Source organism: Oryza glaberrima, chromosome 9, assembly GCF_000147395.1.
Source record: "Oryza glaberrima chromosome 9, OglaRS2, whole genome shotgun sequence".
Lineage (NCBI taxonomy): Eukaryota > Viridiplantae > Streptophyta > Magnoliopsida > Poales > Poaceae > Oryza > Oryza glaberrima.
The window spans coordinates 4,821,133-4,893,221 of record NC_068334.1 but is presented as its reverse complement, the minus strand read 5'-3'; the positions used below and the strand labels follow the sequence as shown (position 1 = coordinate 4,893,221).

General features: G+C 45.7%; 4 protein-coding genes and 1 pseudogene across 5 annotated transcripts; 4 read left to right on the top strand and 1 right to left on the bottom strand.

Annotated features, from left to right (window-relative positions):
- Nucleotides 1-13,342: 13,342 nt before the first annotated feature.
- On the bottom strand, nucleotides 13,343-14,334 carry LOC127784687 (uncharacterized; annotated as a pseudogene).
- Nucleotides 14,335-21,275: 6,941 nt separating this feature from the next.
- Nucleotides 21,276-31,145, top strand: LOC127785434 (SKP1-like protein 5). Of its 2 annotated transcripts, none has more exons than XM_052312885.1 (2): nucleotides 21,276-21,795; nucleotides 30,479-31,145. In XM_052312885.1, the coding sequence occupies exon 2, from the start codon at nucleotides 30,560-30,562 to the stop codon at nucleotides 31,058-31,060; it is 501 nt and encodes a 166-aa protein (XP_052168845.1). In that variant the 5' UTR covers nucleotides 21,276-21,795; nucleotides 30,479-30,559; the 3' UTR covers nucleotides 31,061-31,145. The 2 variants fall into 2 exon arrangements, with proteins under 2 accessions (XP_052168845.1, XP_052168844.1); XM_052312884.1 differs by having other exon boundaries at nucleotides 30,473-31,145.
- Nucleotides 31,146-37,115: 5,970 nt separating this feature from the next.
- LOC127784957 (SKP1-like protein 5) lies at nucleotides 37,116-37,696 on the top strand. Its single transcript, XM_052312382.1, has one exon. It carries the CDS (start codon nucleotides 37,199-37,201, stop codon nucleotides 37,694-37,696), a length of 498 nt encoding a protein of 165 aa, XP_052168342.1. The 5' UTR covers nucleotides 37,116-37,198.
- A 21,899-nt stretch (nucleotides 37,697-59,595) lies between these two features.
- LOC127783661 (SKP1-like protein 5) lies at nucleotides 59,596-61,786 on the top strand. Its single transcript, XM_052310855.1, has one exon. The coding sequence runs from the start codon at nucleotides 61,126-61,128 to the stop codon at nucleotides 61,621-61,623; it is 498 nt and encodes a 165-aa protein (XP_052166815.1). The 5' UTR covers nucleotides 59,596-61,125; the 3' UTR covers nucleotides 61,624-61,786.
- A 4,528-nt stretch (nucleotides 61,787-66,314) lies between these two features.
- Nucleotides 66,315-66,926, top strand: LOC127785126 (SKP1-like protein 5). The gene has a single exon (XM_052312548.1). The coding sequence runs from the start codon at nucleotides 66,402-66,404 to the stop codon at nucleotides 66,900-66,902; it is 501 nt and encodes a 166-aa protein (XP_052168508.1). The 5' UTR covers nucleotides 66,315-66,401; the 3' UTR covers nucleotides 66,903-66,926.
- The last annotated feature ends 5,163 nt before the right edge of the window (nucleotides 66,927-72,089 follow it).

Here is a 72,089-nt window from a genome sequence, read left to right as displayed (position 1 = left end):
TCCCCGTTCCCCTTTGCGAGAAGGGGGCGGCCGAACGCGACGATGCCATCAATGTAAGTGTACTCAGTGGTCCTTCTGCATTTTTCTTCCGGGATTGCCTTATGACTTCATAAAGCGTAGGCTCTCCCTCTGACTGATATCATCGGACCACTCGCGGACCATCAGGTGGCAGCGTTGCTGAAGGAGAAGGTCGCCAAGGAGGCGTCCGACGTTGCTGCTGCCACTGCCACAACGAGTGGCGGCGACGTTCCAAAAAAGGGAAGGAAATTCTCCTCTGTAATCGGACATCGTCGGAAGGCACCCACCTCCTCGGTAAGTTCTCCTGTCATTTGATCACGTAGTCGGAATATTTGCACCTCACATCGCATCGGTTGTACTCCAGGCCTCGGACATGTCTCCTCCGCCTCTGCGTCGGCAGCGGCTAGTGACGCTTGGCGAGAAGTAAGTGGATGATTTTGAGATCTTGTCACTTCGTCAAACTGTTGCAGCCTGTCTCAGTTGCATCTTTTCGCAAGGCGGCACGGGCGAAGGCGGCGCAAGACGGGTCTGGAGGGACCTCCAGCGCGTCTCCTGCCGTGGCCTCGACGGATGTCGTGGTCGCGTCTCCTGAGTACTTCGCTGTCCCTTGTAGAAATGGTGATGTCGAGGATGTCCATCAGCGCGGGCAGTCTGAGTTGCCAGCGATCATCCCAGCACTTTGCGTTTGAGCCACATGTGTCGCCGGACAATGTAGATCAGAATTTACCCGTGGAAGCGGGGACGGCAATGACTTCCCTAGGTTGGTGGTCTTTTTTTCTCCTCTGCTCCTCCGACTTGTTCTGCTGTGTTCTCGAAAGAGAAGAGCAGGTTGACTTAGTTGTTTCCATGCTGAACAGATCTCGAGAGTGCGCTTGCTAACCAGGATCGTCGTATCCAATATTGGAAGACGAAATTTGAGGTAGCGGAACTCGAGAGAACCATGCTGGAAGTAAAGAAGGAGCAGGCTATGGAAACACTCCGAGGTCGTGAGGTGTGGTTCAACTCGTACTTGAAGAGTTGCTGCACGTCCATGACCAAAGTTTGTAGAGAGCTCCGAGTACCCCGTGGGGATCCCGAGGAGTCGGCGGCCGGATACATCTCGTGGCTGAACGGGGCCCTGTACGCAGCTCGAAGGCATCGGCAAACGTATTGACGAAGCCCTAAAGCAGGAGTGTCGTCGATCGAGCCGATATGCCGGAGGGCACGTGTTGGCTTGCATACGAGATCATTGTCCACAACTGCACCTCAAGTTCCTCCACGAGGGGTTTTCCCGTTCTTGGAGAACTCCAGTGGAGATAGATCACCTGACGAAGTTGGGTTCTCCCTAGCCCCCAGCCTTGTCATCGGAGAATTCTTCTCGGAAGATAAGGCTCTTGGACCTTTGACTTGCCTCGGTTGAACAACACTGATCCTAGCCCCCAGCCGTGAAGTTGGAAAGTTTATTTCCGATTACACGGCTTGGTTAATACGCACGGTGAGAACTCTTACACGACCAGATCTTACATGGTCTTTTGTCTCTACAGGATCCGACAAGGCCTTATCTGCTCTAGGCGTCCCCAGCCGAAGTTCCCTTAGGTTACTCGGAGGCCTTGTCAAGATGGCGTAAAGGGATATGAGGATAGGTTGCAACGCTAGGTGTCATATGGGTAAGGGATCATCGGGAAAGAACACTTTGATTATAGTCTGTACCTGAAAAATAGGCTTTATTGAGGCTGTAAGATGTCTTACAAGTATGGATACTATTGATTTATACATAGAATTTACGTAGTTGATCAATGTTCAAGGAATTTGCCAACTTGTGACCATCGCCGTCTGCGATTTTGAATGCGCCTGGCCGCAGGACTTGTGTGATCATGTATGGTCCTTCCCATTTGGGTGAGAGCTTGTTGCGCCCTGCTTGGCTTTGAACCCGTCGGAGGACGTAGTCACCGATCGAAAGCGTGCGTGCTCGGATGCGCTTCTCGTGGTGACGGCGGAGGGCCTGTTGGTAGCTGGCTGCTCGAACAGCAACTCGTTCACGATGTTCCTCGAGTAGATTCACATCGTTGTATCGCTGCTCCTCCTGATCCTCATCGGAATACTTCTGTACTCGTGTACTTTGATGTCGTAGCTCGGTGGGGAGCATGGCCTCTGAGCTATACACGAGGAAGAAGGGTGTCTCCTTGTTGGACGTTGTCGGTGTGGTACACACGGCCCATAGTACCGATGGAAGTTCCTCGACCCACTTCTTGTCGTGTGACATGAGCCTGTCGTAGACGCGGGTCTTGATTCCTTGTAGTACTATGCCGTTTGCCCGCTCGACTTGTCCATTGCTCTGAGGGTGAGAAACCGAGGCGAAACAGATCTTGACTCCCAGCCTGATGCAATAATCCTGGAAATCGGCACTAATGAACTGTAAGCCGTTATCTGTTATGATACGGTGGGGCAATCCGAATCTGCAGAATATCCCTTTGATGAATTTGATGGTGTTGTCGGCCTTGATTTCCGCTGTGGGTGTCGCTTCAATCCACTTGGTGAATTTGTCGATCGCCACGAATAGGAACCTGTAGCCACCCTGTCCTCGTGGGAATGGCCCGAGTATATCTAGCCCCCAGCACGAGAACGGCCAAGTGAGAAGGATAGTCTGTAGTGCTTGCGCTGGCAGCTTTGTGTGTTTACTGTGGAATTGACAGGCTTCACACCGCTGAACCATGTCGCAGGCATCTTTGAGGGCGGTTGGCCAGAAAAACCCTTGTCGGAAAGCTTTTCCGACTAATGTCCGACCGGCGGCATGTGACCCACAGATGCCTTCATGTATGTCGAGGAGGAGGTGTCTGCCGTCGTCGGACGAGACGCATTTTAGGAGTACCCCGTTTGTTGCCTTCTGGTATAGATCGTTGCCGATCATACAATAGACATTTGCTTTGCGGGATATTTTCTCGGCTTCTGCGTCGTCCTCTGGCAACTCTTCGCTGCTTATGAATTTGATGAGTGGGCTGCTTGTGAATTTGACGAGTGGGGTGCGCCAGCCGTCCGTGGTCTCGATATCGACAACGGCACGCTCTGCCTCTGTAGCCCCCGAGCTGATGTCGGGGGCGACCGGGCTATCTTCGCCGCTTGCCTCTTTCACTGATGGCCTTGTCAGGACGTCCAGAAAGGTGCCAGGTTCGAGTGGTTCTCGTCTAGACACACGTCACGCTAGATCATCTAGTTCGACGTTGTCTTTGCGGTATACATGTCGGACCTCGATCCCATCGAACCTTTTCTCCAGCTTCCTGACTTCTGTGAGATACTTGGATAACTCGGGGTTAGACCATTTATAATCTTTGTGCACCTGGTTCACAACTAGTTCGGAATCCCCTTTCACGATCAGTCGCCTGACTCTGAGTGTAGCTGCAGCTCTGATCCTGGTGAGTAGTCCTTCGTATTCGGCTGTGTTATTGGTTGCCCTGAAGTTGAGGTGAATTGCATGCTTGAATTGATCTCCCGAAGGTGATGTTAAGATGAATCCTGCCCCTACTCCCTGGCTGTTGAGTGCGCCATCGAACGCCATTGTCCATGTTTCATTGTCGATTTGGTTGTCTGACCTGTTATCAGATATGGTCCAATCAGCTACGAAATCGGCGAGTACTTGGGACTTGATGGCTGTTCGTGGCACGAAGTGGATATCAAATTGGCTTAGCTCGACTACCCATTTCGCAATGCGGCCGACAACATCTTTGTTTCTCACGACTTCGCCGAGAGGGAAGGAGGAGACAACTGTAACCCTATGGGCTTGGAAGTAGTGGCGTAGCTTTCTTGATGTCATGATTACTGCGTATAGCAGCTTTTGGATCTGTGGATATCTTGTCTTTGCGTCGTGGAGAGCTTCGCTGATGTAGTAGACTGGTCGTTGTACTTTTTCTCTCTCAACAACAATGACGGTGCTAACGGAATATGGTATGGCGGCAATATAGAGGAATAATTCTTCATTAGGTTGGGGAGCAACAAGTACAGAGGGGTTTGCTAGGTAGCGCTTGAGTGCAATGAATGCCTCTTTGGCTTCCTGTGTCCATACAAATTTGTCTTGTTTCTTCAGCAGAGTGAAGAAAGGTTGTCCTCGTTCTCCCATCCTAGCGACGAACCTGCTTAGTGCCGCCATGCATCCGGTTAGCTTTTGTACTTCCTTGAGTCTTGTGGGCGACTTCATGTTCTCGATTGCCTTGATCTTCTCGGGATTTGCTTCTATTCCTCTGCCAGAGACGAGGAAACCGAGCAGCTTGCCCGACGTTACTCCGAACGTGCACTTCTCTGGATTGAGCATGAGGCGATATCGTCGGAGGTTGTCGAACGTTTCCCGTAGATCATCAATCAGTGAGTTGCTTGTCTTGGTCTTGACAACAATGTCGTCGACGTAGGCCTCGATATTGTTTGCTGTCACACCCTGAAGTTCTTTCCCAAGCCTAAAAATGGATTTTGCAACCCACCCGAGAAAATATTGGTGTCAAAGCAAGAGAAAACCCTAATAAATTAATGCAAATAATAATCGGATTTGGCATGTGGAATTTTTCTTGAGTTTTACATGTCGAAATACGCTAACAAGAGTTTTGGTGGAATTTTCAGAGCCCTAGAAATAATGTTAACCAATTAAAATTGACCACAAGCAATATTTAATCCCTGGAAAATTCTTTTTCCTTTTTCTTTCTTTTTCTTTTCTCTTTCTCCTTTGAATGGGCCGCCGGCCCATTCTTCTTTTTCTCCCCCAACTCCCACTGGGCTGGCCAAAGGCCGAGGCCCAGCTAAGCCGCGCAAGCCGGCCGCCCGCCTCCTCTCACCTGGGGTCGCCGATAGGTGGGGCCCACCTGTTGGGCCCGTCTCCCACCTCGCGCCCGCGCTGCCGCGCCCACGTCCCCGCCTCCTCCGGCCCACGTCGGCCACGCCCGTGCGTGCGCCGCGCCTCCCGCACCCACTTCCCCTCTCTCTCGCTGCGCCCTCAAACGAGATGGCCGGGATTCAAATTTGAATCCCGCCGCTCTCTCTCTCTCTCCCCACCTCCAACCTCCCACGTCGCCGGCGAAATCGGGAGCGCCCCGGCCACGTCCGCTCTCTCCCGAGCCCCTATAAAGCATCCCCGCACTCCCCTCCACCTTTTTCCTTTTTCCACTGCTCTCTCCCGTGCCCTCCATTGCTCCCGCGCCGTGCACCCATCCGCCGCCGCCACTCCCGCCACTCCGACCGCAGCTAGCCGCCGCTAGCCTCGCCACCGCGCCGCACCGTCGCCGTCGTCGGGTTCGCAAGGTCAAGGGCCACCCCGTCCGCCCCTCCTCCGTCGAGGTTCGTCGCAGGAGCCCTCATCCCCTCGCACTCCGGTGAGCACCACCTCCACCGCCGCCTTTGGCCGTGTTTCCGATCGCCGTGGTTCATCTCCCTCCCCCTACTCTCTCTCTTTTCCTCTCTTAGGGCATCCCGGAGCTCGTCCGCCCGTCGCCGCCGTCCTCCCGTGGCTCGCCGTCGCCGTTCGCCGTCGTCCCCCTCCGCGCCGGCCACTCTCGGTGAGGCATCCCTCCTCCTCTATTCCCCTCCCTCTCCCTCCTAGCCGAGCCAGGTCGAGCCGCCGCCCCGGTCGTGCGCCGCCGCCTTTGCGCCGCCGTCCCCGTCGCCGGTTGCCGTCGCCGGCAACACGCGCGCGCGCCGCCGCCCTTGCCATGGCCGGTCGACCGGCTTTGTGCCGAGCCCAGCCGAGCCGAGCCAGGCCGCCGCCGCACCGTCCGATCGGCTCCGGCTGATCTGGGCCGTCGATCCCGTGGACCGGCGGTGGACCACCCGCGTGGTCCCGGTCCACGGTAGACCGGCCACCCATGCGCCGCTGACATGCGGGTCCCGCCTGTCGGCGCCGCCCCCCCCCCCCCCCTTTTGATGACGTCAGCCCTGGGATTTATTGCGTAATAAATGATTTAATGGCTTTTTGTTATAGTAATAAACACAGTGAATCTTCTAAAATTCATAACTAATTCATCCGTGCTCCGTTTAAGCCCATTCAAGTCTCAGTAAATCAAGAAAAATGTGTAGAATCCATTAAAACTGGTTTTGTTCTCTGTTTTAGTAGTCTTATAGCCTGTTTGCATTGTTTTCCTTGTATGTCGCTTAGATTCCGGCTCTTCCGACGCTCCGGTGTACTTCGAGATAGTCGCCGAGGTTCCTCCAGCAGCAGAGCAAGGCAAGTCATGCCTGTCACTTGATCATGTTGATCCTATATTGCAAATGTTCTAATGTTTTCCTTTAAATACTGCATCGTTTTGCAATAATACTATGGGATGTTTACCTATTGTTACAGCCATGCTATTTTGGTACCATGCTCCTTGTTAGCTTGGGTTATAACATGAATAGACTTTGGACTAGGAATTGCTTAGCCATGCTTAGTTCAACTAGCACACATTGGGGAAAAATCCTATTAAAGTATAGACTGCAGGTTCTAATGGTGAGTTGGATTAGTACCACCGCTTTGGTGTTGATTAATTAAAATGAATCACATGGTGGGCTGTGGGTGCATGGTTTTGCTAGTCGCACCCATGGCAATTAAGGACCGGTTCGCGGGAAACCCTGGAAGAATTTATCGTGCTTACCACAAGCCAGCGTGGGCAACGGCTGGGCTTGTAGTGTAGCTTTCCTCTAGCTGACGCATCCAGGCAAGGGTGGGCGTGATGGAGCGGGGCGGGCCCTGCGACGGCCTCTGTCACTTCCGGATTCACCTAGGCACGAGAGGGGACTGCCCGCTGCCTTGCGAGGAGTTGGGGTGAAACCTGAGGTGTGGTGTGCTTGGCTAGAGGGGGTTATGCGAAGGGTCCTGTCACGGCCTCTTTCCGGTATGTCGTGGTGGCATATCGGCGCACAGAAACGTGTCGTGGGGCTGTGTCTTGTGGGTATAGTTGTACACCTCTGATCAGAGAAACTATTCGAATAGCCGTGCCCGTGGTTATGGGCGGTCAACCAGATTCACCGTGATTAGTCTCATCCTAGTTTAGTCTAATGAAATTGGATAGTATAGGTGGATGGTTGGGCCTGTTGCAACGTGGTATAGCGTTGGACAGTGGATGGTTAATATTGATTAATTATTACAACCGTTTTTCCGCTTTCAACCTCTGTTTATAAATGCCAGTATTACGCAAATGAACCTTTATAGCTATCCCTTGATAAATCCTTGCATCATACCCCTATCCCCGGTATGACTTGCTGAGTACAGTGGGTAGTACTCAGTCTTGCTCTATTTTTCCCCAACCCCAGAGTATGAGTATGTGTCCGGTGGTGGTTTCTCCGAGGAGTAGGCTTCGTCCGTGCCGTCGAGGATGCCTGTGGAGTGGTGTTCCCGCTGCAGATCAAGTCAAGGCTTAGCTCCAATTATCTTTTGTTTTCCGCTGCATTTTTGTAAGACTTTTATGATGTTTGTAAGACGTGGATCTGAATGTCAACATTGTCGTTTGTGTACCCTGGCCGGTCCTGGATGGGGATTTTAATGCACATTCTGCTTGGAATTCTATTCGGGAATTTCTGGGCGTGACATTTCCAAGCTGGTCGCTAAGTGCGCCCTGGACTGTGTGCTGGAAAGTATTCCCTGCGGTTATCAATCCGAATGGCATCTTAACATAGCAGAATACCCCGAACACGTGATGAATGCTGTCTTCTCCTCGTCCTCTTTCGCCATGCTGATTTGGTGGTAGCCGGAGTAAGCGTCGAGAAAACTCAGCAGCTCACAACCGGCTGTTGAGTCCACCAGTTGGTCTATTTGGGGAAGAGGGAAGTGATCCTTGGGACACGCCTTGTTGAGGTCGGTGAAATCGATACACATTCTCCATTTCCCGTTGGCCTTCCGCACCATAACTGGATTGGCTAGCCACTCTGGATGGAGTACCTCTCTAATGAAACCAGCTTTGAGAAGTTTGTCGAGCTCTTCTCGTATGGCTTGTTTTCGATCTGGTGCAAATCTCCACAGTTTTTGCTTTACTGGCTTGGCATCGGGTCGCACCATGAGTTTGTGCTCAATCATCTCCCTAGGTACCCCCGGCATGTCAGACGGCTGCCAAGCGAACACGTCAGCATTGTCGCGGAGGAAGGTGATGAGCACGAGTTCCTATTTCTCGTCTAGTGATGCCCCGATCTTGACGGTCTTGTCGGGGTTGGCACTAGAGAGTGGAACGGTCTTGATCGCGCCGTCCGGTTTTGGCGTCTTGTTTGTTTTGCTCACTTTCTTGGGTGGCTCAGTCGTGGCGGGTGGGCTAGGCGTGTGCTCGACCTTGTCGAGGCTCCGCTTGTCGCATTGCACTGCCAGCTTTGCATTCCCTTGAATAGTGATTGTTCCCTTCGGTCCCGGCATCTTGAGCACTTGATACGCGTAGTGAGATGCGGCCATGAACTTCGCTAGTGCAGTTCTCCCGATGATGGCATTATATGCTGTATCGAATTCAGCGACATCAAAGGTGATCTGCTCCGTTCGGAAGTTGTTTGCTTGGCCGAAAGTCACAGGCAACGTGATCTTGCCCAATGGTTTGGACGAAGACTGGGGAGTGATTCCATGGAAGGGTTGATCGGTGGGTGTCAACTCGCTTCGTGGGATTCCCCTCGCGTCCAAGGCGCTAGCGAAGAGAAGGTTGATTGAGCTGCCACCGTCGATGAGAACCCGTGTGACCTTGATATTACGAATAGTGGGTTTGACCACGATCGGATATCGCCCTGGGATGATCGCAGTCTTAGGGTGGTCCTCTTCTGAGAATTCTATCTTCTGCTCGGACCACTTCATCTTGGGTGCAGCTCCCTGCCATGTCGAACAGACTTCACGTTCCACTTTCTTGTATTCTTGCTTTGAGGAGTATGCTGTAGAGCCTCCGAAAATGTGTGAGACGTGGAGATCGGAGTCTGGGTATGCTGAGTCCGACTCCTGAGCAGCCGCCTCCGCATCCTTCTCGACCTCGCGTACTCTCTTGCCTTTTTCCAATGCCATGTGCTTCTCGAGCGACTTTTTGAAAACAAGGCAATCTTCCAAAGAATGTATGTCCGTCTTGTGTATAGAGCACCATGCTTTCTTCGCGTCGCTACTTTGTGGGTCTGGGCGCTTGGGAGGGTTCGCGTATTCTACTGCGAGAACTTCCGCTTGAGCTTTCCTTTTCCCACTCTTGCGATTTTTCTTCTTGCTTGACTCAGGTGCGTCCTTGGCTGGTTTCTTCTCTCCTCCAGTCTTCGGTTTGTCATTCTTGCGTCTCAGTGCGTCATCCACATGAGCGCATCGATCGACAATTTCGAATAACCTCCGAGTAGTCGTGATGCGCCTCGTTGCCAACTCCTGAGTAGTATAGCGATCTTTGACACCGGATTTGAAAGCGCGAATTATAGAAGCATCGGTGATTTCGGGGATTGTGTTTCTGCACTCATTAAAGCGCCGAACATAATCCCTCAAGGATTCGCCCGGGTTCTGTGTCAACGCATGTAGGTCGTCTTCGATCGCGTGGCGCTTGTAAGTTCCTTGGAAGTTGGCTACGAATTGCTGCCACAGGTCTGCCCACGAAGAGATCGAGTAGGGGGGAGATGCATCAGCCATGAACGTGCAGAGCCTTTCAATGCGGTTGGCAAGTAATTCGCCAACGCGTTGTCGTCCGCTCCGGCAGCGTAGAGTACCGTGGAGTAAACCTGAAGGAACTCTTCCGGGTCGGTGCTCCCATCGTATTTCTCTATTGCTCCAGGTCGGAATATCTCAGGCCATCGGACATCCTGAAGTGAACGACCGAAAGCTCTACACCCAGCGTTGGGGGCGGTGGGTTGTCGGCGATCATACGTCCTTCGTGGATGTCTATCTGATGATGAAGATGACGAGGATGATGACGATGACGATGGGTTGCTTGGTTCTGGCGTACGATTACGAGGACGTCGGCCGGGTTCTCGAGTATCCTGTTGTCATCTCCCGCTGTTGTCTCGGCGCCGATCTCCATTATCGTCGTCATTATGGCGACGTCCTTGACCAGTATCGCCCGGCACCCGCCGTTCGCGATCGTCGTGATCGTGGCGATTGTGGCGGTTATCACGGTCTCGGTCTTCGCTCGAATGGCCTCCTCGCTCTTCGTTATTGTGACGCCGTGAAGAGACGCGATGTCGGGAACGGTTCTCGTTATCTCGTGTGCGTCGCGCCTCTCGGCGGCCATTTAGGTGATCGCGGAGATCGCCGGTGCCGCGAGGTGGGGGGTGGCTCGATGAGGCGATTCCTGTTGTTCAGGGTTTTCACCATTAGCATCGCTAGTTGGTGGCTGTTCCGGGTGCGCTGCAGCAGCGGCCTCTTCGAACGCATTATCAAGGTTGCCCACTGATTCCCGTAGTTGTTCTGTCCAACGTGCGAGATCGTCGTTCAGAACGGGATCGTAGGGGGTTTCCCTCAGTATTGCGTTGACGGCTCTGATGTGCTGGGCCGGAGTAGTCACTTGATATCCGCTTCCGCATTGGTGCGTGCTGACGAGCCGACATCGTCGATAGCCAATACCTCACGTGGTGTGCTCGTTCTCGATGATCCATAGTCTTCGAGGAGGTGCAAGACTGATGGTTCGTGGGGATCGATGTCGATTACCCCAACAAATCGATCTGGAATTGGCGTCGCTCCTTGTTCCTTGTCTTTATCCCTGGTGGGGATGTGTGACTGCTGGACCTTAGGAGATGGCGCCCTCATGGCGCTGAGAAAGACCTTGCAGCTCGAGAGGTCATGATTCTTTGTCTTGTGAGTAGGACAATAGACATCACGAGTTGGGGAGGTACGCTGAATTCCACGCTCTTTACAGACACGAATTTCAGCATGGACGTTGAGAAAGACCCAGCAGGCTTGCAGGGTGTGGTTCTTGGTTTTGTGGATAGGACACCAGGACCTTGTCACCTCGGAAGCAATCCTCGTCGGCTCGTGATTCCTGTCGGAAAGACAAGGCTTGGCCGCACTAGCATCCTTCTTGGGCTCGGATGTCGTCGACGTTCCGATCTCCGCTTCGGCGGGAGGATCCTTCGACATGGAGTCGCCCCGGGTTGCAGCCACTGCGTTCTCGTTTCCGGTCATTGGCGGACCAGCTGAGATCGGCATAGTGGTATAAACCGGAAAGACAATTTCGCCGATTTGAGTCCACAGCAGTGTTGTTGAAATAGGAACTCCTTGGTTGAGGTTGGTGTTGACGCTGTTGTCGACGAACCTGGATATCATAGCAGTAGAACCTTGAGCACCAAGTCCCCCTACCTGTCATGCCACTGTCGACGGGGGATACCCGTAGACCGGATATAGAGGGTATTGGGGTACGCTGGTACAAGGATCTACGTAATACGACATCAAGCAGGCAGAAAACAAAGATTATACTAGTTCAGGCCCCTTGATAGGTAATAGCCCTAATCCAGTTGATATGGAATTATATGACGGAAACCACAGATTACAAAGGGAATAGTGGAACTCGACAATACCGATGAGATCGTAATCGAGTTGATTCGACTAGATCACCCGGCGACTTGGCTCCTATAAGCTCCGGCTTCATAGGCTGTGGTGGATGTATTGGCTCTGAGATTCGATGCCTTACGTCCTCCCGGGGGGTCCCTTTTATACCGCGGGTCAACTGGTCTCCTAGTAGGATTCAGAGACATCGGACCCGACACGATACAATGACGACCCAGTTCTATTCGGGTAGGACTCTTTCCATCTGTAGATTCCATGACGGACTTCCTTAACTTATGTTGAGAGCGTCCGTACACGCGCAAACATACCATATCGATATGTGACGTATATCGAAGGATAGAGGGTATACTTTTCCCGTAACCCTGACATAATAGATAGATAGATTGTTAATGGTTACCAATATACAGGAAGTATAGATATGCATGTACAATTAGAATAGAGGGGGAGGTGGTATGCATGTCATGTACTTAATTAAAGGCAAGGGCCGGGAAGCGATAAATGGGAAAGAAGGGAGGATGTAGTGGGGGAGGCTAATGGGCGGGCGATCGCTAGGGCGATCGCCCAGCGATCGGTTTGCCCCCCCCCCCCCCCCCCGTTCCCCTATACTCCTTTCTCTTCTCCCCCTTCCTCCTCCCCTTCTTCTCTTTCTACTACAGTACACCACACAAATTTTTTTTAAAAACAAAAGTTAGAAAAATTTATGTATAGAAATACTATAAATAAAAAATTTGAATTCAAATTCAAATTTAAATCGGGTATGTAAACTTTTGACTTATAAACTTTGGGTCTATAAACTTTAGGTGTATAAACTTTAGATGTATAGAAATATTATTTATAGAAAATATTTGAATTTAAATTCAAATTCAAATTTGAATCGGGTATGTAAACTTTTGACTTATAAACTTTGGATCTATAAACTTTAGGTGTATAAACTTTAGATGTATAGAAATACTATATATAAAAAATATTTGAATTCAAATTCAAATTTGAATCAGATATAATTCAAATTTAAATTTGAAATGGGGATATAAACTTTTGACTTATAAACTTTAGGTATAAAAACTTTAGATGTATAGAAATACTGTATATAAAAAAGTATTTGAATTCAAATTTAAATTTGAATCGGATATATAAACTTTTGGTTTCTAAACTTTAGATGTGTAAACTTTAGGTGTATAAATTTATTAAAATAGGAAAGTAACGTGGTTTTTTAGCTGGAATTGGATGTCGGGACGAATGCATTTTGAGGGGACTTCGCGTCACGCGGATGACAGCATGCGGAAAACGGAGTCCATGTGTCCACGGATTCACTTACCGGACGCACACAGAGGACGGACGTCAGATGTACAAGGACAGATGACAGAAACATGTTTTGTTTTTGAAGCACTCACTCATAGATATAGCGTGTCTGCACTGCAACCAGCGTCAATTGCGTTTTTTCTTTTACCACAAAAAGTTTAACGTTAGTTCCGTCATGTGATTTGGAATTTGTACATTACTGTAGAACAAGCAATGCACTCAATACAAAACATAGCTTTAATAATATCGGGTTTGTTACTTTCGATACAAACTGCATTGACTTGCTTATCGACATGGAGGAGGAGCCAGCGGCCTCGGAGGTGGCGCACGTGGATGTTGCAGTACTCCAAGACCTTGGCGAGGATGTTGCCGTCGACGTTGGGGGAGAGGTATCCCGTTCTCTGAGCAATCGTCCTCTACTTGTCGCTTTCATCAGCTGCGACTGGCGTGCCATGTCACCTATGTCACCTCGGAACGCTTCCCGTCCTTGCTGATCACGACCATCTCATCTTTCGAAAAAAAAATTAAAAATATACTTTTTTTTCCTTTCAATTTACAAAAATATCCTTGCATGGATTAGGTTTGCGAAAATATACCTTGTCCGTAGACCGGCTAAGCGGGAGCGCGACGGTAGCGCGGTGTGGGCGCGCAGGGGCGGAAGCTGGCACGGTCACGCGGAGCGGGGACGTGGGAGAAATCCGGTCCCGCATGGCGGCCGCGCGGAAGCGAGGCGGTCCCGCGGCACGGGAATGCGGGAGCGAGGCGGATGAGGGAGAGTGCCACTCCTGCGGAACGAGTGTGCGAGAGCACGTCGGGGGCGTGCCGGCTCCGCGCGTCGGGCGTGCGGGAGCGGCCCGCGGGTGAGGCGGTCTCGCTGAATGGAAGTGCGGGAGCGGCTCGGTCCCGCTCACCGAGGACGCGGTTGCGCGCGGAGATTGGCTGCCCACATGCAATATGCCACCAGCTTTGCTTTGAAGAGTGATCGAGCAGCTCTGCTTTGACGAGTGATAGAGCTTTGCTTTGACAAGTGATAGTAAGTTTTGGAATCATATGGCATGCGCGGGATGGAATAGAAACCCACTGCCCCATTCCACGATGGGGCATGCTGCGGCGGTCGCGGAGGCGGGACGAGGTCGCCGAGGACGCGGACGGCAAGGTGCACGACGCCGTGGGCGGGGCCACTGGTGCGCGGGTAGCGGAGCGAGTAGCTGAGCCGGAGAAGCGCGCGCGGCGGGCGGAGGCCGTCGAGCACGTCGGCAGCGGGGATCCTGCACCAGCCCAGCGGCGTGGCGCCGCCAATGAGCCGGCACGCCGCCGCCGCCGCCACGGCTCTCAAGGAACTCTGCGCCCACGGGGACGACCAGCGTGTCGTGCCACGAGTGCTCGCCGCTCGCCGCCGCCGCCACGTCCATGCTGCACGCCGACGACACCGTCACGTACGGCCGCAACAGCCTTGGGATCAACGAATAGTACGACGGTGGCGGCAGCCGCAGCAACTCCGCCGACAAGACGGTCACCTCCAGCGCCACCCCTCCTCCTCCTCCCCCGCCGCCGCACCCATCACCGCCATTCTTGGACATGAACCGGAACATCGCCTCTGACATGAGCGAATAGCGAGGGATCGAAAAATGGTTGGTACACTTTATACCCATGGGAGGTTTGAAGGATTCGCCATGGCGAGGAGAGGTGGAAAGTAGGAGGGAGGTGGGAGGAGGAAGAGGAGTGAGTAGCTTCGTTGCGCAGAGAAACAGCAGGAGCGCTGCCGGTCCCGCACCCCGAACACGCGTGACCGTGCCGTCTCGCGCGTCCAACCCGCTCGACCGCCGTTGGGTCCCTCCACGCTCTGGCACCGGCTCGATCCCGCGCATTGGGAGCGGCACGGTCACGAGGCCCTCCCTCATCCCGTCGCTCCCGCATTCCCGCGCCGCGGTACCGCCACGCCTCCGCGCAACCGCCGTGCGGGACCGGTTCGCTCCCGCGTCCCCGCTCCGCGCGACCGTGCCAGCTTCCGCTCCCGCATGTCCACGCCGTGCTACCGTACCGCTCCCGCTGTCCCAACTCGCGGACGAAGTATATTTTCGCAAATGCCCGCCATGCAAGTATATTTTTGTAAATTCAAACAAAAAAAGTATATTTTTAATTTTCTCTCCTCATCTTTCTGCCGTTGGTCACCTCCACTGTTGCAACCATGGATGAACCGATGAACTTCTGCGCGAACTATGTCTCGAATTTGTTCTGAAGCTAATCGATACCCAAGATTGTTTTGCTCGATGCCTTGGAAAAAGTTTGGTGCTTTATTTTTTAAAAAAAAGTTTGGTGCTTGGCTGCTTGTTGCTTTGCTAATAGTTAGGTCATATCCCACGTGATTATATTTTAATGAAATAGTTGTGCATTTGATCATATTTTAAAAGCTAACTACAAATTTATAATCCGTTCTACTAAGTTTGTTTGTTTGACCCTTCTTTTTAAACCAAATCTACCGTTTGGTCTTATCCTAACCACGAGTAAAGAACAAATTAAAAAAATGCATTTAGAAAATAAGAAAGAACAAAATACCGTGAGAAGGAAATAGAATTCTCACTTGGCCACACAGTCCAATCCCTATCCCGGTCCCAATCGGCCTTGACTAGAGAAAACACGGCGCTGCAGCCTAAGCAGTGGGGAGAGTAGGCGGTTTGGTGTGGACTTGGAAGGATGAGCGGTGATCATCAGGAGATGTTTGTGGAGAGCAGGGCAACGGGGGCCGGCCGTGAAGAGCCAGCTGGAGCCCCGCGAGGCCAACAAAGCGGAGTCATGGCGGGCCAATTTAGACCCGCCAGAGGTCGGAATCGCTAATAAGCGACTAGTCGAGCGCTCACGCGCGCGCGGCGAGTTCACCCCCTACTACTACTTCTAACCCAGCTCTTTATCTGATTGTTTTCTGGGCCTCTACTGGGCTTTCCCCTCTCCACCCGGAGGGTTTCTTTTTCTCTTTTTTTTTTTCCGTTTCTCTTCCTTTTTTTTCGTTCTCTTTCCGTTTTGGTTTTCTTCGGTTTTTCTTCGGTTTCTCTTCCTTTTCTCCGGTTCTCTTTCTGTTTTGGTTGTTCTCTTTTTTTTTTTTGGGTTTCTCTCTTTTTTTGGTTTTTTTAATATGTACTTATACAGAGTTTATATTTGTAGGTATACCAAGTTTTATATTTGTACGTATACAAATTTTGTATTCGTGTTTTTTCTCTCGGTTTTTAATATGTACATATATAAAGTTTGTATATGCGTATACAAAGTTTGCATACCTGTATACAAAGTTTGCATACACATATATAAAATTGACATATAAAAAATATACATGTATACAAACTTTGCGCGTATGCAAAGTTTGTATATATGTATATTTTTTATGTCAATTTTGTGGTACACATAAAAATTATATACACGTATGTATATACTTTGTATTCACACATATACGAAGTTTATACGTATGTATATATATATAGTACATAATACGTGTATATGTACGTAGTAGTATAGACAAGAGGATATAGTAGTATACATACTAGAGGAAAGCAGCTGCTCACGTGGCGTTGGAAAGAGTTTGGAGAAAGCCCGCACGCATGCGCTGGAAAAAAGGAAGGGAAGGCCCACGCGCGCTGGAAAAAGAAAGGGAAGGCCCACGCGCGCGGCAAGGTGCGTGTCTTCCGTTTTTGTCGTCTTGCCCGCGCGCCCCTCCCGGCGCGCGTTCAGTCGCGCAATAGCGCCCCCCCCCCCCCCCCCCCGCCAGAGGTGGTGTGAGGAATGCCCCACCCGTACCCCATGTTGGAATTAAATCTTAAAATCATGAACTTAGGCTATGCATGATCACCTAATTTCTCTTATGCGGAATTTGGTGGTGTACTGACCGGATGAAGAAGCCATATGGTCGCCTTAGATACGTCGGCTAAGTGGTTGTAAGGCGACGGTGATGAAGATCACCGTGTGACGACGGCGATGGGAATTCGCCCTTCGTTCCCCTTGAACGCACCTTAAGATCGATAGTCTGAGAGTTTTGGTTTTGGCTAAGCCGTAAGTCGATCATCGTCAACGAACGGGTAGTGTTCCCTTTATATGTGTGTGTGTTGAGGGGATCGGGGGCGAGTCCGTTACGTAGATAGTGTGTTCAATCATCACACATGAGAGAGCAATGTGCGCTCGAGACAGAGGGAATCGGTCCTCACAGTTAGGCGTGCGTGGGCATGGGGTGGGCCAAGCCTATTGGCGCAATTCTCTGACTCGGTGGCCAGAGATCAATCTAACATTCTCCTACTTGATCTTTGAGGCTAACGAGTCCAGCCTTAGTAAAATAGTAAACCAAAGCAATGTGTCATAGCAATCAACATAACGCTACTATGACAACAGTACCTATAGTCACCATAATACCTTGATAGGAATCAACTTACTCTTATTGGGTGTTGATTGATTCTTATGCCCCTATATCCAGGATTTTTTCGAAGGCATTACTTTTCATATGCGCTGGCCAGCAACATAATAATAGAATAATAGTTAAACTTAAGTCATAAGCCTTTGTACGGTGGATCCACAAGCATAAACTTAATACTAATATGCTCATTTAGTAGTTTGATCCTAGGACCTATCTTTCACAACATGATGTCAATGTATTTGGCAGAAACACAGACGTTGTTACTCGAATAGTAAACCGCAAATCATAATTTTGCGCAATCTCATTATTGCAGTACATTGAGTGGTTTAGAAAATTGTTTGCCACTCTAAGTTCCGGGAAAATACTCCTAAGTCATACTCCTGCTCATTAACATGTTACAAAATTAGTCTGCATTGTTGACTATGCAGTATGATAATATTTGGAGCCATTAACCATGGATTTTGCTCCTTACGTAACAATGATAACATAACTTAATGTGGATATTATCCACATATCCTTAAAATTAATACCTGAAAAAAGTCATCAGAATTTCTTAGTGTGAACATATCATCTTCGAATGACTTACAAATGAAGCAAGACATCCTAATATATTAGTAGATACTCTTATTCTGAACTTATATCTGCCAAAGTTCCCAATACATAATGTAAAGCGTGTATGCATCCAGACTTACGCTTATTTTGCTTCTGACAGCTGAAGCATAGGGATTTAATTTAACTTTATTTGATTAACTAATTCCCCTTAATTAGAGCAGGTGTGACAGAACAGCCTCACATTATATCCCAAAATTTCCATCACTGTATGAAAATAAATAACTCTAGTCCTCCATTGTACTTAAACTTAGACATAGATCCCTTAACTGACGCACCTCTTACTTATGTGCTTGCTAATGGGACATTAGGCATATAGAGTACTAGTAAGGTTAATTTCCACCCTTAGGCAATTATCCACCTCATTGAACTTAAACATGAATTTATTGATAACCTTATGGGATTTTAAGGTACCATTATAATTGACGCCTAATTGATATCCATAGATGAATTTCATAAGACTGCAATGTTTATGTGACTTGCCTTCCACAACCAATTTCTTGGTCATGCTGTGTACAAAAATTAACTTATGCAAGTCAACATAATAATTGCAATTTAAATATCCATCTATTGAAACAATTAATGTCATAAAACTCAACTAGTCATTCTTAAGGCCAAGAAAATTTTACTTAGTTTCCTCCTCCTTGTGAAAGACCATTTTCTACAAGCTTAATCCCAAATATTTGAATATCCCTTTTAGAGTCATACTTATTTGTAGACATATCTACACATTATTTAACTCTTCCAGGAATTTCCAACTGATTCAGGTCATAGCTAATGCTCGTAGATAAACACTTTATGTCATAGACCACTTAAATGCATTACAAGGTAGATAATTTCTCGTGATGAAGCTCTTAACCTTAAGCTCCCACAAATTAGAGCATCATTCTTAAGCTCCCACAGATTTCATTATTCTAAAGACAAGACTAAATTATGGGCAACTATACCAAATCCAATAAAATTTGTAGGAATTTAGTATTGTACCCCAAAATTGCCTATATAGGTCCATAGTGAGCGTAAGAAAGAAGCATAATTAGTGTATTTTCCATAATATGTTCCCCTTTTCTAACCACACTATTTAACGCAATGCCGACTTTCTAATTCAGCTTTGATTTTTCTAGTGCTTTTAGAATAGTTACTTAGCGAAGAAGATAAAACTTTAGTGGAATCTGTTATTTGGTGAAAGAAAACTTTATATTTTAATGTACCTCTACTATCTTTTAGAGACTTCAGAGTTAGTAAAGGCATTTCTAATGTAATGAGACATAATCATTTCTAATGTAATGAGACATAATCTTCCCCTTCGAAATATGACTTAAGCAACAGTGTCACAATTTCGATGAGATCTCATACAACATACAACATCACAAATATCCAACACAGTATCATAATGGGGTGATTATAATTTGTCTCACTTGAAGGCAAGACTCACAACTTTATTATTGAATCCAATAAATAACGCTTATTATCAAACTCCATATTGTAGCCATACTCATAAATGGAAATATGTCCGAAAACATAATTGAACAAACATAACAAAAAGAAACAACAAAGGTCCTCCTAGACTAAGGAAAGATCTCCGGCTGTCTTCTCATCAAAATTTATTCCCATTAAGGGCTTTGCTCCCATTTTACTATATTGAATAAGTGCTATGCACCTATGTCATTCACCAAGAATTAAAGGGCATTAGGTACATAAATGTATCATAAGTATGGGCAATAATATTACAATTAGTAAAATTACCCTTATAAAGAAGCCATTGTTTGAACATTGTTTGAAGCCCTCGCAGTCCTCTTGCTCATGCCCAGACTTATAGCAAAGGTTGCAAACAAGGCGCTTGACTCATTGGGCTCATTAGTGAGATTCTCATTGGTCTTTAGAGCTTTAGTAGGGAAAGCTTGCTTATTACGCCTTTCGGCATTTAGTTGCTCTTCCTTATTAACGGTATGACTTATTAATTCTCTAGTTGACCATTTATCCTTCTGAGTAAGATAGCTTAGCTTTAGTGATTCAAAATCTGATGGCAACGAATTCATAATGAAATAGACAAGAAAATCCTTAGAAATAATCATGTCCATGGTGTTTGAATCTCCTGAAGATAAAGATGAAGATGAAGATTAAGTTTTTTTATGCAAAACGAGGGGGTATTAACGTATGATTGATTGAGTTTTAATTATTACAAACTTGAAAAATAGATTAATATGATATTTTAGAGCAACTTTTATCTATAAAGTTTTCGCACGAAACACACCGTTTAACAGTTTGAAAAGCGTGTCACGAAAATCTTAATCTTCATCCAACTTTTGTTGGAGAAAAGAACGAGGCCCACCCTCTTAACATTAGGGGCCACATCATGAGGGGGAGCAATAGGAGCATCTTCTCGCATAGCAACATCATAATCGAGAAGCCCAAGAGTCAGTTGCACCCTTTACTTCTATTGCTGGAAATCTGTGCCGTCAAGTTGCTCAAAGTGAGCAACAACATTATTCGCAGCTGAAATTTAATTGACAAATGACATTAGCGAGTAGTAAAGAATGTGTATAATTAACCCTACGTTGGTCTGATTAATCATGCACATCAACATAATGTTTCACTCTATAAGATAAAGTAAAACCATATCATTATCATTAAAATAAAGTGCATTAATTGTACACATAATTAAATAAAGGCTTTTACTCCATAGCATCAATTAGACAAAATGTAGTAAAATGCCAAGACATTAATGTTCATAAACATAATGTTCCACTCTATGATGCCGTTGGGCTAAAATAGAGCGAAACGACATAATAAAGGAAAGATACATTAATTATGCACATGAATACAATTCTAACCCATAATGCCGTAAGGCAAGATGGACATAAAGTGACAATTAATGCACATAATTTCATAAGATTTTAAATTTATCTCACCATATGACAAGAAATGAGGCTATGTCAAAATATCACCAAAATTAGTATAAACATAATATTCTACTTCATAATACCATTGGGCCAAAATGAAGCAAAATTGAGATTAGTATCCGAATAATGAAAAAAAAAAAACTAAATCGTAACTTCCGTTGGGCCGAAACGATAAAGGCAATAATTTATACATTCTAGCCAAATTTCTCATTGGTTCCATTTAGCTAGACATGATCTTAGTTGCATAAAGAAATTTATAATGCAAATTTATGGGATCAAATAATGGGTTTAACTTACAAAATGTATCAACATAAATAGGAAACATTAATTCGGGCAAATTCTAAAAGAAAATATCATTTAGCCCGATAACCGGCCGTGGCCCATTAGCTTGCTCGGCACGTGCGTGTGGCCCATTAGGTGCGCACGGCCCATGAGGGCTGCGTCGGCCCGTCAACGCCCGCAGGCCCATGAGCGGTGGCCGTTGGATATTGATCGACGGCCGAGATGGCCCGAAGGCAAATGGGGCCAGCGCGGGAGCGATGTAGGCCGTCCGATCAAAATCGGACGGCTCAGATTAATTGTGCCTGAAACAAAAACATTCCCTAACCCTAACCCTAGCCATTTCCCTCTCTCTCGCCCAGAACAAGCTTAGGAGCGGGCAGCGGCACCGGCGGGACGAGGCGAGCGGCGGCGGCAGCTCGCCGGTGGAGCGACGACGCTGAGGTCCCCGTGCGCGGCTGCGCGGTGAACTAATGCCGCGCACAGCTCCGGCGGGAAGAGACGAGCGGCGGCGGTGGGTCGCCGGCGGAGCAGCGACGCGGAGGCCCCCGTGCGTGGCGAGCTTGATGCTGGCGGCGGTGTGCGAAGATGGCGGCAATGGTGGTCATGATGTGTGGCGAGCTGATGCCGCACGCCATCTCTTCCTCTGCCTCGGTTCTCCTCCTCGGCGAGGTGCAAGACCATACTGTGGTGAGCCTTGACCTCACGCGGCGGCGGACTGATGCGAGCCTGAGGCGGTCCGAGGCAGCGGCTAAGGGAATGCACGGCGACGCGTGAAGCCGTGCATCATTCGCACGACGACGGTGGGGAGCTCGGAGACGCACGCGCACAGTGAGGCCTTATGCCATACACAGCCATACTCCGATGATCTGAGTCCGATCCCGGTGAGTCCAAGGCTAATCCATTAGGGTGTCTTATTGATTTGGGTATTCGCTGGTTCGGAATCGACTTGATTGGGAATTCATCATGATTTGGGTTCTTAATTTCAAAAATTTTCATGATTAGGGTTCTTGATGTGGGAAATTTCTGAAATTAGGGTTTCGAGCTTTAGGAATTTGGGGAAAAATTTAGGGGATTTTCTTAACTTAGCCCTGATCTGAGTCCCCTCCTTCTAATTGTTGCCCAAGCCATAAAACTAAGTAGGAATATAGTAATCTAATACATAAAACTTAGCACTAATATCGATCACCAGAACATAAACATAAAATTGAACTTTATTGCAACCTAATAGAATCTAACAGAGAACATAAACCCTAAAACTTTTAACAAGCCGACGCTTAGGAAGACTTGATGCGGCTATGCGTCTTCACCACCGGAGTGATGGAAACATGCAAATGCCTAAGAAGGTTCTGATACCACGATGTTAGAATTAAATTTTAAAATCATGAACTTAGGCTATGCATGATAACCTAATTTCTCTCATGCGGAATTTGGTGGTGTACTGACCGGATAAAGAAGCCATATGGTCGCCTTAGATGCATCGGTGTAGTGGTTGTAAGGCGACGGTGATGAAGATCACCGTGTGACGACGGTGATGGGAATTCGCCCTTCGTTCCCCTTGAACGCACCTTAAGATCGATAGTCTGAGAGTTTTGGTTTTGGCTAAGCCGTAAGTCGATCATCGTCAACGAACGGGTAGTGTTCCCTTTATATGTGTGTGTGTTGAGAGGGGATTGGGAGTGTGCCCGTTATGTAGATAGCGCGTCCGTTCATCACACGAGAGAGAGCAACGTGCGCTCGAGACCGAGGGAATCGGTCCTCATCGTTAGGCGCGTGTGGGCATGGGGTGGGCCAAGCCCATTGGCGCAATTCTCTGACTCGGTGGCCAGAGATCAATCTAGCACCCCACCCTTCGGGGCGGAGGGAGCCAATGGCAAATCCGCGACGTCCAGTGACATCGACTGGCAGGGAAAGATGGTGAAGTGACGAGGCTGGCTGGCGGCTCTACAGGCTGGCGGCTGTAGAGTGGGTGTTGTGCGGCTCCAATGACAGTGATCTAGAAGACACAAGCCAGTGAGGGAGGTAGTTGAGCATGGTAAGGACGTGCCTCAATGCTCCTTAGTAGTGGCAAGGACGGAGTCCAGCGGCCAATCGGGTGATGACGTAGGCAGTGACAGCCTGGTGGTGCTAGGTCGGCAGGGCCCTGGGCGATGAACTTGTTATAAAACTAGCCCCGAAATCACATCGGAAACCAAACGCGGAAGAAACGCCATAGGAGATATAAACACGATGACGATACCGAGGCACAATATTTGATAACGGAGTTTAGCCGTAGCCTACATCTCCGAGGCATTGATTATGGGCGCTCCTCCCCGATCCAGCATATTACAACGTATCAGAGTTACAACGACTCACGGCCGGTCGCCGCCGACAGCCGCTCCCTCTCGCTATGCTATGTCGCCATGCGGTTACAACAGGCACGCCCATCTATTTATGAGAGATCCTAGGATAGAGTCTGACTCTTACTCTAGCCCTAATACCTATTACAACTCCAAGACCTAAACTGTAACAGACTACGTACACATATTCGACACAAACTCTAACAGAACTTGAGCGGTATAGACCTGGGGGCTTGGAGGATAGAGCAAACGATGGGCGGCTCGGTGGAGACCTACAAGCGTTGAGCATGGAGGAGGTGCAGGTAGCAGGTGAGGATGGCCAACCAATTAGCGCGAAGAGGAGCTAGGGCAGCGAGGAGAGCATCCATCCATGATGGCAGCCTGCCCAGGCATTCACTGGTGGCGAAGGCATCGGGCGCTCGACAGTGTTGGGATAGGGGGATAAGAGGTGAGGTTGGCCGCCGGCGACAACGCGGTTCAGATTGTGGCGGTGGGGAGGATGGTCGGCGTGGATTGCTTCTTAGCTGCTGCTTGGCATCAATTGACGAGTGACTCCAACGAAGAATATAACAAATCTAAATCAATTTTTTCAGAAATCTATAAAATCTACACAAAATGCACAATTTGTTAATATTTCCACCATTCAATAATTGGGCCGAACTTACTAAAAGCTTTAAAGAAGTATGGGCAAAAGTGGTATTTTGGGATTCAGTTAACACCGTTATATGACTTTACTAGAACAAAGTCAGACCATATGTTCGGTTTGGTGAAGGGGTCAAATGAATAATCTTAACTAATTAAAACATTCGTATTTTTCCATTCGTCAAAAGACAGACGAAGGTTTTAATTAGTATTTTTCCATTCGTCAAAAGACGGACGAAGGCCACCTTCGTCTGTCATGGTGCGCTTTCGCAGGCTCGCAGCCCCCCGAATCCCAATTGGATTAAAAAAAACAAAATTCAACCACTCTTTGCCCCAAAAAATCAACCAAAATCAACCTCAATCATCACAAAATCACAACACAATCATGCAAGAACAACATACATACATCAAGCGTGCCGCCGGATCCGCCCTCGGGGCATCGCCACCGCTGGCGACGCCACCAGCGCCGCCGGAGGTAGAAGAGAGGTGGCGGAGGGAGCCGCCGCTGCCGGATCCGCCCGTGGTCCTCGCCACTTCCGATAGATCCACCCGCGGACGTCGCTGACGCTATCACTGCCGCTGGATCTGACGCGGAAGGGAGGCGAGAGGGGCCGGAGGGAGCCACCGCTGCCGGATCCGTCCGCAGCCTCCGTCACCATCGCCAGATCCGCCCGCGGCAGCCGTCACCACCGCCGGATCATCTCGCGGCTGCCGCTGACGCCGACGCCGCCACCGCCGGCGGATCTGCCGCGGGAGGGAGGATAGAGGGGATGGAGGGAGTAATCGGAGAGGATGCCCCAGATCTCGATACTTTGAGCGGCGGCGGCGTTGCCGACCTCATCTGCCTCCTCTCCTCGTTGTCTTCCTCGCGCCCTTCCATCCCTAACCAGCTGCTGAAGCTATGGGGCGGTGGATGGAAGCAGCGAGCAGTTCGGGTGGGGATAGAGGCAGCGACGGTGGATGGAAGCAGCGAGCGGCAGGGGTAGGGATAGAGGCAGTGGCGGTGGAAGAACAGCGGCGAACGGTGCAGCTGGGGACGGAGGAAGCGAGCGACGTGGTGGTGGAGGGGAGCAGCGACCCGGACAGACCTAGCGATGCGAATAGTGGGGCAGGTGACGAGATCCACAGGATTTTTTTTCCCATTTCCTGTTTTCTCTTTTTTATTTCGGTAGACTGGTTTGTGCAATTTGGTGGGGCCACCTGCTGCTGCTGGGTGCTTGTAATTTGCTGGACAATTTGTTACATGCTACTAATAATAATTCGATTAGTTCGATTTTGACTTCGCGTCAACAAATAAATTATAATGTTATTGTAGCAAGCAAAAAGATATATTTTTTCCCAGTCGATTAACCAAAGCTACTAACTGAATTGACCAATTAAAATTTGGTCTTTCAATACCTAAAACAGAATTTCTCGGTAACAGTACTTTCGATCTCGGTCCCGTTCTTTTCACTTTCATTTTTTTCTGCCCACCCCTAGATGGATGGTTTGATGACGGATGAGGGAGCGCACAAGCGCCGGGGAGAGTGGACGGGATATGTGATGGGCGAAGGAAAGCACATGATCATCTGGTATTTCAGTCTTTTTAGGTTCCTAGATGATCCGCCCGCTGCCACCGCCAACCCGCCGCCTCCACCGTTGTATCCACCGCGGGATTGAGGCGAGAGTGAGAGGAGGAGGGGATGAGGGAGGTGAGACGGGGTGGAGGGAGCAGCCACCAGCAAGGGAGGCGAGACGGGTCAGAGGGAGCCACCACTTGCACAGATCGAGCCGAGAGAGAGAGTGAAGGGACGAGAGGAGAGCGAGAGAGTGAGAGGGACGAGAGTGAGAGAGGGCCTAGACTCGGCTCGTTTTTTTGGTCGGCTTATATTATAGGTACCGGTTTTTAAAATTTAAAAGAATTATTGAAAAAAGAGTTTGGAATCCATATAGAAATATAATTTATAAATAACTAAAATTCTGAATTAAAAATAAAGAACATTGAAAGATGAGTTTAGAGTTCATATAAAAATACAATTAGAAATAACAAAAATCTAGAATTAAAAATAAGAAATACTGAAATAATAACAACGCAGAGTCGTGGTCACTGCTGTCGCCGAAGGGTAGTGGATGGCCAGACGCAGCTGCTACCTATCGTGCTACGGCCGTCGATCGGCCGTCGATTGGTCTGAGGTTGCTAGCTGATTCGCTGGTCGATCGTGCTTCTGAGCCACCCCATAGATCTGCCCATATCTTTAGAGTCCATGTTGACTCACACCGTGTAAAGGTAGAAATCAAACTGGCTTTAGCTTTTTTATCTCCCTTTCTTTGAAATTATTCTTGAATAATAATTTATTATGAGCTACTATATTTCTCTCTATAATTTGAGAATTTTTCCAGTGAGCAAAAGTACCAAAGCAGTGTGAAAAATAACTTCGGTCAAAAACAAATATTTTTAGTTTTATTCCACCGTAGCGAAGTACGAGCATTTTGCTAGTGTTGATAAAAAATGAATGTAACACCCCAACATTCGTTAGCTATAAATACAAGCCAACTTACACCCGGGTGTTATGCATTACCTGTCAGATACTACCAATCCCAGGATACACTAGCTGGTACACATAGAAAAAATGTGGAATCAAAGTAAACTGCTTTATTACATCACCGGGTATTAGTCCTTACAAACGTGATCATCATGGACAGGTCCATAGATAAGCAACACAACATTACAGAAAACCATAAAGTCAATGGCGCAAAAGCGAACAGCGGGGAGAGACTAAGTGACTAAGCAACTACGCACTAGGCAAAGAACCTAGGCAACTAACTTATTCCACATGCGAGGTTTGGGGCTAGGCATGAAACATCTAGAAGTCTTCATATTCAGCTTGCTCCTGGAGATACTCCTCGGCGGTCGGGTCGACGTCTTCATCTTTGAACTCTATAGATTATTATAAGGGGCAAGGGTGAGTACTTAATGTACTCAGCAAGCCAGGGAAAAGAATGACATGTTTGGCTTAAACAAGGAGGCTAGGGTTTTATTTGTGAAAGCTGCCTTTTTGACAAAATGGTTTATTTCATAAAACTCCTAATGAGTCAAGTTTTAGTTGTTGGGAGGAGGCTCACGCCTCGACCCATTCCACAAGTTGCTTTGCAACAACTTGTCACAAGATTAATAAACAATAATTAATTTGTTTCCTTTATTAGTTTCTTTCACTTTACAAACAACATAGTTCACATAGTTATCTCAGCACATCAACACCATCTCGGCCATAACAACACCTTAGTGTCGGATGATACCCCAGGTCACGTAGACCCGTTACTAACCACAAAGGTTAGCCGTCTGCCACACAAGTGGACTCTACAAACGTTACCCTTCCCAAAAATCACTTTTCCTTAAACCTTTGTCAAACAAATCTACGCTATGAGAAACACCTTATACTCGCCCTTGACCATGGGCACGGCTGTTCGAACAGTTCATTAATCTTTGCAGAGGTTGCACGCTTTACCCACACAACACGAAACTGACAACGTTTGCCCATCAGTAACGGAAGTTCGTGATAAGGCCTTTCCAAAACTAACCCATGAAAAATTCATGCCACCTAGTTGGGCTAAGGCTCATAACCGAGTATCAGGCAAGGACAGCCATCATCCACTCAGGAAATACCGAGAATGTCTCCTACTGATATCGCACGCCACAATAGAGGCAAAAAGACACCCATGATAGGCAATAAATGTGTAAAAATTCGTCTCCTCATCCTCGGCATTCCACAACCATTGGCACACTAACTCCCATGTGATAACAATTTACTTAGCCAGAGGCATTCCACAACCGCTCGGTCCTCTTCTTCCTCCTCCCGCTCTGCTCGATCCCAAGCAGCGATGTGGCACGCTGGCGAGGCACGGCTTGGCAACTGGCAGCCGGGGAGGCGGCGGCGACCTTCGGCGCAGCTCCGGTGGTGGCGACGGCGCTCGAAGGCGGGGTGTGGCGTCTGAAGGCGGCGACACAGAGAGGAGAACGAGAGAGAGTGAGAGAGGAGAGAGAGACATGGGTTGGGATGGCGAGGAAAGGGCTCGGGTTTCCCTTTTATAGGCGGCGATGCGGTGGCTGTTGGGATACGCGTAGGCTACGATAGCATAAATCAAAATTTTCTATCGCGTAAACCAGGCACCATGCAAGTATTAGATCATAGATCGTTACCACTCGACGCGTTGCGCAGCGGAAGAAGATGCTGAGAAGTCGAAGGAACTCTCGCTAAGTAGTGCGCGTCGATGTAGAGGAAGTAGTCGATCGCACCGGCTCGACCTTCTCCTCCTCGTGCGTTCTCCTCGCCGTACTCCCACGTCGATCAGCACCGCAAACCAGCGGCGCCTCTACCGGTATCCACACGTACAAAGACGGAACGCCACGCGCAGATGTGCTAGCACCCGCGCGCGGCTAGGGTTTTGCTCGGGGAGGGAAGTGACGGCTAGGGTTTCTCATGTGATGTAATGCCTCCGCCGGTCACACCCCTCACGAATGTATAGGATCCATCACTCGGGCCTCCAAGGTCCGTATTATTCCTATTCGGATCTCTATCCGAATTAAGCTCATATTGGATCTCCATCCAATCCGCTTATTCCAGCCCATTAAGCGTGCGACCTTGTAGGTTAATGTATACTCGGCTGTAACCGAAAACTCCTTTTCAGTCCACGCGTCAACAGCGGCCCCTAGCAGAATGTATTGACCCACCGGGCATACATAAAGATCATATCGGCTGAACCTTTAGTGTATACTTGTATGAACCCCTTTGCCTCACGATATCGATTAAGTCAAGGCTAGATATGTGCCATCCTTTAATAGCTCAATCATTCACTCGAACCTGTTAATAGATTATATAACTTGTGATTGACTCCTCAATCACCTTTGGCATGACCATGCACTTCCATAATCTACAACATCGAGGGGCCCATAGATATCTCTCCATAGGAGGGGTAAATCCCATCTTGATTATTCATATCCCACTACATGTTTCATAGCATATCTGAAAACTACTTTTATAACTACCCAATTACGGAGTAGCATTTAGCAGTCCCTAAGTAAGCTACTACAAATGTTGAGAACCATGATAATCTCAGGTCTAAGGATTTAACACCAACACTAAATAAAATCACTGATGACACAACACATATGGCTCTTGCAGTGTCTCATGTTGGGTCTATCCAACAACAGGTTCACCAACATGTGTCCACATTGTTAATTTGGTATCTCTATACCATGATCCATGAGACATGATCATCAATTAATACGTGTGCTGATTATATAAACATATTTGTTCCACATATGATATTTGGTCAGGGATCCTTTAGAAATAGTAATAAACAACGTAAAGAGTCTCATGAAAGAATCACATATTCATTAACCAATAATGAGTTATTTATTTCAAGAAACAATGTCGAATAAATATGTAAACATAGTATGTGATACAATCATCTCTATGATTGCCTCTAGGGCATATCATTAACAGTGGCGAGCGAGAGGGAGGCGCGGCTTAGCGGCTAAGCTCTTTCCTCACGAAGCAATCGATGAACGGATAAGGGAAACTTGAGGGTGACTTGGCCTAGTGCTAGAGGTGACGGAGGGTGAGGTGGCGGCCGTTATCCGTTATCTGTTGGCCTCGACGCGACGGGCAACGGGATGACGATTTGATGGATGGACGGCGATGGGACTTCTCCATGTTTCCCGGAAGGAAACCGGAGCGAGGGCGGCTTGGCGCGGCGCGGCCTAGGCTCGTTGTGGAGTTGGCGCGGCACGGGTGTTAGCGCGAGGTGCGGTACACGGGAAGGCGGCTCGGTGCAATGTGGCTCGGACACGTTGCGGGATGGTGCGGCGTCCAGGTGAGACATTTCGTCGAACGCCTTGTGTGCACGTGGCTGGCTGCCCCAAGGAAGGAGACGAACAGTGTTGGGCTGGGCTGGGCCGGCCTGCTAAGAGGTGGGGAGGAGAGGAGAGGGTTGAGGGGAGTTGGGCCGGGAAAGAAAGAAAGAGAGGCCCAATCTGAACATTGCTATTTCACAATTTCTCAAGGATTTTGGAATTGAATTTTGAGGAGGATTTGAAGGAATTTGAATTTGAATTTGACCTAGGGTTTCACAAAAATTTGAAGGGATTTCTAGGAGAGGATTTGAGATCCATTTCGGCACAAAAATCAATAAGAAACAAATTAACTCACATTTTTAAATGACAACTTTTTTTAAATAAATGCAAAATTCAAGGGTGCTACAAAGAAAATCAAATTGGCAGTTAGTTCTTGAAGTAGGGCCAGATTTCTAATTGCCCTATTTTAATCTCATAAACGAATTATCGCAAAAGTAACCGCAAATGATTTGAAAATATTGGATTGAATACGATCGGACTGCGCATCACCGCATCGGAGTTATTTCCTCACGTAATAAAAACAGACCACCTCGCCGTGATCCAAGCAACAAACGCGAAAGATCAGAAACCCAGTTAGACTCGGATTTGTTTCAACAGATTTAAACAGACTCCGTCTCGGACATTGTTAATCTCTGGCTTCATCCATAAATACTGACCACCAAAACTTACAATTTCCAAACGATCTAGTTGCAGAGAAACGCAAACAGATTCGTGATAAACTAGCAAGCGCGCACTCGTCAGATCGATCAGGTGCTCACCAAGCGCGCCACCGAGATGGCAGCATCGGCAGCAGCAGCAGACGGCGCCGCCGATGGCGAGAAGATGATCCTGCTGATCAGCTCGGACGGCACGAAATTCGAGCTCTCGGAGGCGGCGGCGAGCCTGTCCAAGACGTTGGGTAACATGATCGAGGATGACTGCGCCACCAACGGCGCCATCCCTCTCGCGAACGTCGCCGCCGACATCCTCGCCATGGTGGTCGAGTACTGCAACAAGCACGCCGCCGCCGCGAATGCTAGCGGGCAGGAGGAGCTCATCAGGAAGTTCGACGCCGAGTTCGTCAACATCGACAGGAAGAAGTTGTTCGGCCTGATCAATGCCGCCAACTTCCTGAACATGCCGTGCCTGCTGGAGCTGACATGCCAGCGCGCGGCGGACTTGATCAAAGACATGATGCCGGAGCAGGTCAGGGAGGTATTTGGGATCGAGAATGACTTCACGCCGGAGGAGGAGGCCGAGGTCCGTAACGAGAACGCCTGGGCCTATGAGATGTAGGTTGCCAAATTAGGCATTTTGTGCATTATTGGCTGATCTACTTATATTAATCATATAAATACAACGTATGCATGGTTTAGGTGATTCATGCTGGAGCTGGATAGCTCTTGTGCGTTGCTTACCTTGTAACAGTTTGAGCTCTGTTTTTATTCATTTGCTTAATTATGAAGAATCGTTTTTTGGTCTGATGAACTGCAAACTTGCGTACTCCTCCAAGAATACAAAAATATATCGCTCCACAAACTTCGCAACCTCTCGTTCGATAGTGTCCAGTGTCCACCACCAGCATAAAGCTTCAGGATCCTTGACGATAGCGGAACGTGTTGCTTCTACATCGACCATTGCCATAGGAGTTACCTAGCACAATTCCTAATTCGTGCATACACGCCGCGGGCGCGCACTTCCGACCCACACTGCCCACGCGTACGCTCATTTTCTCCTTTTTTTTTCGGGAACTCGGGCGCTAGTTTTTGTTTTTTTTTTTAGAAATCGCTCCCTTTTTCTGTCCACAAACACGCGTGACTTTTTTTGCAATATTTTATAAATTAAATGTTTCACCTTCAATATCAGTTAAGAGTTTTGAATTTAAATTGAAAGTTTTTTAATTTTTAAATTAATGTTGAATGTTTTGAATTTTGAGATGAAAGTTTTCAAATTTGAATCAAATATTTTGAATTTCGAGGTGAGAGTTTTTAAACGTAAGTTAAGTTTTAATATCTTGACTTGAATTTTTTTAATTTTGAGTTGAAAGTTTTTGAATCAAAGTTGAAAGTTTTCAAATCCGAGTTGAAAGTTTTTAATTCTGAATTGAAAGCTTTCAAATCCTAGTTGAAAGTTTTCAAGTCTGAATCGAAAGTTTTTAAATCTGAGTTCAATGTTTTTAAATCCGAGTTGAAAGTTTTCAAGTTTGAATTGAGAGTTTTTAAATCCGAGTTAAAAGTTTTCAAATCTTGAGTTGACAGTTTTCAAATCTGAGTTGAAAATTTCAAAAAATCTTGATTTGAATGTTCCAAATCTTGACTTAAAAGTTTTTAAACCTTCGTTGGAAGTTTATTGTTGCTAATTCTCCATACTTATCCCAAATTTTTGCGTACTAAAAAAATACTAATCAGGGTAATTAACGTTAATGTGGGTAATTAGCGGGGTCCGATCCGCAGGGGCATTGGGGAGGGGGCATGTGCAGCTGCGCGAGTTAAGCAGATCGATCAATGAACCTTTCCAGTATTTTAGTACCCCCACCATTTTATTTTATAAAAACATTTTGGACTCTATTTCTCTTGTCTAAATTCACTAACATCTATATAAACTTAGCCACATATATGAAACATATGCATCGACTAATGTATGAATCTATTAAAAATCAAAACCCAAAATGTCTTATAATGTAAAAACCAAAGAAAAATCATCTTAACATGTTTTTCTGAAAAAAAATCTGTTAATATACAACTATCTTTCTATTTAACACCGCTGCATAGATAAATTAACTATATGTGGTAGCCTGGCATTAATTTTCTTATTTAAGGTACAAACAAACGTGCTGGAAATTTCTGTCACTTTTGCTCATGTTACTGCATATTATATAGTCAATTGTTTATTTTGTATCATCCAATTCGCTATCTTACATGAAGTGGTGATCAATGGAGTAAAGTTAATTTTCAGTGGTCATGGTTAGTTGAAGGTTGGGTCAGTAACAATATTGTCTGAAATAGCGTATTTTAGCATTGTGTTGTCGCTTACGTCATCCGTTTCTGGAATCTGAAATCTTTTGTTGATTAATGGTTTTTCATCACAAATCCATGAAATTTGTAATCTGAAATCTTGAGGCAGAAAGATAGAGCTTTGTATCATTCTATTCTCGAGCACCGCTACTTTGCGTTACTACCGACAACTACAGATTTATATAGTTGTGTTAACTAGATGAGTATATGTTTTCATTGATCTCGTCTAAAAGAATCACATAGCTTAATTAACTGGTTAGATTATTTAAAGTGAAACCTGCTCACCCATGTTTACGACTAACTAGTAGGTGATGTACCCGTCGATTGCGAAGCGTCAGTACTGATTTCATATATATAAGAAGGGAAGGGGCACCATGCGAGAATGACGAGCTCTGTCGCATGGTAAGCCATGTTCCATGTTTATTATCGGGATCCATTCATGATCAACCATGTGATTTCACAAGGTGGTATGTTACCGCTACATCAACCTATGGATCGATCATCGGCTACGCTTTAGACATCAAACCTAGTGACGGCCAGTCCACAACTACACCGACAACTCTACCCTACGGGAGGATTCATCTACTACAGGGCTATTGGCTTCACAAAATTAGATGATCATGCGTGTTTAGGCTAACATTTCAGATTATAAGTTTTGAAACATACACTATTTGTACATATATGTAAAGTTACATGGTAAGTTTGTAATTATCTAGTTGCAGTTTACGTATGATATATTTACATTTCAAAAAGGGAGGTAGCCCGCGCATTCGCGTGGGCATGTATCATAGGCTCTGTTTGAAACGTTATAATGATAAAATATAAACAGGAGAACATTTCCGGAATATAAATCGGAAAGGAAGCCCGCACAGATGCACAGCATCTTATATTTTATTAAGTAAACGAAATGTTAAAAGAAATCATACATCACTATATACACAGTAAAGGAATGTAAATTATCTACAATAATAAAAAAAATAAATATATTTTCTGTAATATAGATGGTAGGTTTTAATATATTACTAATGTGATAGGAATGTCCCAAAAAATCCCTTTGTCCTGGTCGATTTGTGGTAGAGAATAGACAATATTTGTATACGAAGTTAGTAAAAAGTACTTCTCAAATTTTAATGGAGTATATACAGTATTATGTTTTTCAAATGAGTGGGGTTAATTATTCGACACTACCTTTAAAAAAAATGCAAAAGACCATATCATTATTTATACTTTAGCGCCAGATTTGTTTCCACCGTATGTTGTTTATAGCTAATGGAGACACATTTACTAATTCTAAGAATGTACTTATTTTCACAAACTTATTTACACTAACTAATTAGCTAGAGTGCATTTACAGTTGGGTTCAGTGGTGTATAACATTTGTCCATCAATTATACCCACTCCATTTGATTTTCTATCAACTACAAAAAATATAATATAAGTAGTTTTATTCGTATTTTACTGGATTGTTCATGTTTTGCCAATAATACTTGGCAAAGAAAATACATAATTCTCGTGATGAACTAAAGAGTTGTATTGTAGAAAAAAAATCTATTTAAAGTCTTCTTTATTTCTTTTTACATCATCAATCATGTATGCCTCTGACTCCTCAAATAGCAATAAAAAAGTTTTGAAAATTTTCAGATACTTTTAGAATCCCAATCGCACCCAAAATAAACCGACAAAGATTCACATAAAAACCAAAGCTAAATTCTGTTGTTTTATTATAGCAAAACCACTTGCTATAATTTAATTTATTTTTTCTCATTTATCTATTATTTGTTCTTCTCACTCCTCAAATAAGAACAAAAAAGTTTTGAAAAATTCCAAATACTTTGAGAATCTCAATCTCTCCCAAAATTAAATAAACCTAAATAGATGTACTTAAAAAACAATGCTAGGTTTTGTTATTTTAATTTTTACATATGTGATTCAAATTAACATTGTACATTTGTCAAGTGATATTTGACACCATAAAATATGATATGAAATTATTTGAAACATTATTATCACATTAACTATTACATGTTTGCGTCATTTGTCATGATTTATTTAGCACTACAATATAACCATCATAAGTCATCAATGGTATATTTAATTTAATGAAGTTTTGATATTTTATCTATCAGAGATTAAGTTTGGCTGTGTATATCTGTGTAATATTATTTTTATTAAAATCATAGTTTAATCATTAGTGCCGACACTGATGTGTCGGCGCTAATGATTTTTCCAATTCTACTATGTACTGTGCATATTTCTTTTATTTTTTGCTTTATATATTTTCGATCGTATACGCACGTTATGTTTTTTCTGGGATAGAGATTAGCAGCATGTGATTTTTAATAGATCTAATCCAATGTTTAAAATAACGGGCTAGGTCAACCAATTTAAGTGAAAATTGACGGTCGGATGCTTTTCTTTTTTTCCTTTGAATTTCTAGGATTTATATAATTTATTAGAGCGCCACGTGACAGTGTAAGAGGGTTTGTAGGAACTTTAACAGACTTTTACTATATAATAGATTTCTAGGGTTTCTCTACGAGAGCCAAATAGCAGCGTAAGAGTGCTTGTAGAAAGTTTAATATACTTATGGAGTGTACAATAGATAGATATAGAAGATTGTTTAAACAACATTGGTCGGACATTTATTACGGATCTTAATTGAATTATATTTATATATTTATATATTTTTATTTGTGAAGTAATATATTTTGTCTTCATATCGTAGAAAATCGTATTTTAAAGACCATCGATTTTTATAGATGTGCGTTATTTTTTATAGAAAATCGTATGGTTTTTTTTTCTTCCGACGAACATTAGTAAAGATTTGTTGTTTTGTTTACAGTCATGTATATACGGAAGAACAACATTAGTGTTTGTATCTTATCAACTCGTAATTACGGCACAACGATTATAGCGCTTGTATGTTATAAACATGAGGAAATATACTTTTTTAAGAGAGGTGGCGGTGAGAGAGGAGCTGGTGGCTATTGAGAGTTGAGGAAAGCTCGGCGGCGGCGTCGTCTCGGCTTGGGCGGAAACGGGCAGCGGTGATGGAAGGGAGAGGCCGGCACGGGGGAGCTCGGGGCAGCGGTGAGAGAGGAGATGGCAGTTGTGGAGAGGAGAAGAAAGATCGGCCGTGGCGTCGTCTCGGCTCGGGCAGAAACAGGTGGCGGCAATGAAAGGGAGAGGCCGGCACGGGGGAGCTCAGTGCGGCGGCGGCGGCGTAGGCACGCGACGATGCGGCCGAGGCGAGACGGCGTGTCGGCGCGGCCGTCCTCCTCCCCCAGTCGCCGCCGTCCCCCTCCCTCCCGTTAGCGCCGCCGTCCTCCTCCCAGAGTCGCCCCCGTCCCCCTCCCTCCCGTTAGCATTGCTGTCCTCCCTCTCATCGCTCGCTCGCCTCCGGCACGGCGGCTCGGCGAAACCGCAGCAGTGGCAGCGCACATGCCGTGCGGTGGTTCGGCATCGCCGCCACTGTCCTCCCCCCATCAACGCCGCCCCCGGGTGCTCGCTGCCGCCTCACGCTCGCCTCCGACCCCGGCTACGGCCTCCTCACGCAGGCTTCCCTGCCTGTGCCGCCCTCCCTCCGCCGCGCTGGTCAGCCATCGCCTCGCCAAGCACCACTGCGACGGCCCCTCCCCTCGTGCCACCTCTCACCACCGAAGAAAAAAGAAGGAAGAAAGAGAAAAAAAGAAGGAAGAAGGGAGAAAAAAATATAAAAAATTCCATGTCATCGTCCACATGGCGTGCCACGTATGCAAGTCCACGGTCAAACGCTGCTTTGGACCGGGATGATACAATAAAACAAGTTTACAGAACTCGATGTGCGCTTTGTAAGTTCGTGGACCTAAGTGAAACCTCCTGACAAGTTTAAGGGTCGCTGGTGCATTTTACTTTTTTTAATAATAGATCTAATGTAATGGTGTAAAATAGCGGGCCCACCAATCTAAATAAAAATGAACTGTGAGATCAGATAGTGCCATGTGGCGACTGAGAGCATTTGTAGGAGCGCCACGTGACGGCTTGAGAGCGTTTGTGGAAAGTTTAATGGACTCTTAGTAGATAATAGATAAATGTTTTTTACCTCAAAGAATTTGTAACAATTTTTTAGTTACTCCCATATGTTTGGAACTAGCTAGTGAGTTGTCGACAGCTCAAAACTTTCAAATTTTTCGACCATAGGATCTGTCATCAATCAGATTGGATTTGGAGTACGAATCGGAGTTGCTCGGCCTGGTTCTCGCAATAAATACACAAAGCACCAAACAGCTCGATCGCCAAGCACCAATTAACGTTGTTTCAACCGTTCAGCTCACCGCGCGCAACCAATCGATCAGCTAGCGAGTTCGTCCCGTCCGTCCGTGTTCAAGCTCAACAGCAATCCACCGGCCCCGCGTGTTCGACGAGAAACAAACCAACATCAATGGCGGCAGCAAACGAGGGAGCCGACGCCGGCGACAGCAAGATCCTTCTGATCAGCTCGAACGGGCAGCACTTCCAGGTGACGGAGGCGGAGGCGAGCATGTCGAAGCTAGTGAGCAACATGATCGAGGACGACTGCACGGAGAACGGCGTCCCTCTCCCTAACGTCGCCTCCAACGTCCTCGCCAAGGTGCTCGAGTACTGCAAGAAACACGCCGCCGCCGCCACGGCCGAGGATGTCGCCGTGAAGGATCAGGAGCTGAAGAGCTTCGATGCCAGCTTCATCGATGTCGACAACACGATGCTGTTCGGCCTGATCTTGGCCGCCAACTACTTGAACGTGCCGTCTCTACTTGATCTTGCGTGCCAACACACGGCTGACTTGATCAAGGGCAAGACGGTACAGGAGATCAGGGACACGTTCGGGATCGTCAACGATTTCACACCAGAGGAGGAGGAGGAGATCCGTAAGGAGAGCGAATGGGCCTTCGAGAACTAGAGTTTTAGGCATTAATTTGTCACATGTTATTTAGATCCTGTTTAAATGGGACTAAAACTTTTATGTCCCTATCACATCAGATGTTTGGACACTAATTATAAATATTAAACGTAGCCTATTAATAAAACCCATCCATAATCTTGGACTAATTCGCGAGACGAATCTACTGAGCCTAATTAATCTATGATTAGACTATGTAATGCTACAGTAAACATTCTCTAATTATGGATTAATTAGGCTTAAAAAACTTGTTTAGCAAATTAGTTTTCATTTATGTAATTAGTTTTGTAGGTAGTCTATATTTAATACTCTAAATTAGTGTCTAAATACAGAGATTAAAATTAAGTCTCTGGATCCAAGCACCACCTTACTATTCTCGCTGTTTTATACGGGGATGACTAGAGATCGGTCGCCTGATCAAAATCTTCAAAAATCGAGCGCGCCCGATTTAGGTGCAAAACTACTTTAAACTGATTTTTCTCTTAAATTACTTATCCAAATCATGATCCGATTGCACCACTAAATTCGTTGCAATTAAATCTTCAAAATAATACCACACATGGATATATTCCGATGAAAAAAATTAGCTTATTATTGAATTTTTTAAAATATTGCACGATGTTCCATCAGGTATATCGGAATTGTTTCACTAAGTAGATCGAAAATGTTTCACTCGTTTAAACCGGGTGTTGTTTCACCTTATATAAAAACAATGTTTCAACAAATAGCGAAAGAATGTTTCAGTTCACTGCAACATTTGATCTATACACTAGGTGAAACATTTTTTGGTGAAACAAAAAATAAACCAAATTCTCTTAATAGGGGGTTTCCAAAATATGTGGGTTTTTTTGTTGCAATAGAATATTTCATTCATTGCAACATTAGATCTATACACAGTGAAACATTGTGAGTACACTAGGTGAAACATTTTTGGTGGAAAAAAATAAATCAAATTTCCTTAACAGAGGGTTTCCAAAATATGTGGCTAATTTGTTACAACGTCATGCATGGTGGGGACAAGTGGTAGTGTGGTAGAGAAGATGTGATGGGGCCCTATGGACCTTCGCGCGCGCGTGTCAGGGGGTGTCCGATTTTTCCTGCCCCCCTTCCCCCCAGCGCCCGAGGAGCAGCATTCTCCATTATCTATCTATCTACCTATCTATCTACCTATTATATACTAATATAAAAGTCTATTAAACTTCCTACAAACACTATTAAGCCACCACATGGCACTCTTCCAAATGCTCCTAAATCACCACATGGCACTATCTAATCTCACCGTTGATTTTTACTTAAATTGGTGGACCTGTTATTTTACACCATTAGATTAGATCTATTATTAAAAAAATAATAATTTCCTCATGTTTATAACATACCAGCGCTACAATCGTTCTGCCGTACGTACGAGTTGATAAGATACAAACGCTAATGTTGTTCGTCCGTATATACATGATTGAAAACAAAACAACAAAGCTTTACTAATGTTCGCCGGAAGAAAAAAACCATACGCATGTACATAAAAAAAAACATACATCTATAAAACTCGATGGTCCTAAAAATATGATTTTCTACGATATAAAGACACAATATATTACTTCACAAATATAAATATATTTATTTAAATTAAAATCCATAATAAATATTTGATCAATGTTGTTTAAACCATCTTCTATATTAAACTTTCTGCAAACGCTCTTATATTGCTATGTGGCTCTCATAGAGAAACCCTAGAAATCTATTATATACTAAAATTCTGTTAAAGGTACAAATGCTTTTACGTTGTCACGTGGCGCTCTAATAAATTATATAAATCCTAGAAATTCAGAGGAAAAAAAGAAAAACGTCCGACCGTTAATTAAATTAAATCTCTAATAGATAAAATATCAGAGCATTCATTAAATTAAATAAACCATTGATGGCTTATGATGGTTATATTGTAGTGCTAAATATATCATGAAAAATGATGCCAACAAGTAATAGTTAATGTGATAATAATGTTTCAAATAAATTCATATTATATTTTATGGTGTCAAATATCACTCGACAAATATACAACGTTAATTTGAATCACATATGTAAAAATTAAAATAACAAAACCTAGCATTGTTTTTAAGTACATCTATTTAGGTTTATTTAATTTTGGGAGAGATTGAGATTCTCAAAGTATTTGGAATTTTTCAAAACTTTTTTGTTCTTATTTGAGGAGTGAGAAGCACAAATACTAGATAGATGAGAAAAATTAAATTAAGTTTTCGCAAGTGGTTTTGCTATAATAAAACAACAGAATTTAGCTTTGGTTTTTAAGTGAATCTTTTTAGATTTATTTGGGGTGTGATTGGGATTCTAAAAGTATCTGAAAATTTTCAAAACTTTTTGATTGCTATTTGAGGAGTTCGAGGCATACATGATTGATGTTGTAAAAAAAATATATAAATAAGATTTTAAACAGTTTTTTTTCTGCGATACAACCCCTTATTTCATCACGACAATTATGTATTTTATTTGCCAAGTAGTATTGGCAAAACATGAACAATCTAGTAAAATACGCATAAAACGACTTGTATTATATTTTTTATAGTTGATAGAAATTCAAATGCAGTGGGTATAATTGATGTAAGTGCACTCTAGCGAATTAGTTAGTGTAATTAAGTTTGTGAAAATAAGTACATTCTTAGAATTAGTAAATGTGTCTCCTATAGCTATATGACATATGGTGGAAACAAATCTGACGCTAAAGTATAAATCTTTATCAAAATGTAAATAGTGATATGGTCTTTTGGATATTCCAATGGTGGTACATCTCTTTAGCTATATTTTTTTAAAGTAGTGTCGAATGATTAACCCCACTCATTTGAAATACATAATATTGTATATAATCCATTAAAATTTGAGAAGTACTTAGTACTAATTTCCTATACAAATATCGTCTATTCTCCACCACAAATCTACCAGGACAATGGGATTTTTATGTAAATCTGAGGGACATTCCTATCACATTAGTAGTATATTAAAATCTACCGTCTATTTTACAGAAAATATATTTATTTTTTTATTATTGTAGGATATTTTACAATCCTTTACCGTGTATGTAGTGATATATGATTTCTTTTAGCATTTCTTGTACTTAATAAAAAATAAGTTCTCGTATATCTGTGTAGGCTTCCTTTCTGATTTATAATTGCAAAAATATTCTCCTGTTCATATTATGTCATTATAACGTTTCAAACACAGCCTATGGTACATGTCCGCACGAATACGCGGGCTATCTTCCTTGCTATATACTAAAAGTCCATTAAACTTCCTACAAACGCTTTTAAACCGCCACGTGGCACTCCTACATACGCTCCTAAGTCGTCACATGGCACTATCTAATCTCACCGTTGATTTTTACTTAAATTGGTGGGCATTTATTTTACACTATTAAATTTATCTATCTATCTGTTGTCGAAACGACATCTGCATACATCGAAGGACGTGGTTACTCAACAGTGGTTGGGAAAATGAAGTGTACTAAATTTTGAATTTCACTTTGGATCCCCCCATTACATGGCCCTAGGGGACTATTTATAGCCCCATTACAGGTTCTTACTACCTGGGTTTAGGTTGTACAGGGGAATTTACATGATTACCCTTACAAAAGGGACATTTACAGGGTACATAATGTTATGGGGGCTCATGGGCCCCTGATGGGCCGTCCAGCGATCGCCGGCCTGATGGGCCGGCAAGGTTTCCTCGGCCCTCGCGGGGGCGAACTCGTCAAGGCGAAGTCATCCTCCTTCGGCAGACAGTCTTCGCCTCGCACCCTTCACCTGAGATGCCTCTGACCTGGCGCTACTCTTCGCCTTGCGCCGTTCTTGCTCCATAGCCTTCGCCAAGGGTTTCGGCAGGTTTGGTCGAAGGGCCTCATGCCATCCGCCAACAAGCCCCTCACGGACAAGGGTGAGACTGGAGCTTCGGCTGAGACCGTGCAAACCATGTGGTATGGTATGCGGCGCCCCCTTTCGACCGATGCTCCTGCCGAAACCTACATTATTCCTGCGAATGAAGTTTGTTTTTTGTGTGGCTGGTATTATTTTGCCACGCTTCGCCTCGTGCGATTGATGGTTATATATATATTCTTTTTTCCTGGGCCGAACGGAACAGTATTGGGCTTTCCTATCTTGGGCTTTTTACTGTGCCGCTCGGTCGATGGGAATTTACCGTTTCGCCTACCCTTGCGACACGTGGCGCTTTATTACTGGTGGGTAGGCGAACGGTCGCCTGGGCGGGCTATATATCCCCGCTGCTCTTTCCTTTTCACCGCCACACTTGCCATTTTACCGCGCGCGCTCTCTTTCTCCGTCTCTTCCCTTCACAGCATCTTTCGACCCCTCAGGCGTTTCGCCGAATCTCTTTTTTCGCCACCGCCAACGCACCGTTTGCCATGGCCCCACGTAAGCCAAACCCTACTTCGGCGAAAGGGCCAGATCCCGGCCGAGTCGATGATGACAGCACCGCCTTTCTGGGGGGGGGGTCTCTCTTGTGGACGACGTCGAGCTGGCGAAGCTGGTCAGCTCCGGAGCGTTGGTTGAGGGGCAGGCTTTCGCCCCAGGGAAAACCGTGGTGCCGAAACCTGTCGACAATCTTACGGTGGTGTTCGCCGTATTTTCTGAGGCAGGGCTACGGTTTCCCTGCATCGTGTTGTTGCCGGAGATCCTTCGCCTCTTCCAGGTGGAACTTCCGCAGCTGAGCCCGTCGGCGCTTGTTCGGATCGCTATCTTCGACTGGGCATGCTGGACTTCCTGGTTTGAGCCCAACGCCGAGCTCTTTGGCGCCATATTTTTCGCCACCGTGAACTTGAAGACGGTGATTACCTCGGCTGGAACGAAAAATACCGTGTTCGGGAGCGTGAACTTCAACGTTCGCCCCGAGCTGTCCGATCTCTGGCCGGTGAACGCTGCTATGTTGAAGTGGGACCGCCATTGGATGGCGAGGTGGTTCTACCACACAATCCCCTTCGAGGTTGGTTCTGAATCAGCGAAAGCCCTCCGGTACCGGCGTAGGGCGATTGCGCCGAACCGGAGACCCAAGATCGCTGTGGACGGTGCCATGGAGGCGCGGTTCGTTCTACTACGGAAGGTTTGCTCCCGCCTTAGCTGTCGTGACTTGGTGGAGGAATTTTGTATGCTTCGCATCTTTCCCTTCTCCCAGTCATGGCAAGTCGCGGTTGAACAAGGCGAAGAAATCGACGGTTTGCCGAACCTGATACTTCTTGAGGGGGCGAACAGTAAGACTGTTCTTTTGCTATATACTGCTGTGCTTTGTTATTTCGCCTTATTTGACTCTTGACGTAGCTTCACGCTCTACTCTTACAGTGTTGACCCTCGACCAGGCCGAAGCCGAAGCTCGCAGGATGATCGGCGATGTTTCGGTCGTCGAGTATAGTCAGCTGTTAACACGTCAAGCGGCTGGGCGGGCGAACCGGGTTTACAATGGCGAACTGCCTCCCCGGGCAAATCCCCAAAAGGCCGACGACGAGGCAGAGCCTTCGCGAAAGCGGATGCGTGGACAAGTGAAGCTTGCCCCCAGGAAGCGAAGGGTTCCTGCTTCGTCTGACTCCGACGCCGACGACGAGGATGATGCCGAAGAACGTGACAGCGAGGAGGAAGGAGAGGAAGAGGAGGAGGTGGAGGCTGTGGCTGATAAGGCCGCGGGCGAGGCGGTCGAAGACCGCGCCGACAGCCCCGGGTACACTCCTACCCCAAGTCCTGGTCACAACGAAACCGGGGTGGAGTCGAACAGCTCCCCCCTTCGTCGGAAGGATTTGGAAGGGGCGAAGGCCCTAGTTGCGTTCTCTTCGGGCGTGGCAGCGAAGGGAGGTCCTGTCAAAATGGTGGCTAAGAAGAAAGGACTCGTCGATGTCGCTCGCGTTTTTAGCGACGACGAGTCCTCCGGCGGGACTCCGACTTCGCCTGTTGGTCGCAGCCTGGATCTTTCGGCCGCCCCCATTCCTCCACTTGGCACCGCTGGAGTGGACGGTAGTACGGCCGCTGGGGCTTCGGCTTCTGTGGAAAGGATTGTGACGGCCGCGGCGAAAGTATTCGGCAGTCCTCCGCATCAGCCGGTTGCATCGCCGCTGATTGAGGCGAAGGGAAACAGAGCGGTCGCTGAGACGTCCGCTTCGGAATATTCGCTCTCGGTACCCCGCTTCGCCCCTGGCGACTTCGAGACGCGAGCAGACCTCCTTCCTTTTGTGGAGGGGGTAAGCAATCTTGTACTGCCCGCCAGCGCCCCGAGCTTGTTCACCGAACTAAATGAGTTCGACGGGGGGTGCTCTGCTATAAAAAGCCTGGCTGTTCGGGTACGTTTCCCCCCCTTTTTATCTTTACTCTTCCTCTATCTTGTTTTTACAATTGACACTTGTTCTCTTCGCCGCTCGTATTCTGCGCCCAGATCCTCGCGGCTCACTGCTCAACGGAGCGAACCGTGCGAGCTCGACTTGATGGGTTCAAAAGCCGTCTTCGGGCCAAGGATGACGAACTAGGCCGCAAAAATTTGGAGATGGAGGCCCTTGCCAACACCCTTAAGGAGGCGAAGGCCGAAAACAAGCGGCTCCAATCGGAACTGGAGAAAGGGAAGGAAGCTAGGGCCGAAGTCGATCGCTTAAAGGCCGAACTGGAGAAAGAGAAGGCCCACACCGCCGTGCTCATAGATTACTACAACCTTACCGAGCCGAAGATGGAGGCTCTTCGGCAGGAGGTTCGCAAGGCCGAAGCAAGCGCTGCAGAGGAGTCGCGGCGGTTTTCGCGGGAGATGGTGAAAACCACCGAGTCCGCGCGGACAGCGTGACAAACGCTTCGCCTTGCCCTTACTGATATGGGCGCGAAGGTACGGGGTGTCCCCTCCGAAGATGCCTCAGCCTTCGACTTCTCCGAATGGACCCAACAAGCTGGTGGTTCGGTTTCGGACTGCGCCACCGCATACGGCGACTGCTGTGCGCGCGTGTCGTTGGCCTTTACCATGGGCCTCCTGCAGCAGTTCGGCTGCGAGCACATCGCCGAGTTCCCCAAGTACGCGAAGGGGAATTGGGAGATCAGTGCGCAAGACATTTCGCCTGCACTTCGTGCGTGGCGAAAACAATTTTGGCAGAAGGACGGCCGCTCCGCCGCTAAGGCGCGCCTTTTGGAGCAGCTGGCGAAAGCGGAGGCGGCGGACATTTGTGAAGAGGAGGGCGCGGCGGCCGGAGGGGGTGGAGGCGATGCCTAGGATCACCCAGAGGTGTGAGGCCCTCCGCCCTTCTCTTAGATTTTTATAGTTTTCTTTTGGTGTTCGCTAGATGTGGCGAACCATTGTATATTCGGCAAACTGCCGCTAAACCTTAAAAAAGGCTTTTTGGTATATTTGGAATGTATGACACAATGTTAATTACTTTTTGATGATCGAAGTCTTTGGCATATTTTATTTCACTCGTTTCGCATTATGCCATACCTTCCCCTTCTTTCGCCTATTCTTACCATGTAAGATGTGTTTTGCCTTTTCTGCACTGTCTACCAGGGGGTTTGCCGAAAATCGTGCATTCGGCCCCCTTCTGGGAGTTGGCGAAGTCAAAACGAGAAATTTGTGGCGTTGAAGGGGCTGCCGAAGACGCGATGTCCATTTCGGCCATTTTATCGCGAAATGGAGATAAACGGTCGCAGCTATAAGGTTATCAAGGTTGCCAACTGGCTACGTGCGCACCCCGGGCGAACCTTAGAAAATTATGATCTTGTTCATTCAAGACGTTTGGAAGATATGGCTCGCTTTTGGCGAAACCATCAGAAGACTAAACGTCAGGAATTAATCTTTCATCGTCGTTACAGTTTAGTCTGTGTTTCGCCCCCTACTCCTCTTAAGGTTGTATATGATATTAGTAGTGATGACGAACCTAGTTCGTCTGACCATTCCTTAGGGAGGGATAATAATTACTGGGGTGAAGATGTAATTTACTTGTAAAACGAATTGTATCGGGTTGTAAACCTTGTATTCTTCGATTATTTTTTTGAAGCTAATAAAGAACATGCTTTATTTCCTTTTCGCTATTTTTCGCATCGTCACATTTTGTGCTATTGTTAGGCCGGAACATGCCGGCCCCTTTGCATATATTAGCGAAATAGGTGTACTGACTTTTCAGCTTTTCGTCGTCCGTTTTCGATCTGTAGCGTTCTGTGTCGAGAGAAACGCTTTTGCTTTATGCCGATCGGTCGTAACGTCGTTCGGCTATTTTATTTTCCGAGACAAACTGTTGCGGTTTCAATGTTCGGCGAGCAATGCTTCGGCCGATTCGTTTCGCCCCCTTGGCCTTTTTCGCTGATCAGGCGTTTGCCTTGGGGTTTTTCCACAAATTATCAATCACATGAAAAGTAAGAAGAAGGCGGAGGACACAGAGATTTTATACTGGTTCGGGCCTCCATGGTGGATAATAGCCCTACATCCAGTTTTTTTTTCTTTTTTCTCTCTTTCTTCTTTTTCTCTTTTTTTTCTTGCCGAAAGGCTTACATGACAATATGTACATTTTTACAAGTTGGCGATTTGGGTGCCACCCATTCTAGACATAGAAGCGCTTGAGGGAGGCGGCGTTCCAGGAATGGTCGAACTCCTCACCTTCGAGTGTTGCTAGGCGAAAAGATCCCGTCGTGGACTTGCGCTTGATGAGGTATGGTCCTTCCCACTTTAATTCAAGCTTGCCAACTGCTACTGGGTTCGCCTTCTTCCTTAGGACGAGATGACCAGGTATGAGCTCCGTGGGTCGAACTTTTTTGTTGTAAGTTGCCGAAGTGCTTATGGCGTACTTGTGCATGTGCTCGAGCGCTTCGACTCTTACTCCTTCCAATAGTTCGAGCGATACTTCGCGTCCTTCTTCGCCCCCGGAAAATATCACCCTTGGTGAGTTAGCCCCTAGCTCTGCTGGGGTCATTGCCTCATCGCCATAAAGAAGCATAAACGGGCTAAACTTGGTTGGTCTTGTGGGGGTCGTCCGAAGAGCCCAGAGAACCGATAGCAATTCCTCTGGCCATTTGCCTTTCGCCGCCCCCTCAAGTCTTTTCTTCAGTGCTTCTAGGATCTTGCCATTTGTACGTTCGGCCGCCACATTTGACTGCGGGTGCACGACCGACGCGAACCTGATTTCCAGGTTAAGCCCTTCGCACATTTCTCTGAACTTATCAGAGTCAAACTGCTTGCCGTTGTCAGTAATGAACTCTTTTGGCACTCCGAAACGGCATACAATGTTTTTCCATACAAACATCTGTACTACTGCCGAAGTGATCGCCCCAAGGGGTTCGGCTCCGATCCATCGAGAGAAATATTCCACAGCTACAATTGCGAATTTATACCCGTTTCGCGCCACCGGGAATGGCCCAATGATGTCCAGTCCCCATATGGCGAAGGGCCATATTGGTGCAATGGGCTGCAGATCATACTGGGGCGCGGCTTGGCTTCGGCCATGACGCTTGCAACTTTCGCACTTCTTGATTTGCTCAACACAGACTTTCAACACAGTGGCCAATAAACTCCTTGTCTAAATACTTTGGAGGCCACTGCTCTTGCAGCCTGGTGCGTGCCACATAGCCCCTGGTGTATTTCCTTTGCCATTTCTTCGCCTTCGGCAAAAGAGATGCAACGAAGTAAGGGTTGAAGTACCCCGGAGCGGTAAAGCTGACCCGAGACCATCTTATACTTCGTGGCTCTGAGTTGCAAACGCTTCGCTTCTGCTTCGTCTACCGGAAGCCAGCCAGTTTCAAGGTGTTTCACAAATGGGGTTCGCCAGTCATGTGGGTCTTCGCCCAGTTTCTCTTGATCGATTGTCATGACTTCCGAACTGTCCATGGGCACACTTGGAGCATGTGGGACTTCGAAAAAGATGCCAGGCGAATGCGGGCCACCACAAGCAGCGGATTTCGCCAAGGCGTCTGCTTCCCCGTTCTGGTCTCTAGGCAAGTGTTCAACCATTATGCCAGTGAAGCATTTTTCCATGGACCGAACAGCCTCCAGATACCTCTTCATTCCCTCTTCTCTTGCCTCGAAGGATTTGTCAACATGGCCTGCTACCAACTTGGAGTCAGTTCAAATTAGTAGGCGCCAGACTCCCAGTGCTTTCGCCTTCCTTAGGCCCAGGAGAACGGCTTCGTATTCTGCTGCATTGTTGGTTGTGTCGAACTGCAATCTCGCTGCGTACCGAATCGGCACACCATTCGGCGAAAAGAGGACTGCCGCAACGCCTGTCCTCTTGTGCGACCACGAACGTCAGAGCACATCGCCCAGAACTGGTCGTCGGGCTCGGGGTCGGGGGCAAGTACCGGTGTCCATTCAGCTACGAAGTCAGCTAGCACTTGAGACTTGATAGCAGAGTGTGCAACAAAATGCAAGTCGAACGGGGATAGCTCTGCCGCCCACTTGCTGAGCCGGCCAGTGACTTCCTTGCCTCAGAGTATTTCGCCCAAGGGGTACTGTGATGGGAATATGACTTTGTGGCCCTGGAAGTAGTGCTTAAGCTTGCGCGAAGCCATTACTAGAGCGTAAGCAAGCTTTTCCATTTCAATGTACCTTGTCTTCGCTCCTTGCAATGCTTCGGAGATGAAGTAGACCGGTTTCTGTTCGGACTCTGTTTCTTGGACGAGTGCAAAACTGACTACCACCGGCGAAGCTGCTAAGTATAATAGCAGTTCGCTTCCTGGGGGTGGGCTTATCAGAGCTGGCGGGTTTTGCAGGTATTGCTTTAGCTCATCGAATGCTGCTTGGCACTCTGGTGTCCAATTAAACTTTCCCGTGCCCCGGAGGGTCTTGAAGAAGGGCAAGCCTCTTTCGGCCGCCTTTGAGAGGAATCGACCGAGTGCCGCAATTCGGCCTGCAAGCTTTTGTACTTCATGTATGCTTGACGGAGGCTTCATTTGCTGGATGGCATCGATTTTCTCTGGATTCGCCTCGATGCCTCTCTCGGAAACAAGGAAACCCAACAACTTGCCTGCGCAGACGCCGAAAACGCACTTCTCCGGATTCAGCTTTATGCCTGCCGCGCGCAAGCTGTCGAACGTCTCTTGCAAGTCGATCGCATGGTCGAAAGCCTTGCGGCTTTTTACGACGATGTCGTCGACGTAAGCTTCCACGTTTCGCCCCAACTTCTTGCCAAGGACCTTGTACACCAGCCTGGCGAAAGTTGCTCCTGCATTCCTTAAGCCGAAAGGCATCCTGAGGTGACAAAATGTGCCGAATGGAGTGAGGAAGGATGTTTTGGGATGTCGAGCGGGTTCATGTGTATCTGGTGGTAACCGGAATATGCATCCAGAAAACTCATGAGCTCACATCCAGCTGTTGAATCCACGAGCTGGTCGATTCGCGGCAAGGGGAAATCGTCTTTCGGACACGCCTTGTTCAGGTCTGTGAAATCGACACACATGCGCCATTTGCCATTTGACTTCCGCACCAGCACTGGATTCGTCAACCACTCCGGATGGTCAATCTCTTGAATAACCCCTGCCTGGAGTAATTTTTGTACTTCGGCCTTCGCTGCTTCTTGGCGATCGGCAGACATCTTGCGCAACTTTTGTTTTCTTGGCTTAATATCCGGCTTGACTGCTAGGTGATGCATGATGAGATTCGCCGGAACGCCCCCCACCTCGTCAGGGCTCCAGGCGAAGATATCGATGTTCTTTTTGAGCACCTCTAGTATGCTCTTAGCTTCTTCTTCGCCATGTCGCCCCCCCAGTGATACGAGCTTTGTGGGGTCGGCATCATCAATCTGCACTTTTGTTACCTTGCCGTGAGGGGTGGGTTTCGGCGTGTGCTTCGGCCGCTCATGCGGTTCGGTTTCAACATTGCACGCTGCTCTGTTGATTATGGCTAGATCGCGTTTTGAAGCGGCCGAAGGCTGAAGTCCCTTGATTACTATCACCCCTTTTGGGTCAGGCATCTTGAGCTTGAGATAATTGTGGTGGGAAATGGTTTCGAACTTGTTCAGGGTTGCACGGCCGAAGATGGTGTTGTAGTTATATGGGATGTTAACGACGTCGAACAGTATTTGCTCTTCGCGCCTGTTTTCTCCCGAGCCGAAAGCTATCAGCAAAAGTGCATGGCCAAGAACTTGCACTGCCTCTCCGCCGAACCCCCGGAGCGACGTTGGTGCCGGTGTAAGAGCTTTGGTTGGCAAGCCCATCTTAGCATATGCTTCGGCGAAGATCACGTCGGCCGAACTCCCTCCATCGACCAGGATTCGTCGGACTTCAAAACCGGCTATCTCAGCTGAGATTACCAGTGGATCTTGATGCGGGAACAGGACTCCTTCGGCGTCTTCTGGCCCAAAAGAGATCAGCTGGTTCACGTACTGTGGCGCCCCCTCACCCGCCGAAGTGATGCTGTGGACCATGCGGATCTGCATCTTCCTCTGCCGTTTCGACAACTGGCTTGGCGAGTCAGCTCTTGTAATCACTTGGATTACCCTTCGTTGTATATCTTGGTGTTGTTCGGCTGGGGGTGTTTGCTCCTGAACTGCTTCGTGGGGTGCTTCGACAGTTGTTCCCTGCTGCGGCCTTGGGTCTTGCACGTTTCCACGTTGCATAATGTTTCGGCATTGCTCTGTGGTGTGCGAAGAGCATCCGTGAAAGGCGCAGTAGAGGTCTTTTCGGTCCTTCTTGCGGGCTGGCTGCTGATGGTTGCTTGCTTGCTGGGTGTCAAACTCCTTGCGGAGGGCTTGCACTTCTTCGACAGCCATCACAGCCTTGCCCGCCCGATCTGTTCTGAACTTTCTCCAAGTCATGGGGGCTTGGCCTTGCCTTGGCGGCTGTCCCTGGATCGCCGGCTGAGACTGGCGAACAGTGAGGAGAGGTGGTTCGGCAATTTGAACTTGCGCTTGAGCTTGAGCAGCCGCGACGGAGGCTTTATCGTACTCAGCTTGTATAGCTTGTCGTCGCTTAGAATCCTCCTCACCCCTTGCGAACCTGTCAATGATGCGAAGTAGGTGCTCGAGCGTTTGCGGCTCCTTGTTGGCGATTTTTCTTGTTAGTTCGCCCTCCAGCAGACCGGCCGAAGCGGCGTTTATAACCGACGCCTCGGTTATGTCTTGAACTTGGCACCGGGCTTGCGAGAAGCGACGCATGTACTCTCTTATCGATTCCCTCGGCCTTTGGCGAATGCCAAGAAGGTGTTGCTGCATCTTCGGCTCCTCATAGGTGCCTCGAAAGTTAAGGACAAAAATGTCGCGCAATTGCTCCCATGAGTAAATGCTGTTGGCTGGTAAATTGAAATACCAAGAACGGGCGATGCCGTCTAGAGCGAGATGTATTACCTTCGCCTTGGTATTTTCGTCACCATGAGCCGCTTCGATCGCTGACTCGTAGATGGAGAGGAACTCCTTCGGGTCAGTTTTGCCCGAATAACGTGGGACAGGTGGGAACTTGAACTGGGGCGGGATTGGACGAGTCTTGATTCCCCCACTAAGCGGCAGCCCCTTTTCGCCTCCCGCCCTGTTTACTGCACCTTGCTGCGGGTACGGTGTGGCGAAGGGCGAAATCGCAGCTTGTGTGTGGAGTTGGGCCGTGGTATTCGACTGCCCGGCTCCAACTGGTGGTACTTGCTGGGCTGCCATGGATGGGTCAAAGATTGGCTGCGTCCACATCATAGCAGCTTGGATTGGTGCTTGGTTTGTTCCGAAGCCTGGGGTTGGAACTTGCTGCCGAACAGTTGGCACCTGAGCAGCGTTGACGATGTCGAACTGCGGTCCTTGACTCCACGGCGAAGGTCCCGAGCCTGGCTGAATTGGTGGCTACCAATTGGGCGCACCTTGACTTGTATTCCCCACCGGGTGAGCCGATGGGGCTGTGCTTGAAATGCAGTGGGGTTGGTTGAGTTGCTGAAGGAAAGCTTGGAGTTGCGCCTGATTGTGGTGCTTGGCCAGGCGGTTGAAGCTGCCCGGCGAAGTACACCGGCGCCTACGCGGCTTGTGGTGGAATGGGCTGGGTCGTCACTTGCGGATGGACTTGAGGTGCGACATAGCCTGCCGAATACTGAAGGATTGGAGCCGTCGTGGCCTTGGCCCGCCTTGCCGCCTCGTATGCTTGTTGTTGTTCTTGCATTTGGCGAAGCATGTCTTGGAGCCGTGTCATGTTCTGCCGCATGGCTTCCATGCCGGCTTCGGCTTGTGCTTCGGGGTCAAGGCTGATTTGGGCCTGTTCAACGGCGAGCGCGGTTGGGGCCGCTACCGGCTGCGATAGGGTGGCTTGGGGCACCACCGGTTGGCTTGTCGAAAGAATCTCCGCCCTGGTCTGGAGTGCCCTTGCCGCCGCAGCCGCCTTCGCCATGTCGGTCGCATTCGGCACTTGCACAGAGGTTGCAGGGGCCGAAGGCGGTTTTGATGGCGCTTGTGCTTCTCCATCTTCGGCCACGGACGCCGAAGGCTCTGCTCCTTCCTCGGCAGCCATGTCCGGTCCGGCGTCGCTCTCCTTCCACCTGACAACCTTCTCCTTCACGACCCTCTTCGGTGGCATTCGCTCTCAGTGGTTTCGCTCGGAGTCCCCACGGTCGGCGCCAGCTGTTGTCGAAATGACAACTGCATACGTCGAAGGACGTGGTTACTCAACAGTGATTGGGAAAATGAAGTGTACTAAATTTTGAATTTCACTTTGGTTTACAGGTTCTTACTAGGGGACTATTTATAGTCCCATTACAGGTTCTTACTACCTGGGTTTAGGTTGTACAGGGGAATTTACATGATTACCCTTACAAAAGGGACATTTATAGGGGTACATAATGTTATGGGGGCTCATGGGCCCCTGATGGGCCATCCGGCGATTGCCGGCCTGATGGGCTGGCAAGGCTTCCTCGGCCCTCGCGGGGGCGAACTCGTCAAGGCGAAGTCATCCTCCTTCGGCAGACAGTCTTCGCCTCGCACCCTTCGCCTGAGATGCCTCTGACCTGGCGCTACTCTTCGCCTTGCGCCGTTCTTGCTCCATAGCCTTCGCCAAGGGTTTCGGCAGGTTTGGTCGAAGGGCCTCATACCATCCGCCAACACTATCTATTATATACTAAAATTTCATTAAACTTCGTATAAACGGTCTTAAGCCGCCATGTGGTACTTCTACCAACGCTCTTAAGCCGCCACTTGGCACTATCAAATCCGACCGTCGATTTTCACTTTAATCGGTGGACCCCGTATTTTAAACCATTAGATTAGATGTATTTTATTTTAAGAAACTAATTCGTTAATCTCTGTATGTATACGGGGAGAACTATAACTGCAAGTACTCCATATGTACGTACGAATGAAAAGACAACGAAGGACAGACGTACAGACGTACCTGCTGTTCGTCTGAAGAAAAAAAAAAAGTAAGCCTACGCACAGACGTACTATAAAGATCAATAAACAAAAAAACACATATGTACCTAGTACCATTGAAAAAATTTGATCATCTTTAAAATATGAGTTTCTATTATTTAAAGATAAAACATACTATTCTATAAATTTACGTAAATACCATTCATTAAAGTTTCTACAAATGATCTCAAACCTCGTCATGTTTCTCTGTTTTTTCTATCTCTATGATAATTAAAATTAAAATTATGTTTATTAGGTCTATTTTTTCTATCTCTATGATAATTAAAATTAAAATTATGTCTATTAGGTCTAGCCAGCTATTATTTTTTAAGTGAAAACAATAACTTAATGCCTATATTGACTATATTTAAGTGCTAATAATAATTACATTATCGACCCACATTTATATTAAAGCCTCTACTTAATAAAAGTAAAATTTGCTACAGGACATAAAAAATGTAATTAGTTGAGAGACACCGCAAAAATGGTAAATAGTTGTTGGATACCCATGACATTATTTTGTTATATCCAGAAGGAACGGAGAGGAAACAATCGCGAAAGTATGATTTTTCCCCTTCCTTCCATGTACGGCTCACATATAGCTCTGACGCTGTGGTAGTCACAACATGGGCGGTAGAGGGTGTGGCAGCGTGGTGTGGCGCGGCTGCGAGACTGACAGCAATAGTCTGCGCTCTGCGACGCCCTACTCGATATGAATCAGGAGGTCGTCCACGATGTGGTCACCCCAAGCGCGATGTGTGGCGAAGCATCGGCACCGGCATGGCCCTCGCGCTGCAACGGCGATGAGTGTGGGAACGACATGGAGCCGCGGGCCCAGGCGCACGGGCCCTCCTTGAAACCCCCTCCCCCCTCTAGACAGCCACCTCACCGGCAAGAGGCAAAATCGGTGAGTGTGCGGTTGTAGCGTCGGAGGTGTATGCGAGCCGGACTTGGTAGGCAAGAGGCAAAATCATACTTTCGCTAGGTCAAGGATATTATAAAATAATGTCATGGGTGTCCAGCAACTAAATACAAGTTTTTTCAGTGTTCCACAGCAGATACGCGTTCTTACGGTGTGCCGACAAATTACATTTTTTTTCCATGTCCTGTAGCAAATTTTACCCTAAATAAAATAAAATACTAAAATTGCTCACTAAAAATAAAAAATATCCCAGCTTAATTTTTTATAAAACTAGTAGACCCATTACTTATATCCCATTAGACATCTAACGACTTTCTATCAACTTGATTAATTTTTTTCTCAGCATGTATAGAGGAGCTATTTACCCATACATTTTGATATTGATGCTTTTATCAATAAATGATCATTTTAGGAGATAAATAAATTATCTTAAGACGATCATAGCATATGAATTATATATATAATCCATGAAGTCATGTGGCCAGTTGAACAACATGCTGATCGTACTAACCACATTGGTTGCACCAAGGAATCATAAGAGTGAAACAAACATGATATGGCCTCAGCAATATATAAGCCAATTCCAGATAGAAACTAAAGACCATATCCATTTATTTTTTTTTGTAAAATTTGCTACATTACATCGTGAATTTGTGACATATAGCATAGAACAATCTAGAAACATGTAATTATTACATGATGCTCCAGTTTAGTGGTAGTTTGCTAAGAAAATGCTACTGTCTCTATTTTAAATTTTCATACTTAATTTGAGCGAGATAATTTAGAATTGATGCCTTTACCCCATGCCAGGTTGTAGGATCAATCCACTTATATTTTCATCCCAAATTATAGAGATCAAAACATTTCAAATATGCTTCGTAAAGTGGATTTGTCAACATCGACAGGAAGAAGTTGTTCGGCCTGATCAATGCCGCCAACTTCCTGAACATGCCGTGCCTGCTGGAGCTGACATGCCAGCGCGCGGCGGACTTGATCAAAGACATGATGCCGGAGCAGGTCAGGGAGGTATTTGGGATCGAGAATGACTTCACGCCGGAGGAGGAGGCCGAGGTCCGTAACGAGAACGCCTGGGCCTATGAGATGTAGGTTGCCAAATTAGGCATTTTGTGCATTATTGGCTGATCTACTTATATTAATCATATAAATACAACGTATGCATGGTTTAGGTGATTCATGCTGGAGCTGGATAGCTCTTGTGCGTTGCTTACCTTGTAACAGTTTGAGCTCTGTTTTTCATTAATTTGCTTGATTATGAAGAATCGTTTTTTAAGTCTGATGAACTGCAAACTTGCGTACTCCTCCAAGAGTATAAAATATTGCCCCACAAACTTTGCAACATCTCGTTTGATAGTGTCCAGTATCACCGGCATAAAGCTCAAGGATCCATGACGATAGTGGAATGTGTTGCTTCTGCGTTGACCATTGCTGTCAGAGTTACCTAGCACAGTTCCTAATTGGCGCATACGCGCCGCGGCCGCGCACTTCCGACCCACACGGCACCGTAGATGTTGCACTAGTTTCTTTCTCTTCTTTTTCTCCTTTTTTTTGAACTCGGGCGCTAGTTTTCGTTTTTTTTCAGAAATCGCCCCCTTTTTCTCTCCACACACGCGAGATTTTTTTTTCGATATTTATAAATTGAATCTTTCACCTTCAATATCAGTTGAGAGTTTTGAATTTAAATTGAAAGTTTCTTAAATTAAAGTTGAATGTTTTGAACTTTGAGAAGAAAGTTTTCAAATTTGAATCGAATATTTTGAATACTGAGGTGAGAGTTTTTAAATTTGAGTTAAAAGTTTTCGAATCCAAGATGAAAGTTTTCAAATCCGAGTAAAAAGTTTTTAAATTCTAGTTGAAAGTTTTCATGTCTGAATTGAAAGTTTTTAAATCTGAGTTGAAAGTTTTTAAATCCGAGTTGAAAGTTTTCAGTTTGAATTGAAAGTTTTTAAATCCGAGTTGAAAGTTTTTAAATCTTGACCTAAATGTTTTTAAATCTGAGTTACAAATTTCAAAAAATCTTGATTTAAATGTTCCAAATCTTGACTTAAAAGTTTTCAAACCTTCGTTGAAAGTTTATTGTAGTTAATTCGCTATACTTATCCCAATTTTTTGTGTACTTAAAAAATACTAATTAGGGTAATTAACGTTAATGTGCGTAATTATTGCGATCAGATCCGCTTATCACGTAGGGGCCTGGGGGAGGGTGCGTGTGCGGCTGCGCGAGTTAAGCAGCTGGCACGCGCGCAGCCATTAGAAACCCCCGTTACCTAGTGATATATAGGGGGTTACAAGAACCAGATCGATCGATGCACCTTTCCGGTATTTTAGTACCCCACCATTTTATTTTTTTAAAATGTTTTGGACTCTGTCTCTCGTGTAGATTCACAAACATCTGTATAAACTTAGCCACATATATGAAACATATGCATCGACCAATGTATAAATCTATTCAAAAATCAAAACCCAAAATGTCTTATAATGTAAAAACCAAAGAAAAATCATCTTAACATATTTTTCTGAAAAACAATCTGTTATTATACAACTATCTTTCTAGTTAACACCACTGCATAGATCAATTAACTATATGTGGTGGCCTGGCATTAATTTTCTTATTTAAGGTACAAATGAACGTGCTGGAAATTTGTGTCAATTTTGCTCATGTTACAGCATATTATATAGTCAATTGAACAGTGATACCTGAGAATTTAGATTGTATCTTCCAATTCGCTATCTTACATGAAGTGGTGATCAATGGAGTAAAGTTAATTTTCAGTGATCATGGTTAGTTGAAGGTTGGGTCAGTAACAATAGTCCGAAATAGCGTTTTTTAGCATTGTGTTGCCGCTCACGTCATCCGTCTCTGGAATCTGAAATCTTTTGTTGATTAATGGTTTTTCATCACAAATCCATGAAATTCGTAATCTGAAATCTTGAGGTAGAAAGGTAGAGCTTTGTATTGTTCTATTCTCGAACACCGCTAGTTTACTTTACTACCGACAACTACATATAGTTAATTGATTTATGTAGTTGTATTAACTAGATGAGTATATGTTTTTGTTGATCTCGGCTAAAAGAATCACATTGCTTAATTAACTGGTTAGATTATTGAAACCTGCTCACCCATGTTTACGACTAAGTACTATTTTTTGAATGATAGGTGATGCACCCGTCGATTGCGAAGCGTCCATACAGATTTCATATATAAGAAGGGAAGGGGCACCATGCGAGAATGACGAGCTCTCTCGCACGGTAAGCCATCTTCCATGTTTATCATCAGGACCCATTCATGATCAACCAGGTGATTTCACAGGTGGTAAGTTACCGCTACATCAACCTATGGATCGATCACCGGTGACGCTTTAGACATCAAACCTAGTGACGACCAGTCCACAACTACACTGACAACTCTACCCTACAGGGAGGATCCATCTACTACAGGGCTATTGGCTGCACAAAATTAGATGATCATGCATGTTTAAGCTAACATTTCAGATTATAAGTTTTGAAACATATACTATGTATATATATAAAGTTACATCATAAGTTTGTAACTATCTAGTTGCAGTTTATGTATGATATATTTACATTTCAATGTTTTTTACCTCAAAGAATTTGTAACAATTTTTTAGTTACTCCCATCTGTTTTGGTTGATGAGGTCTTAGAAATTCTTGGTGATCTCTAATCTCTTAGTAGCTCTCGTGATCTAGCAGGAGACACACGCACCTACTCGGAGTCTTGATTAATTCTCATATTAGGTATATGTAGGGTAACTAGCAAAATGCCCGTGCGTTGCACCGGGTAATGGTGGGTGACTGAAGTTTGATTTCAATTATTTATTGAAGCACCCAAAGCATGATCATAAGCATTGATGATGTGTATAATGACCAAAAAGTCAAGTTTGTTCTCGAACAATTAATCTGCTTTATATTTTACGGGATATGGATGATGCTCATGACACGAGGTCGATGGTTGTAGCATATGGAGGAACAAATGGGTGCACAATGCAATTGCTTTTGTACTGGAGAAGATAGATGGAAATCTGTGTGATGAACGAAAAAATCGATATTTTCTTAAAGTAGATAAGTGTAACAAAAAATAAGAGAAATTGAGCGGACGACACATTCGAATCGCGGCATATAGAAATTGTATTTTCTATACTCATGCGTTCCTACATGATGAAAGTGCCTGAGATTGAACTGATCGACACATCTAAATCGTGGCACATCGAAATTATATTTTCTTATATTCTATGCATGGTGGTCGTCATTGGTTGGTCAAATCTAATTATAAGCTATAACGACTTATTAGCGACCAAAATATATTTCGCGGATAAAACTTTTATATACATGTAAAAGCCAATGCTGAACAACAAACTACATTAAGAAAACTTCAAAATTATGTTTTAGAAATAAATTAAAATTCAAAATTATATACGGGCAAATACGATTTTTTTTCATTTATATTCCTAGCAATATATATGTGTAGTAGCTGGCTTCATTAATTCAATATTATTTTATTTTAATGGTGCCAAGGCATGATAAAACAATAGCAATTCTGGTAAAAGAGATTGAACAGTAAAAAATATTCTATTATGTAGCTTTCAAGATCTCCATGCATCCAGCCATCCAGTAGCACTAATATTTATTTAGTCATAGCACCATATGTCACGGACGGACATATCCAACTTTATCTCTTTCTCTTCCCCCTTATCTATTCTTCTCTCTCCTGGAGCCACGCAACACTTCTCCCCTTATCTCTTTCTCCTCTCTCCCACAACCGATCTCTCCTACATCCACACGCGAGCAGCACAGTGTGAGCAACAGCAATGGCGCTGGTGGCCCCGAATGGCGAGCGGAGACATCGGTCTCGTCAAGCAGCGGGAGAAGCGACAGCGTCCGCACCGGCGACAAGCAGTGGCCTCGGCCTCGTCAAGCGGCAGGAGAGGCAACGACATCGGCATAGGTGGCGACGACCCCGGTGTGCAGCTGCCTCAGCCTCGAGCAAGCAACGGCGGCATGTCTTCAACATGCCGTGGATTTTGTTGACTTAGGCATCGATCTGGCATGTTCTGGGTATTGATTTAGACATCAATATATGATTTGGACAGAGCATGCTCGAATTGAGCTTCTTCCGATTTTGTGAAATAGATCGAGGCATAGGAGACGTTGGCGGTGCAGTTATGTCAATGTTTGGCTGGGTTTTGGATTTGTGTCATTTTTTTCACTCAAACGCCCCGTGGCTGAAAAAACCAGCACCTATAGCAGTATATAAGTGCTGGTTTATAAAACAAATAGCTTATATTATATAATAGATGATGTCGGCGAATGATCAATCGTGTGTCCAACGGTTAATGACGTGATCTAATAGATGTACCATGTGCCGGTTTTGTTAATAAGAAAAGGTGATAAAGTGTTGAAAAAAACACAGCAGGAAATTTTTTCAAAAAAAAGGTTAGGAAAGGAAAGGGAAAAGAACAGTCTCTAACCATAGAGATTATGGGAAACAAACCAACGACCTATCGGTCAAATGTTTCATAGGCTAACCAATGAGGTGTAGCTACATTTTAAAAATATGAATATTCAGCTGAGCGTTGCTATGTCCACCCCTGTATCCTATGCATGTTGGAGCGCACGGCAAAGAAAAATATCAGCGTGGACCCCACCTCCTCTGGAACCTTATCTCCTTGTCTAGAATCCTCGGCCTCCGTTTCTCTCTCTCGTCGCTCTCTCCGTCTTACCGTCTCTCCTTCGCCACTCCCCAGCGACGGCGCGCCTTCTCCCTCTTCCAGCGACGGCAGCGCGCCATCCACTCCCTCCCTCCCGGATCTGACTAGATGAGGGGAGGACAGTGGCGCTCCCCTCCCCTTACTTTCTCCCCGCTCCTGGATCAGGCTGTAGGAGGGGAGCGATGGTGGGGGCAGCCACCGCATGCGACGGAGGTGGCGCTCCTCCCTCCCTAGCTCCCAGATCCGGCTGGAGGAGGGAGCAATAGTGGCGGAGGCGGCGCTCCCTCCCCTCCCTCCCTCCCTCCCAGATCTGGCCAGAGGGGGAGGGTAGCATCGGCTCTAGCGACGGTGGCGCGCCCTCTCCACTCTCCGACTCCTTGGCGAGCAGCAGGTGTGACGATCTTACCATGGATGAGCAGCGGGAGCGGCGGTGGCCTCGGCCTCAGCTAGCAATAGGAGTGACGCCGTCCAGTGGCGTCGGGGCAGTGGGAGCGACGTCCTCTACCTTGACAAGCAGCGGGAGCGGCAGCATCCTCGTCCTCAGCTAGCAACAGGAGTGACTCTGTCCAGTGGCATCGGAGCAGCGGGAACGGTAGCGTCTTCGTCCTCGACGAACAAGGAGCAGCGGGAGCGGCGATGGCCTCAGCCTCGGGCCCAGCGGCAGTGGCGGTGTCCCCGACGAGCAGCGGCCTCGACATCTGGCAAGCTCAGCATTCTGTTAGTATTTGTTGTCATTTCATTGATGTAGCTAGACATTGTTCTTTGATTTTGAATTAGTCTTTTTTCCTCGTCAACTTTTTTTTCTGGAACCGAGTTGGACCCAATGAACTGTATGGACTAAAAAAAATTTGTTTGGAAGCATACCTAGGGCGATTTTGGATTTTTGGATTTGTTTTTGTCTGTTCTTTTTTGGATATTTTCTGATCTGATTGTGATGGAGACGGATAACCCGTACGCGGGCTCACAGATCACGGACGAAAATCGTGTGTGAATGATATGACGAAAGAAAAAATACGAATCTTTTGATTAGTTATAAGATTAAAATAAGATAAGATATACCGAAAGAAAACAAACTAATTAATTAATCTCTCCAAAAATAACTCGTACTTCGGTTTTGAAGCGGAGTCCGATTAAACTGAGTAGAAGTAGCTAATTAAGCTGTGTTGGCGTTATGGCAAAGTAGGGCAGAAACAATCGAAAACTAATTAGAATCAGATTGGATTTGGAGTACGAATCGGAGTTGCTCGGCCTGGTAATTCTCGCAATAAATACAGAGCATGCGCGAAACAGCTCGCCAAGCACCAATTAACGTCGTTTCAACAGTTCAGCTCACCGCGCGCAACCAATCGATCCGCTAGCGAGTTCGTCCCGTCCGTCCGTGTTCAAGCTCAACAGCAATCCCCCGGCCCCGCGTGTTCGACGAGAAACTAACCGACATCGATCAATGGCGGCAGTAAAGGAGGGAGCCGACGCCGGCGACAGCAAAATCCTTCTGATCAGCTCGGACGGGCAGCACTTCCAGGTGACGGAGGCAGAGGCGAGCATGTCGAAGCTAGTGAGCAACATGATCGAGGACGAATGCACGGAGAACGGCGTCCCTCTCCCCAACGTCGCCTCCAACGTCCTCGCCAAGGTGCTCGAGTACTGCAAGAAACACGCCGCCGCCGCCACGGCCGAGGACATCGCCGTGAAGGATCAGGAGCTGAAGAGCTTCGATGCCAGCTTCATCGATGTCGACAACACGATGCTGTTCGGCCTGATCTTGGCCGCCAACTACTTGAACGTGCCGTCTCTACTTGATCTTGCGTGCCAACACATGGCTGACTTGATCAAGGGCAAGACGGTACAGGAGATCAGGGACACGTTCGGGATCGTCAACGACTTCACACCAGAGGAGGAGGAGGAGATTCGCAAGGAGAACGAATGGGCTTTCGAGAACTAGAGTTTTAGGCAATTGTCACGTGTTATTTACTATTCCCGCTGTTTTATACTCCATCCGTTTCATAATATAAAACTTTTTAGCATTGTCCACATCTATCTATCTATTATCTATCTATTATCTACTAAAAATCCATTAAACATCCTATAAGCGCTCTTAAGCCGTCACGTGGCACTTCGGCAAACGCTCTTAAGCCACCACGTGACGATATCTAATCTCACCGTTGATTTTTACTTAAATTGGTGGACCCATTATTTTACACCATTAGATTATATCTGTTATAGAAGTTAGTCGATATAGCGGAACGACGACTAACCTTCCCGGTCGCTTCAGTTATTGATCACCCAAGACAAACCAGATGACGACACAGGAACACACGATATTTGTTAACGAGGTTCAGCCGAAGCCTACATCCCCGAGGCTCTGATTATGGGCGCTCCTCCCCAACCAATATAGCTCCTAGCCGCTACGAGTCCATGGCCACGCCACCATCATCTCCCTGCGTGTCTACGCTATATTGTAGTCGCCATGGTTACATTGTGGTGCCCCCCTCTCTATTTAAGAGAGATGCCGGGTTACAGAGTTCGACTCTAACTCCACCCCCTAACACCTATTACAACTCCAAGTCTAACTGTAACCAAATAGGACTAGTATATTCGACACCTATTCTAACAAACTCCACTTTAGTGAATATACGCTACCCAGAAGCAGTAGAATCACCATGCCGATCCACCATTCCTCCAGACTTGGGTTATCTTATTTGTAGCTTCACCGCAAGCCGCCCGACGAGTCTACGCCAGACCCACCGTCTTCAAGAGACTCTACTATCCCTGTAATTTCTTTCTCTTGATTCCACCTGCAACAGTGCTCCACCTTCTCACCTATCATCTCAGTCGTCTTGCCAAGCGAAATTGGATTTCTTCCTAGCTGTAACATCATAGACTCCCCGAAGACCATGTTCACCTCCATCTTCCATCTCAAATTTGACTTGATCTAATCCATGGCCAGATAACCTGCGTCATCACCAAATAGATAAATCAAACTCACCAGACTTGAAGAGAACCCTTTCTTCCTAGCTTGTTGTCTTATGAACCGAGCTAATAAATCCAACATCCCCGCTTTCCCTCATCCGTAGACTGAACCTATGATACTTTGAGAAAATTTACCGTTGCCTTGAATCACTTGAAGAAATTAACATCATAGCGCTTGCTCTTCCTCTTCAGTGACGCAGATTTCATATATTCCCATCATGCCAACCTGCATATCTTGGATATATCATGTACTGCCAAACAGTATCGTCGACCCCATCAACGATATTTGACCCGCTGTTGCCCGGGATCTTTTCTTCAGTTCTGGACTAACTCTATATATCTCAACTCCTCATCAAGTCCCAGATATATCATGTTTCCACCAAATAATTCCATATGCGACCTGACTAGCCTGTTGCCGCTAGTTTACTCGTCCTTCGCACTTGCAAACTATCCATCTGTAGAACCTTCTTGTCCTTCTTCTAGATCCGTTAACAAGTTCCTGCAACGAACCACACGTCCGTTGAACCCGGTCTAACCGTCCAAACTCCACAGTCTAACCAGTCCGTCGGTCTGACCACCCTGCCGGCCCAGTTTAACCGTCATACATGCACACCTCACGCACCTTCTCCGGAGCCGTATACTCACCGCATCACCTTGATCACCACAAAGCTGCACCATACCTTCCGTCTTGTGCCCGTGAGCCACGCCGCCAAACCAACCCTTTGCACCAATCATCAAGTTCTGGACTCCAGGTAAATATGATCTCCTATCCATGCCAACGCAACCGAGTTAGCTCATGCCATCTCGTCCATTGTATGGATATATCAATTCTCCCCTGATGAAGTCCGTTGCTTGCTTTGATCTCCATGCATTGCTCAATGGCCTGCGACACCAACGCACAAGCTCTGCATGTTGCTAGCTATTCATGTGACACCTTGTATGCACAGTCATGCATTTAATGATCCACGTGACCATGGCCATGCACAAACTTAATTGCTCTACTAATCACTTCTTGCATGCAGGTAAGTCAATTTACTCGGTCTGGCCATGCGAACCAAAAAAAACCAAACAACCACAGAACTGCAGAACCCCGTTGATCAGAACAAGCACGCGTCTGATCACTTCTCGCCGAAGCAGATCTGTGCCTCCTGGAACTGTGCCGTACGTCGGCCTGTCTTCTCTGTTAGAGCCCATAGCAGCTGCTCCCAAATGGAGCCTGTGCCACCTCTCCCTGCCTGAAGAACTTTACCGCCATTCAGCTGCTCCACCGATCTGTTAAACGCAAGCTCAAGTCCTTTTCGGTTTGTGCTGAAATTCTATCGATTCGAAGCTTGAGTCTTTTGCTGATTGCTCGTTGGATCTCTACCGTCTTAATCCTTCCAATTTAACTAGGTGTCACTCGTGGCCACATCAGATTTGGTCCATGCATGCTAGCCGTGTCTGACTCCTAATTACACTACTGCTTGGATTCAAGTCCGTTCCGAACCCAACAGCCTAGCAATACCTCCCTGCTTCCTCGCCTAACCTCTGCACCTGTACCAAACATTTGTTCTGCTCTCTTGATAACCATCGTATGCATGTATGTCGTGCCTCCATGCACGACGTCCGTGCCCCTGCACGCACCGCAGTCGCAACCCTCGTGTTCACCGTCCACGACCCCGTCGTCACGGCCCTGCACGTCCGCCGCGCCGCGCCACGCTCGCCAGTTTCGCTCTTCCGTCAGTGGCCTCCCTGCCGCCGCAGATTCGCGTTCGCCACGTGCGTCGGGCGCGCCGTCCATGGCGCTACCCCTCCGATCTCTCCGGTAGCCTTCGGCCACGTACAGCCTCGTCTTCTGGTCACGTTCCGCCATCGCCGGTCTGATCGCGAGCGAGGTCGTCGCCTCCGCGATGTCCTCGTTGTCGCCATCGATCTCATCGCCACGACTGACGATCTCCTGTCGATGCGCGATCCCACCTTGTGTTTCCTCCTCCACATGTCTTCCTGATCCAATGCTAAAACCTTCTGCTTTGATACCACTTGTTATAGAAGTTAGTCAATATAGCGGAACGATGACTAACCTTCCCGATCGCTTCAGTCATTGATCACCCAAGACAAACCAGATGACGACACAGGAACACACAATATTTGTTAACGAGGTTCAGCCGAAGCCTACATCCCCGAGGCTCTGATTATGGGCGCTTCTCCCCAACCAATATAGCTCCTAGCCGCTACGAGTCCATGGCCACGCCGCCATCATTTCCTTGCATGTCTACGCTATATTGTAGTTGCCATGGTTACATTGTGGTGCCCCCCTCTCTATTTAAGAGAGATGCCGGGTTACAGAGTTCGACTCTAACTCCACCCCTTAACACCTATTACAACTCCAAGTCTAACTGTAACCAAATAGGACTAGTATATTCGACACCTATTCTAACAATATCTATTATTAAAAAAAGAATAACTTCCTTATATTTAAGCGCTACTATTCATCCATACGTATGAGTTTATACATGGATTTCTTTTTAGCTGTTGCTTGGCACGAATTGACGACGATGACTCCAATGAAGAATATAACAAATCTAAATCAAATTTGTCGGAAATCTATAAAATCTACACAAAGTGCACAATTTGTGAAAAATCTTTCTTAGTATTTCCACCATTCAATAATTAGGCCAAACTAACTAAAAGCTTTGAAGAAATATGGGCAAAAGTGGTATTTTAGGATTCAGTTAACACCGTTATATATATGGCTTTAACAAAATAGTCGGATCATATCTTCGGTTTGTAGGAGTCAAACGATCAATGTGGCTTTAAAAAAATTAAGAGTAAATTGCATCAGCGGTACGCGAACTTGTCAGATGGGTGCAATCTAGTACATGAACTTGTAAAACGCTCGTTTTGGTGCACAAACTTGTTTGGTGCGTGCGAACAAGGTCAAAATTGCACGGCAAGGTTAATCTTGTTGATTTTGTTGTTGATTTAAACTCTATGTAAACATGTGTCTAAGAAGGATAAACATATAATAAGGCATAATGATTACATAAATCAAAAACCGAGTAATAATGCAAGGGATAGAAACAAATAAAGATAAAGTGGAAACTAAGTTTATAAATATAATATTTCTACTACTATGTGCACGCAGTCATTTACTTATCTACTAATTTATAATTTATAATGTTCAACATAGAAAAATCGGTCTTGTCGTGCCATTTTAGCCTTAGTTTACATGTATCAGACAAGTTTATACACCAAAACGAGCATTTTACATGTTCATACACTAAATTGCACCCACCTGATAAGTTTATGTACCGCTAATGCAATTTACTCAAAAATTAAATTGATAGTTAGTTCTTAAAGTACGGTCAGATTTGCAATTGCTCCTATTTTAATCTCATAGACGAATTAACGCAAAAATGACCGAAAATGATTTGAAAATATTGGATTGAATTCGATCGGACTGCGCATGACCGCATCAGAGTAATAATTTCTTCACGCAATAAAAACAGACCACCTCGCCCTGATCCAAACACGAAACGCGAAAGATCAGAAACCCAGTTAGACTCGGATTTACTTCAACAGATTAAAACAGACTCCGTCTCGGAGTTTGTCAATCTCTGGCTTCATCCATATATACAGACCGCCAAAACTAACAATTTCCAAACCATCCAGTTGCAGAGAAACGCAAACAGGTTCGTGATCAACAAGCTAGGGCGCACTCATCTGATCGATCAGAAGTTCACGCCTTTGTTCAGCAAGCGCGCCACCGAGATGGCATCGGCAGCAGCAGCAGACGTTGCCGCCGACGGCAAGAAGATGATCCTGCTGGTCAGCTCGGACGGTGTGAAATTCGAGCTGTCGGAGGCGGCGGCGAGCCTGTCCAAGACGTTGGGTAACATGATCGAGGATGACTGCGCCACCAACGGTGCCATCCCTCTCGCCAACGTCGCCTCCGACATCCTCGCCAAGGTGGTCGAGTACTGCAACAAGCACGCCGCCGCCGCCGCCGCGAAAGCTAGCGGGGAGGAGGAGCTTAGGAGGTTCGACGCTGAGTTCGTCAACATCGACAGGAAGAAGTTGTTCGGCCTGATCAATGCCGCCAACTTCCTGGACATGCCGTGCCTGCTGGAGCTGACATGCCAGCGCGCGGCGGACTTCATCAAAGACATGATGCCGGAGCAGGTCAGGAAGGTATTTGGGATCGAGAACGACTTCACGCCGGAGGAGGAGGCCGAGGTCCGTAACGAGAACGCCTGGGCCTATGAGATATAGGATGTCAAATTAGGCATTTTGTGCTATATATTGGGCTGGTCTACTTATTATTCATATAAATAGGACGTATGGTTTAGGTGATTCATGCTGGAGCTGGAGAGGTAGCTCATGTGCGATGCTTACCGTGTAACAGTTTGAGCTCTGTTTTTATTAATTTGCTTGATTATGAAGAATCGTTTTTTAGTCTGATGAACTGCAAACTTGCGTACTCCTCCAAGAGTATAAAATATTGCTCCACAAACTTCGCAACCTCTCGTTCGATGGTATCCAGTGTCCACCACCGGCATAAAGCTCCAGGATCCATGACAATAGTGGAACGTGTTGCTTCTACCTCAACCATTGCCATCGGAATTACTAGCAGAATTCCTAATTCGCGCATACGCGCCGCGGGTGCACACTTTTGACCCACAGGGCCCATGCGTACGCTCGGCACTGCAGACGCATCGCTAGTTTCTTTTCTTTTTTTTCAGAAAGACAGGCGCTAGTTTTCGTTTTTTTTTCAGAAATCGCCCCCTTTTTCTCTCCACATACACGCGTGATTTTTTTTTTTTGCAATATTTTATAAATTGAATCTTTCACCTTCAATATCAGTTGAGAGTTTTGAATTTAAATTGAAAGTTTCTTAAATTAAAGTTGAATGTTTTGAATTTTGAGATGAAAGTGTTCAAATTTGAATCAAATATTTTGAATTTCGAGGTGAGAGTTTTTAAATTTGAGTTAAAAGTTTTCAAACGTAAGTTAAGTTTTAATATCTTGACTTGAATTTTTTTTAATTTTGAGTTGAAAGTTTTCAAATCCAAGTTGAAAGTTTTCAAATCCGAGTTGAAAGTTTTTAATTCTGAATTGAAAGCTTTCAAATCCTAGTTGAAAGTTTTCAAGTCTGAATTGAAAGTTTTTAAATCTGAGTTGAATGTTTTTAAAATCCGAGTTGAAATTTTTCAAGTTTGAAATGAGAGTTTTAAAATCCGAGTTGAAAGTTTTTAAATCTTGACTTGAATGTTTTCAAATCTGAGTTAAAAATTTCAAAAAATCTTGATTTGAATGTTCCAAATCTTGACTTAAAAGTTTTCAAACCTTCGTTGAAAGTTTGTTGTTGTTAATTCTCCATACTTATCCCAATTTTTTGCATACTAAAAAAATACTAACCAGGGTAACTAATGTTAATGTGGGTAATTAACGGGATCCAATCCGCTAATCACGCAGTGGCGTAGGGGAGGAGACGTGTGCGGCTGCGCGAGTTAAGCAGCCGGCACGCGCGCGGCCATTAGGAACCCCCGTTACCTAGTGATATATAGGGGTTACAAGAACCAGATCGATCGATGCACCTTTCCGGTATTTCAGTACCCCACCATTTTATTTTATAAAAACATTTTGGACTCTCTTTCTCTCGTCCAGATTCACTAACATCTATATAAACGTATGCATCGACCAATGTATGAATCTATTAAAAATCAAAACCAGAATGTCTTATAATGTAAAAACAAAAGAAAAATCATCTTAACATATTTTTCTGAAAAAAATCTGTTAATATACAACTATCTTTCTAGTTAACACCGCTACATTGATCAATTAACTTTATGTGGTGGCCTGGCATTAATTTTCTTATTTAAGGTACAAATGAACGTGCAGGAAATTTGTGTCACTTCTGCCCATGTTACAACATATTATATAGTCAATTGAACAGCGATACCTGAAAATTTATTTTGTATCATCCAATTCGCTATCTTACATGAAGTAGTGATCAATGGAGTAAAGTTAATTTTCTGTGGTCATGGTTAGTTGAAGGTTGGGTCAGTAACAATATTGTCTGAAATAGCGTTTTTTAGCATTGTGTTGCCGCTCACGTCATCCGTTTCTGGAATCTGAAACCTTTTGTTGATTAATGGTTTTTCATCACAAATTCATGAAATTTGTAATCTGAAATCTTGAGGCAGAAAGATAGAGCTTTGTATGTAGTTGTGTTAAGTAGATGAGTATATGTTTTCGTTGATCTCGGCTAAAAGAATCACATAGCTTAATTAACTGGTTAGATTATTTAAAGTGAAACCTGCTGACCCATGTTTACGGCAAACTATTCTTTTCAAGGGTAGGTGATGTACCCGTCGATTACGAAGCGTCTGTACTAATTTCGTACACATCAACCTATGGATCAATCACCGGCGACGCTTTAGACATCAAACCTAGTGACGACCAGTCCATAACTACACCGACAACTCTACCCTATGGGGAGGATTCATCTACTACAGGGCTATTGGCTTCACAAAATTAGATGATCATGTGTGTTTAGGCTAACATTTCAGATTATATGTATTGAAACATACACTTTTTGTACATATATATAAAGTTACATCGTAAGTTTGGTAAGTTTGTAACTATCTAGTTGCAGTTTAAGTATGATATATTTACATTTCAATGAGGAAGGTAGCCCGTGCATTCGCACGGGCATGTATCATAGGCTGTGTTTGAAATGTTATAATGATAAAATATAAACATGAGAACATTTTCGGAATATAAATCAGAAAGGAAGCCCGCACAGAAGCACAGCATCTTATGTTTTATTAAGTAAACGAAATGCTAAAAGAAAATCATACATCACTATATACACAGTAAATTTTATTAAGTAAACGAAATGCTAAAAGAAAATCATACATCACTATATACACGGTAAAGGAATGTAAATTATCTACAATAATAAAAATAAATATATTTTCTATAAAATAGATAGTAGGTTTTAATATATTACTAATATCATAGGAATGTCCCTCAGATTTAAATAAAAATCCCTTTGTCCTGGTCGATTTGTGGTAGAGAATAGATAATATTTGTATATGTAGCTAGTAATAAATACTTCTCAAATTTTAAAGGACTACATACAGTATTATGTTTTTCAAATGAGTGGGGTTAATCATTCGATACTACTTTCAAAAAAAAATACAAAAGACCATACATTATTTACATTTTGATAAAGATTTATATTTTAGCGCCAGATTTGTTTCCACCATATGTTGTTTATAGCTATTGGAGACACATTTACTAATTCTAAGAATGTACTTATTTTCACAAACTTATTTACACTAACTAATTCGCTAGAGTGCATTTACAGTTGGGTTCATTGGTGTATAACATTCGTCCATCAATTATACCCACTACATTTGATTTTCTATCAACTACAAAAAATATAATATAAGTAGTTTTATTCGTATTTTACTGGATTGTTCATGTTTTGCCAATAATACATAGTAAAGAAAATACATAATTCTCGTGATGAACTAAGGGGTTGTATCGTAGCAAAAAAATCTATTTAAAATCTTATTTATATTTTTTTACATCATCAATCATGTATGCCTCTGACTCCTCAAACAGCAATAAAAAAAGTTTTGAAAATTTTCAGATACTTTTAGAATCCCAATCGTACCTAAAATAAACCTAAAAAGATTCACTTAAAAAACCAAAGCTAAATTCTGTTGTTTTATTATAGCTAAACCACTTGCTAAAATTTAATTTAATTTTTATCATCTATCTATAATTTGTTCTTCTCACTCCTTAAACAAAAATAAAAAAGTTTTGAAAAATTCCAAATACTTTGAGTTCTCAATCTCTCCCAAAATTAAATAAACCTAAACAAATGTACTTAAAAAACAATGCTAGGTTTTGTTATTTTAATTTTTACATATGTGATTCAAATTAACGTTGTACATTTGTCGAGTGATATTTGACACCATAAAATATGATATGAAATTATTTGAAACAATATTATCACATTAAATATTACATGTTGGCGTCATTTGTCATGATTTATTTAGCACTACAATATAACCATCATAAGTCATCAATGGTATATTTAATTTAATGAATGCTTTGATATTTTATCTATCAAAGATTAAGTTTAGCTGTGCATATTGGTGTAATATTATTTTTAATAAAATCATAGTTTAATCATTAGTGCCGACACATATTTTTCCCGATTAGTATTTCTTTCCAATTCTACTATGTATTGTGCATATTTATTTTATTTTTTGCTTTATATATTTTCGATCGTATACGCACGTTATGTTTTTCCCAGGATAGAGATTAGCAGCATGGGATTTTTAATAGATCTAATCCAATATTTAAAATAACGGGCCGGGTGAACCAATTTAAGTGAAAATTGACGGTTGAATGCTTTTTTTTCCTTTGAATTTCTAGGATTTCTATAATTTATTAGAGCGCCATGTGACAATGTAAGAGGGTTGGTAGGACCTTTAACAAACTTTTAGTCTACTAGGGTTTCTCTATTAGAGCCACATAGCGGCGTAAGAGTGCTTGCAAAAAGTTTAATATACTTATGGAGTATACAATAGATAGATATAGAAGATGGTTTAAACAACATTGGTCGGACATTTATTATGGATCTTAATTTAATTATATTTATATATTTATATTTGTGAAGTAATATATTTTGTCTTCATATCCTAGAAAGTCATATTTTAAAGACCATCGATTTTTATAGATGTGTGTTATTTTTTGGTCTTTTTTTATGTACATGCGTCTGGTTTTTTTCTTCCGACGAACATTAGTACAGATTTGTTGTTTTGTTTCCAATCATGTATATACGGAAGAACAGCATTAGCGTTTGTATCTTATCATCTCGTACTTACTGCACAACGATTGTAGCGCTTGTATGTTATAAACATGAGGAAATATATTTTTTTAAGAGAGGCGGCGGTGAGAGAGGAGCTGACGGCTGTGGAGAGGAGAGGAAAGCTCGGCGGCGGCGTCGTCTCGGCTCGGGCGGAAACGGGCGGTGGCGATGGAAGGGAAAGGCTAGCATGGGGGAGCTCGGGGCGGCGATGAGAGAGGAGCTGGCGGCTGTGGAGAGAAGAAGAAAGCTCGACCGCGGCGTCGTTAGCGTCCCCCTCCCCGAGTCGCCCCCGTCCCCCTCCCTCCTGTTAGCGTTGCTGTCCTGCCTCCCGTCACGCGCTCGCCTCCGGCACAGTGGCTCGACGAAACGCGGCAGCGGCGGCGCCCATGGCGTGCGGTGGTTTGGCATCGTCGCCGTTGTCGTCCCCCCATCAACGCCGGGCCCGCATGCTCGCCGCCGCCATGTGCTCGCCTCCGACCCCGGCCACGGCCTCCTCACGCCGGCTTCCCCGTGTCACGCCCGGACGTTTCCCCCTTTTTCTTGCTTTCAAAAAAATGGTTAAATAA

Excerpts from the sequence above, each read along its gene's own strand:
- LOC127784957 (XM_052312382.1), top strand. The coding sequence starts at position 37,199 with ATGGCGGCAGCAAACGAGGGAGCCGACGCCGGCGACAGCAAGATCCTT.
- LOC127785126 (XM_052312548.1), top strand. The coding sequence starts at position 66,402 with ATGGCATCGGCAGCAGCAGCAGACGTTGCCGCCGACGGCAAGAAGATG.
- LOC127783661 (XM_052310855.1), top strand. The coding sequence starts at position 61,126 with ATGGCGGCAGTAAAGGAGGGAGCCGACGCCGGCGACAGCAAAATCCTT.
- LOC127785434 (XM_052312885.1), top strand. The coding sequence starts at position 30,560 with ATGGCAGCATCGGCAGCAGCAGCAGACGGCGCCGCCGATGGCGAGAAG.